Source organism: Beta vulgaris, chromosome 5 (genome assembly GCF_026745355.1).
Source record: "Beta vulgaris subsp. vulgaris cultivar EL10 chromosome 5, EL10.2, whole genome shotgun sequence".
Taxonomy (NCBI): domain Eukaryota; kingdom Viridiplantae; phylum Streptophyta; class Magnoliopsida; order Caryophyllales; family Amaranthaceae; genus Beta; species Beta vulgaris.
In genome coordinates, this window is record NC_079206.1 from 12,851,032 (window position 1) to 12,923,120 (window position 72,089).

At 35.9% G+C, this 72,089-nt stretch overlaps 2 protein-coding genes and 2 long non-coding RNA genes across 4 annotated transcripts; 2 read left to right on the top strand and 2 right to left on the bottom strand.

Moving 5' to 3' along the window:
* The first annotated feature begins 17,718 nt into the window (after positions 1-17,718).
* LOC104892875 (FBD-associated F-box protein At4g13985-like) lies at positions 17,719-19,360 on the top strand. Its single transcript, XM_010678895.3, has one exon. It carries the CDS (start codon positions 17,754-17,756, stop codon positions 19,119-19,121), a length of 1,368 nt encoding a protein of 455 aa, XP_010677197.2. The 5' UTR covers positions 17,719-17,753; the 3' UTR covers positions 19,122-19,360.
* A 1,529-nt stretch (positions 19,361-20,889) lies between these two features.
* On the top strand, positions 20,890-22,276 carry LOC130591546 (uncharacterized). The gene is made up of 2 exons (XR_008969304.1): positions 20,890-20,975; positions 22,055-22,276. It is a non-coding gene; the product is annotated as an uncharacterized LOC130591546 (long non-coding RNA).
* A 12,038-nt stretch (positions 22,277-34,314) lies between these two features.
* LOC109136359 (hypothetical protein) lies at positions 34,315-36,442 on the bottom strand. The gene is made up of 2 exons (XR_007274541.2): positions 36,166-36,442; positions 34,315-35,413 (listed from the first exon to the last, which is right to left on the bottom strand). It is a non-coding gene; the product is annotated as a hypothetical protein (long non-coding RNA).
* Positions 36,443-65,464: 29,022 nt separating this feature from the next.
* Positions 65,465-70,703, bottom strand: LOC125497572 (uncharacterized). Its single transcript, XM_048644880.2, has 6 exons — positions 70,343-70,703; positions 67,555-67,648; positions 67,389-67,463; positions 67,151-67,258; positions 65,951-66,046; positions 65,465-65,836 (listed from the first exon to the last, which is right to left on the bottom strand). The coding sequence occupies exons 1-6, from the start codon at positions 70,435-70,437 to the stop codon at positions 65,570-65,572; spliced, it is 735 nt and encodes a 244-aa protein (XP_048500837.2). The 5' UTR covers positions 70,438-70,703; the 3' UTR covers positions 65,465-65,569.
* Between the last annotated feature and the right edge of the window lie 1,386 nt (positions 70,704-72,089).

The following is a 72,089-nucleotide window of genomic DNA, read 5'->3' on the forward strand; positions in this document are numbered from 1 at the left end:
TTTTCCGGGTCTGGATCCTAAAATTATGGACCCATTGGATCCGGGTCGGATTCGGGTCCACTGATCAGATCACAGATCCGGGTCCGGATCTATGCAATAGACCCGGACCCGGATCCGCAGATCCTTTTTTTTTTAAAAAAAAAATTCGACATTGGGCATTTGGGCTGGCTGGTCCATTTTAATCTCCTAAATCCTTATTTCGGCGCCTAACTCCATACTCCCTGCTACACGTAAAACCCTAACTCCCTGCGTGTTCTCCTTCTCCACCAACTTGGCAACTTCCGGCGCGTTTCTCCATCAATTCCGGCGATTTCTTCTGCACCAGTTCCGGCGGCCTTTTGTTGCGCGTTCTCGACCTGTTCCTGCGACCTTTTGTGGCGCTTCTCAGGTATTTCTCTCTCTTTCTCGATGTTTCCATTGTTTCAGGCGACCTGTACTTCATTTCTTTATGTTTCCATTGTTTTACTAGGAATCTAGTATTGCTTTGCTTTATATTGTCAGTGTAGTGCACAGTTCATAGGCATAGCAGGATTCAAACAGAACAAAAATTTTCTCCATATTCTATTTGCTTCCTCTCATAGAACAGGTTCTAATACAAATAGCTATTGTTTGTTGTTATTGTTATTGTATAATTTATTATATAATTGTATAATTGTGCATTGATCAATATCTCCAACTTTTTTTTCTCATTACAAACTCCTCATGTTTACAGTTTACTATCTCCTTGTTTTATTTTCAAGTATAAGACAGCAAGCTTCAATTATGAGTATGATTATCACATTACATTTTTTAAATTTTTTGAGCTAAGAAAAATATTTGTGTTGGTTATGGTTGTAGCTTGAAAACAACAATTAGCGTTTCAACGCTTCGGAAATCATTTTAATCGCTTTGAAAATCATTTTAATATCACAAAGTAGGTGAAATTGCATGAAATGAGTCGGACCCGTTTGGACCCGGATCCGCAGGATCCGTCGGATCTGGATCTGGGTCCAACTTTCTTAGACCCGGCGGATCCGGGTCGGATATAGATCCGGGTCCACCTGGACCCGGTCCAGATCCGACCAGTTGCCATCCCTACTCCTCACGAGTCACAAACTGTTTGTATGGCTGTAGAAGATAACCTTCAAACTAATATTGAAATCAATAAGTACTCTCAAAATTTATGGTAATCAAACTTTATTTTCAAATATGTATTTTTCAAAAAAAAAAAAACTTATGTTACCATCGAATTTTTTCTTTGAATAATGTTAAAAAGATTATTAATTCCTCACATGTGACAAAGTTGAAATTAATTTCATGGGTACCGTCTACGTAGCACAACACGTGTATTTTTTTTCGTACTTAAGTAAAACCGCTACCACGAGTAGCAGTTTACTTCTAAAAGCCGCTACTTGAAGTAGCGATTATAGGAAAATTAAATGAACCGCTACTTAAAGTAGTGGTTAAATTAAATTGACCGCTACTTGGAGCCGCGGTTTACTAGGGCCTCCCTCCAACCTTAAGCCCATCAATCAATAAATGTAAATCGCTATTTCGAGTAGCGGTTCATTAATGAAGACCCTACTTTAAGTGGCGGTTTACTGAAAGGCGAAAGCTCAAATTGGACCTAGGTTTCCCAATCTCTCACATTACACAATTTCATTCTCTCAATTTTTTTCTCCCTTTCTCTCTTCCGACGCGCAGCCGTGTCGTCGATTGTAGCCTAGCCACCACCAACCGACTCTACCCGTGCCACACCCACGGTCGTTTACAGCAGCCACACCAACTGCCCACTCGCTCAATTTGTTTGGTTTGTTTATATTTTATTGATTTAATTTTCTTAGCATGTCATATTTGTTATGTATTTTAGCTTTCTTAGTGTTGTTAGATAGCAATTGTTTGGTTTGATTAGTTTTATCTAGTATTTTGCATGATTTAGCATTTTGTGATGGTTGATTTTGCATGAATTGGAAGGTGATATGTTGATAATGGAAGCTTATGGATTGATGAGATTGGTTGGTTAAAAATGGTGTTGAGCATCTTGTGATGGTTGATTTTTGCATGAATTGTTGTGTTTAGGTTGCAAATGCTATTAATATAGGTGAAGAATGGTCTTGATATTGTTTTAATATGTAGAATAAGAATAACTTGAACATTGTGTTTTTTGTATGTAGAATTTAGAACAACCTTAATATCCTTTATACCTTTATTGGAATGGATAACTATCTCAAAATGATGTTGATATTGTGTATAGAGGTGGAAGGAAAAAAAATTGTTCATCAATTCTAGTATGAGGTTTCGAGAGGTCTGGATAGGGTGTATGACAGTTGGTTGTGATTGTATGTATGTGAAATTGAAATTGTTTATGAGATATCGGATGCCGGGGAAATATTTGCCAATTTCCTTAGAGGATGACGAGTCACTAAGTGCTATGTGGCTTACAATGACACAAACGTCAGCCATGTCAATGGAGGTGTACATTGAACAAGTTCCCAATGAGATAAATCTCCAAAGTAATGTGAGTTATGTTCCTACAATTGTAATACCCCATATTTTTGAGTATTTATTCAAGTAATTAAAATAGTTCTTTTCTAAAATAAATGTATTAATCAAAGGGTATTTTAGTAACTTCTCATTTTTCAATTATTTCGGCGGGAGATGACGCCAAAATTGAATTTGTTAAGCTTTTGGTTTTAAATCGTAGTCAAAATTTTATTAAATACTTCCTCCGTTTTTTTTATACATGCTACATAGAGAAAGTGAGGGATGTTTAAGAAAGGTAGAGAGAGAAAGTAGGGGACCACCACTTTTTGAATAAAAAAACATTTGTTAAGGAAAAAGTATGAGTATTTAAAAGAGAAGGTGGGGGACCACCAACTTTTTAATAGTATTTAAAGATTTTTATGGTGAAAAGGAATCCATTTATGGTATGTAGCATCTATTATGACATTTCCATTTAAGGAAAATGTAGCATCTATAAAAGAACGGAGGAAGTAAGTTTTCAAAAACAAAATGAGCCATTTGTTTACGAAATTTTTTAGTAAATGGGGGGAGGGTTTTGTTTCCTAAGACTTCCAAATTTATGATGGAGGTTACAAATCTTGATTTAATCTCATAATCTATGATGAAGGTTACAAACTATTTAGTTTTGCAAATTAAGTACTATCTATTCTACTCCTATGAACACCCCATACCTTAAGCCATCTTTTCCACACAAAAACATTGAATAATCCATACTCTCTTACTTCAAGGTTCTTCTTTTTCTTCTTATCTAATCTAGTTTTATATTTCTTATTCAAGTTTCAATTTTCTTTGGGTTAAGAAAAATATTTCCATATTTCTTACTCAAAAATAATATGCTCATGGTAAGTTGTTCATGTTTGAATTCATGATTAAGTTCATGTGATAAGTTACTTATTGCATGGTTAGGAGAAAACTCAAGCATAAAAATAAGTGAAGATACTAGTATATTCTTTGTGTAAGATTAAGGTACGTAATAAACCTACTAGTATCCGCTTTCGATAATAGATGATTTATTTGATCAGTTGAAAGGAATGGGGATTTTCTCGAAGATAGATTTGAGGTTATGTTATCACTAATTGAGGATTGCTTAGAGTGATATTTCTAAGATTGTGTTTAGGATGCTTTATGGTCACTATGAGTTCACAGTAGTGATGCTGTTTGGTATGACCAACGCACCTACAGTGTTAATGGATTTGATGCATAGGATTTTCAGGCCATATTTGGACAAATATGCGGTTGTGTTTATAGATGATAATATCTTGATATATTCGAAGGATAGTAGCAGTCTTGAGCTGCATTCCAAGGAAGTTTTGTCCACCCTGAGGAAGCATAATAAGTTGTACGCCAAGCTCTCCAAGTGTGAGTTTTGATTGGATGGGCTTGCATTTTTAGGACATGTTATCTCAAAGGAAGGAGTTTTGGTGGATCCTGCTAAGATTCAAGCAGTGCGTGAGTGGCCAACACCGAAGACGGTGTCTGATATAAGGAGTTTTCTTGAGTTAGTTGGTTAGCTAGTATCGAAGATTTGTGAAGGATTTCTCGAAAATCTCGAGACCAATGACTAGCCAGATGAAGAAAAGAATGTAAGTTTGTCTAGACTCCATAATGTGAGGAAGCTTTTTTGGCGTTGAAGGAAAGGTTGACTACAACTCATGTTTTGGCTCTATCTGATGAGAGTCAGTAGTATGGTGTTTATAGTGATGCTTCTAAATTTGGGTTAGGGTGTGTATTGATGCAGAATAGGAAGGTCATCGCTTAAGCTTCTACGGAGTTAAAACCATATGAGGTGCATTATCCAACCGACGATCTTGAATTAGCTGCAATAGTGTTTGCTTTGAAGATATGGCGACACTACTCATATGGGGCAACGTGTAAGTTGTACACAGATCATAAGAGCTTAAAGTATATTTTCACTTAGAATGAGTAGATAAAGGATTATGATTTGGAGATCCAGTATCATGAAGGGAAAGCTAATGTTGTTAATGGTGCATTGAGTCAAAAGTCGAGTCTGTAACGCCCCGACCTCTAAACATCAGTTTTTAAGTTAATTAATCCATTATTGGCAGCGGAACTTAGATGGTCGGTGCGCTACTGTCGTATTTCCCGTTCGAGAAAATACAAGGCAAACATTCGTTCATGACGCTAAACATATTATAATCATTAAAACTCATAAGCATCTTAATTTTATAAATACAAATAGCTAAGCATAGATGATTACGTAGTTATAGTGAAACTAAGTTCGTGTTCTAGTGATTATAAATATACATAACCAATATAGTTTTTCATAATGTAAAGTAGTTGACCATCCTCACTTCTACGCCATCCCGTCATCTTCATCAGTACCTAAAACCAAAAGCAACATCGTGAGTCGAAGCTCAATAACATACTACCCTAACAACGTAAATTCATTTCGATTCATTTTATTTGCAAACAGCAGGAAGAAGAGAATATAGTAAAACACATTAGAAATCAATAATGAAATAATAACAAGGTGAGCAATTTTATGTAGCTTCTTGAAACTTCTGAAGTTCCCATTATCTTTTCATCTTTTAGTTTGGTAACTGGCGAGTATAGACATGCGGGACTTCTCCCACCATGCGATGATCCTCAAGGAGCCCCACTCCCTTTTTGGATACACCACTCGCACCAAAATAGAGTAGTAACATAACATGCGGTACCCCTTAAGGAGCCGCGTGCCCCCTTTTCGGGTGTACGACGGGTCCGAAGGTACGTGCACAACCATAAAGTAGATAAGTGTAACATCATACTGCCATAACCTCTTTCACTTTTATTTATCACGTTTCGTTTGTTTTGCATTCATCAACATAAGCCATAGATCTTTCATGAATCATGCTTGGACATCATTAACTCATAAGATCATCATTTACGAAACTCGTTTGAAAATAATTTAAATATATATCTTTCTTATATATGAAGAATTTTATATACTTTTGCAAGAAGCGCATGCATATAAAGATTAGTTTGGTGAACTCCCCCATATGGCCAAGCCATACTGAGGTGAGGTATGCCCGATCCATAACGGTTCTGAGCAAATTTATGTAAAACAACGATAATTTGGTATGTAAGGAGAAAATAATAATTAAAAAAATGTTAAATAAAAGCAACCATGGTCAATAAATGTCGTTAGTTTAAGATTAATAAAGTTGTATAGTATCTCTACTATATAAGCCCATGGGGAGTTATGGTGTTCCCATATCAAAAGACTTTTTAACTCTTAATTCAACAAAATAACTATTACCTATTAATATTTTCCTCAATCATAACCCTTTCTAATTTAAAATATGCATATCAATAGAAGTTCAGAGTTGCTAAAATAAACTGTCATAGAAATATGTGTAGTGAAAAGATAATCTTATATTTGAATAATGAATTAACATAACTAATGCAATTTTCAAATCAATTACAAAATCAAATACATAAAATTTTAATTATACCTAAATTTTTAAATGCAATAACAATACCAACATCAATCAACAAGTCACAAAAATACCGAGAAAACAAAAAGGATAATCTTATCTTTTTAATTTTTGAGGGTCAATAATAATTGTCGTGTGTGTCAGTTTGTATTATTTGTCCCTTCAAAATTACATTAAGATGAAATTTAAGAATAATCACCAAAGTAATCCATACATGCATCGCTTGCATAGAAGGCGAGTATACAAAAGGTAGTAGGCGGTGGACCTTTAGAACTGTTGTCTTATACCCAACCTCTAATATGGTGTACCATGAAGGCTAATAGCCTACCAAAAATTGGTGTTTATACCAATCATCTTTCCTAATCAAAACAAAATTCACACACGCATGCACGCGTGCGCAGGCAGGCATTTACGCGTACATACATGTTTTTTCTTTTATCTTTCTTTTTCTATATTTTGGTGTCCCCTATGTGGTGTTATATATAATACTAAAATTATATGCACATGATGCGTGCAAAAACACGTAAAAAAAATTAATTCTTTTTAGGGAATGTAGAAAATTAAATTAAATTAAATGCTAACTATATCTAATAAATTAGGGATTTTTGAATTGTTGACTGTTTCCATTTTGTAGTGTCTTCTTTATCTTTTTAATTTTTTTAATCAATTAGGTAGTTTCTTTTTTATTTTTCCTTTTCCTATTTTTTAATTAAAGTAGTTAGTTACTGTTTTTTTTTTTTTTTTTGATGTTCTACCCCTCTTGACATATAGAATAGAGATAGATTGGACACGTAGAAGTGTTGGCCAGGGTCAAGTTGGGCTAACCCAGCTTTGGGCTTGTTTTTGTTTTAGGCCTTGGGTAAGGCCAAATCACATCAAGTAAGACCCTAAAAAGAAGGCTTGGAGTCAAGCCAAGCCATTGTTGGGCTCATGGGCTGATATATTTTTTCCCACTGTCCCATAATTGACCAAGATTTAGAGCGAGCCCGTGAATGAACCCTACATTATTGCTTCCAGAATAAAATGAAAAACAAAAGAAAATGAAGCCGACTAGTCAAAGTAACTCCCTCGAAGAACCTCTTTTGTCTCACTTAGATAATCATATACTACTAATTAACGAGAAAGCAAAATTAAAGGTCAACAGCAAGTTCCGTAATGTATTTTGTGATATGTGAAAAGATCCTATTGGAAAGATAATTTTGAACTGAAGGTGATTTATGGGAACTAGTATTCTGGAGATCATGGAAAATAACCAGATATTTTTGGAATTATTAATTGGGACCAAGATATCATTCTTAACAAAAATATCTTTAACTTTTTAGAGTTTTCATTGCCCACTTTTGTCTAGGTTAGGACATGTTTTATTCAACATAAAACAACTGAACTTAACAAATTACAATAGAACTCAAAACTGAACTTATTCAACTGAAATGAACTGAAGTGAATTAAAGTAATAATTTAGCTTTTAATAATTAATAAATAAATGATATTAATAATTGTATTAATATAATATAATAGCAATATTAAGATAATAATATTAATATTAACCGTAATAATAGTAAAATCAATAGTAATAGGAGTAGTAATAATAGTAGTAACGGTTATTTCACCAAATACCCCCGACAAATCAACAAATTCACAATATACCCTCAATGTTTCAAAAATGCACCACATACCCCTGAGTTTTCGAAAACGTTCACCAAATACCCTTTTCGTAACTGTCGTTATCTCACCATTGGCATTATTTACAATTTTGCCATCATTAAACCTAACCCTAATTCTAATCTAACCCTAACCCTAATTATAATCTAACCCTAACCCTAATTCTAATCTAACCCTACACCTAAACCTTTTCCCTAACCCTAACCCTAACCCCTTGGCAGCCCCACCCCTCCCCTCCCCCACCGCCGCAGCACCGCTCCCCCTCCCCCTCTTCGGTCATCGGTGCAGCACCCCCCACCTCTCCCCCTCCCCAATCCCTCTCCGCCGCAACCCCCTCCCTCTGCCAACCTATCCCCTTTCCCCCGTGATTTTCCCTCCCTCTGCCAACCCAGCTCCTCTCCCCTGTGATTTCCCTAGCCTCGACCCCCGTGATAGTGAAGGAGGAGACAAAAGCACGGCGCAGGAGCAGCATCGACGCAAGCAAGGTGGTACGCCTGGTGGTCGAGCGATGAAGCAGCAACACAAATCGAAGAGAGAGGAAAGCAGGAGCAGTGATGGTGCTGCGGTGGTAGGACAAAAAAACATTGTCGGGAAGATGGGCCGGAGGCAGTCTGATCGGGGGGGGGGGGGGTTGCGACGGAGTCGAGGGGGAGGGAGAGCGGTGCTGCGGTGGTGGGTGAGGGGGAGGGGGAGGGCTGGGGGCTGGGTGGGTGGCTGATGTAGGGGAGGGGGTGGGTTATTAGGGTTTAGAGTTTAGGGTTAGGTTTAGATTTTAGGGATTAGGGTTTAAATTAGGGTTAGTGAATAATGATGGCAAAATCGTAAATAAAGCAAACGGCAACCTAACGTCCGTTAGAAAAAGGGTATATGGTGCACAGTTTTGAAAACTCAGGGTTATATTGTGAATCTCTGAAACATTGAGGGTATATGATGAATTTCGCGATTTGTTGCGGGTATTTGGTGAAAAAACCGTAATAATAATAATAATAATAATAATAATAATAATAATAATAATAATAATAATAATAATAATAATAATAATAATAATAATAATAATTGTAATAATAACATTAATATTAATAGTAATAATAATAGTAATAGTAATAGTAATAGTAATAGTAATAGTAATAGTAATAGTAATAATGATAATACGGATTTTTCATCGAGTACCCTTGAGGTTTTACGAAATTCATGAGGTACCCTTACAGTTTCAAAACTTTATTGGGTACCCTTTAAGTTTGCATATAATGTATCAAACACCCTCAATAACTTACTAGAGTTATGTTAACTTAAATGATCCAAAATCAGTTGGCCCCTATCCTAATTCCCCTAATATTTCATATTATGCCCAATAAAGTCTTTTAACAGACAAACTTTTCTAAAAAGGTACTTAAGTCATTATTAAACTATTTTTACTGCATGAAAAAAGGGATTTATATCACTGTAAGAGGACATTTTTGGCATAATGTGGGTTAAAAGGCGAATTAGGTTTGGGTTCAAGTGATTTCAGGTCATTTAAGTTAACAGAATCAACACCAATCAATTCTTGAGGGTGTCTAGTACATTATATGCAAACTCAAGGGGTACCTAATGAATTGTTGAAAACGTAGGGGTACCTCATGTATTCCGTAAAACTTAGGGGTACCTAGTGAAAAATTCGATAATAACAAAGGTTATGCTATATGCATCCTTAAGGGTTGCATATAAGACATAAATACATTACTTAAAATGAAAAGAGTCTGTTTTTGGAGAGACGGTCTCATGTTAGTGTTAACGTATGACTGCTGATGTCATGCTGACATCACGCACATGCATCTAACCATCAGTAGAATTAGTTAATCGTTTGCACCTATTAGTTATGCTAGCCTTAAATTGCTTCTCGATTAATTAGTTAAGCGCTGGTGTATATTAGTTAAGCGTTGAAGTATATTACTTAAACGTTGAAGTATATTAGTTACATCATAAAAATCAAATTATATTGCATTTTATTGGTCATAACTTCAATATCACGCATAAATAATTCTGTCTTTCTCAAAATAACTAATGCACTAATTCTCTCTTTCTTAAATTACTAACGCGTTTTTGCATTAGTTATATCGACCTCAAATAATCAATGCAAAAACAATGTTTACTAATGCATACAATAAATAAAATTAATGACCTTAAAATCATAACTATTGACATCTCATACTATCTACCCTCAAAGTATAATTGTTAACCAAATATCTTTTGCATTAGTTATGGCGACCTCAAATAATCAATGCAAAAACAATATTTACTAATGCATACAATAAATAAAACTAATGACCTTATATCATAACTATTGACCTCTCATACTATCAACCCTCAAAGTATAATTGTTAACCAAATATCAAAACTATAACCATAAAACTATGCATCATTGTTACTCATGAAATTAATAAATAATTATTCAAATGTTATAATTATAATATTTCAGTTATTTTCTAGACTAAAACTATTAGACATGCATAAAACCGGAACAAAAAAAAAGTCATAACTAATGTAAAAAACAATACTCCCTCCGTTTCACAATATAAGGCACGCACGACGTTCGAGGTTAAACTTTGACCGTTAATTTCTCTCAATTTATGTTGATATTAATTTTTAAAAAATAATATTATTATAGTATTTTTCAAGACGAATCCAACGATATAATCTTTTAAATTTTTATTTATCGTATTTGAGAGATATTTGTGGTCAAAGCAAATTTTCGTAAAGCTTAAATGCCTTATATTTTGAAACAGCGGGAGTAATAACTAAATACTCAAATATCATAACTATTTATCATAAAACAATAACTAATAGCCAGAATCACAACTATCAACCATAAAAACCATAATTAAAGGTCGAGGCTGAGAATTGGAGGAAAAACATACTAGCTCGTCTTACGTTAGTGTTAACGTGAGACGGTCTTTTATAAGACTTTGTGAAATGCAAAATAGTTGTCAGTTTATTACAAAAGTTTGTATTATTCTATTTAATAAATGATCAGTTAATGCTTGTTTTTTCCATTTTTAGCTTCTTATATGCAGCCTTAAGGACTGCATTTAGTTTTTCTCTAAAAATAATAATAACAATACTGATAATAATAATAATAATGATGATGATAATAATGATAATAATAATAATATTTTATTATCAGAAAAATGAATTTGGAACTGGATGAACTGATTGGAACTGAGCTGAACTGAACTGAAAATAGATTGGGGAGAACAGATCCTTAGTACTCGTGCGATATCCGATGACTAATTTTCTTAAAATTACTTTACTCTCCTTATATCTTTTCTGTTTTCTCTTTATCCCAACAGAAAAGCAAATTCTATTTTGAAATAGAAAGAATTTAATTAAAGATACATATGGTTGACATATATCTTTTTTTATGGGAAATTTTTGTCGACACTTATAAGTAGTTTTAATTTTTTTATTGTAAATAAAGAAAATTCTCATATCTAATACACAAATAAACTAATTACTATCTTATCTACTAAATAATTCATGAAATCAAATCAATAACCTAGAATCAATTTATCACACAAGTCAATCATTTTTAACTAATACATTTTTCGTTCATAATTATTACTATATTAATTTGTTATTGGTGTTAAATTATCATTTTGACAACTAAACAATTAACAAAGATTTTTTGGGTTAATAGAGAGGGACAAAGCCCCTAACAACCTAATAGGAGATCAGAGAAGAAACAGGGAATTAGATAAAGAGCAAAAAAGAACGAAACACAGTAGAAACATATTTAAGGATAAAGATATTTTCCTACTCCATCTTTCCTACAAATAGAAAGCATTTTGAAAAGGGTTCTAGAGAGAGGGGCTCTCCCTTCTCTCTAGAATTCCCCAGCCCCTCCACCGCCTATTCTCACAACTTCTCTCACCCGCCTTATCCACCGCCTCTTTTCATAGTCTCTCTCAGCCTTAACCACACCCTAATCTGCCTCCTCCTCCGCTGGAGATTCGTCCGCCGCAAAGAAGCGAACTTATGCCCAGTTCGATGTCGCCGACATCGAACACAACCGCTGCCACTGTTGGCTCCGTAAACGATACGAGGAAACCATATGGCTTGATCTGAAGCGACTCATCCTTCATACGGGGCTTGGCTCCAAAATTCTTAAAATCCAATCTACAGCCACCATCGACTCATCCTTGATCTTGTCGGTGCCGTGTTCGATGGTTGATGGTCCGTCCCTCATAGTCCCTGCCACCAAAAGGAACTGGGCAACGACCTCGTGTTCCAGATCTGGCGATTTGAATCTGAAGCGAGTGAGCCGCATCCTCCACCGCTGTGGGGCTGCTGCTTAGTTGCGAAATTTGTCTGTAAAGCTTCCTTGAGAAGCTAGAACTAGTTTTTCCTTTTCTGTTTTTTCTTTTTTCTTTTTTCTTGTACTTTAGTTATCTCGTAGTCTCTCCCTAAAATAGGGATTCTACTAGTTTTAGGTTCCTGGTGGATAATTCCCTGAGATAGGGATCCACTAGTACCTCATGTACCTCTTAAAAAAAAGATTTAAGGATAAAGATAAAAAAAGGTAAAAACTTATGATGGTATGGGTGATAAGTCACTGATAACTCATAATGCTTTTGCAATTTCTTTTATTTTGCAAAGTAGTTTGGTGAGGTATGATAAACATATAATAAGTAGATGTGTTAAATACAAGTTTTCATGTAACAAATATTATTTATGTATATAACAAATATTGTTTGTGTATGTAAAAATATTATTTGTGTTGTTTTCTCCTTATTTATCATACAAAAAAAGATTTTTTGTCCAAAACCCCCTAAACTTTTGGGCACTTTGAAAAAAACTACCTTAAAAACACGAAATTGTCCAAAACTACCTGAACTATGCAAAACCTTTGTTGACTCATACCCAACCGGTTTGAAGGAAGTTTGACCCTAGTTTCTGCCCCGAAAATGCATGTGCCGGTCACGTGGGGCAGTTTTTCACCCAAAAAATGCCATTTTCCGCCTAAACCATCGCCCTCCTCACATACAACCTACCTTCACCATCGTTAACCGTTGCCGGCCTTTAACCACTGTTAACCGTCACCGCCCTTCAACCAAATGAACCGCCCCCAAAACTCACCACCACCAAAACCATCTTCTCAATCATAAACCACCCCGAAACGCACCACCACCAACTTCTCATATCAAAATAACCAACACCACAACTTCTCAATCATAAACCCACCCCGAGACCAAGATCGAGAACCACCACAACCCACCCCAAGAAATCACCAAAAAAAACAAAACCAGAAGTTAGGTTTGATTTGGTTGATGGTTCAGTTGGTTCGATTGGGTGGTTGCGATTCTTAGGCTTAGTTTTGGGGCTGATTGATGGCGGCAGTGGGTTGTGGGTATGGTTTCGGTGGGTTTGATGATTTGAGTGGTGGCAGTGGGTTTGGTTGCGGTGGTTCGTGGGTTCGTTGCGGTGGTGTGGTGGGGGTATCGGTGGTGTAATGGTTTTTGGGTGTCGGTGGTTATGGTTGGCAGTGGTTGGCTGGCTGGGTTCGATGTCGTGGCTAGGGTGTTGGGCGGCAGTGATGAGGAGGGGCAGTGGTTTGGGCGAAAAACAGGGTTTTTTGGGTGAATAACCGCCCCACGTGACCTGCACGTGCATTTAAGGGGCTGAAATCTACTCTTCCTTCAAATTACCACTTGGATATGAGTCAACAACAGTTTTTTATAGTTCAGGTAGTTTTGGACAATTTCGTGTTTTTAAGGTAGTTTTTCGCAAAGTGCCCAAAAGTTTAGGGAGTTTTGGACAAAAAATGCTACAAAAAACAAACAATATGTTATATACATACATAATTTTTTTCTATGCACAAACAATATTTGTTACAGGAAAACCTGTGTTAGACATATCTATCCGCTAGAGATTTCTCAAACATTGTGGTTTTGTAAGGTTTAAGTACTGTAAGTACGCAAAATTAGTGCACTTCAACCACTTCTACAGTTTGAACCCCTCTCTCTCTTAACAATTTCACAATTTTTATACTTTGGGAGTATTGCAGTACCTCTTATGCCTAGCTCGATACGCCAATGCAAGTAACTTCATTTAATCATACGAGTAACTCCGATTATTCCTAATAAGGAACCCCTTTCATGCATAAGAATAAATTGATTAGTTTCTTATTATCTCATCTAGTCATAACATACAAGTAATGTCGTTTAGTTTATGAGTAAACTCGTTTAATCTTATAAGTAACCCTATTTATTTGTACTAGTAACCCCATTTATATATAAGAGTAATCCCATTTAATCGTACAAGTAACCCTAATTGTTCATAAAAGTAACTGCATTTATCCAAACGGTAACTTCATTAATTCGAAAGAGTAAATTGATTGATTTCTCATTTTTTGTCGTTTAGTCATACAAGTAAAATTGTTTTATGTATGAGTAACCCCGTTTATCCATACTTGTAACCTCATTTATTTATACGCATAACCTCATTTAATCATATGAGTAACTCCAATTGTTCACAAAAGTAATTGTATTTATTCAAACTAGTAATCCTATTATTCAAAAGAATAAATTGATTAGTTTTTCTCATTTTCTCGTTTAGTCATACAAGTAATGTCATGTTAATTTATAAGTAACCTCGTTTAATCTTATGAGTAAACTCATTTATTCATACTAGTAGCCTCTAAATTTAAATTAATACGAGTAATTTCATTTAATAAAAAATAACCCCACTTTTTCACAAAAGTAACCGCATTTTTAGACGAGTAGCCTATTTCATTCATAACAGTAAATTGATCAGTTTCTGATTTTTTCGTTTAATTGTACAAGTAATATCATTTAATCACGAGTAACCTAATTTAATCTTAAAAGTAACCTCGTTTAATCTTATGAGTATTCCGATTTGTTCATAATAGTAACCTTAATAATTAAATCGTGTAGCCTCATTTAATCATATGAGTAACCTCAAAGGTTCACGAAAGTAACCACATTTGTTTAAATGAGTAAACTTATTCATTCATAAGAGTATACTGATTAGTACCCCCATTTATTCAAATGAGTAACCCCATTCATTCATGAAAGTAACCTGATAAATTCATAAGAGTAACTTCATTTAATCATATGACCATCCTATTTAATTATACGGGTAACCTCAATGATTCACAAAAGTAACACCCTTTTATCCATATATATGAGTAACCCCATTCATTCATAAGAGTAAACTGATTTGTAATCCATTTATTCAAACGAGTAACCCCAACTGTTCACAAAAGTAACATCATTTATTCATACGATTAATATGATTTCTTAGTACGAGTAATTTCACTTAGTCATACGACGACCCTATTTAATAATACGAGTTACCCCAATTATTGTTCACAAAATGTGACCCCATTTATTCATACGAGTAACCTCACTTAATCATACAACAATCCTATTACATCATACAAGTAGCCGCAATTATTCACAAAAGTAACTCCATTTCTTCATACAAGTAACTTCACTTAATAATATGACAATCCTATTTAATCATATGAGTAACCCCAGCTATTCACAAAAGTAACTTCACTTGTTCACATGAGTAACCTCATTTTATCATATAACTACCCTATTTAATCATGAATATCCTCAATTGTGTTCACAAAAATAACCCCATTTGTTCATACGAGTAACCTGATTCGTTCATTAAATTGAACTGATTACTATTTTCATTGTTATAAAAGTAACCACATGTATTTTATAGAAGTGACACCCTTTATTTTTAAGAGTAACCACATATTATAAGTGTAACTCTATTTGCTCAGAAGAGTAACTCCATTTGTTCATAAGATGTATATAAAAAATTGACTTGATAGCTTTCCAACTCCTAGTCAAAAGTCTGATTCCAATAAAAAACGAGTAAAATATAACCTTTTAAAAATGAATTGGATGGCTGACAAATACGTGTGCGCGGCCATACGCAAGACGCTTTAATAGGATAATATAGTTTTTTTAAGGCAAGGAGAAGGCGCCCTAATCGGACCGAAACCTCGCACAGGTCAACTCGATCCGAGTTTGCAGGCAAGTCCCCTTGAGAGTAGGGAGAATGGTAAGGGGAAATCCCCACCCCTAAAGTGCTTGTAGTGGGGGTTTGATTCCACAACCTCAACGGTGTGAGATACAAACCAAACTACTAGACCAAGAGAATATAGTTACATATGAGACTTGGGCCAAACCACCTATCCCAGTGCAATGGCTCCGCTGCCTCCGCTGCCTCCGCATGAGCTTCAAACTCATGACCATGGGAATGGGTGTTACTTGCTCTAACCAATGAGCTACAAGCTCTGTTTTTAACAAGTCATGAAGGTGGGCCCAAATTCTTATCACGACGTGTCCACTCTTCACACAATAACTTATTGTTTTTGACCGATTTCGCACTACAAATTTTTTTGGGACCGATTTCACACTATAATGTGAGTATAAAAAAAACTTGTAATATAAAATATCCAGTTTTGCGCCATTTTAATTTTACCTTCTAAACCTTTTTTTTTTTCTTTTGACGAGAACCTTCCAAACTTTCAACAATAGATAAACTGTTGGAGAATATTACATGAATACATGTTAAAATTCTTTTGGACTCGATTGAACTCATTTGACTTCAAAGAAGTGAGTCAAATCCAGTTTGAAAATAGTTGGACTCGAAACCTTGAGTTCGAATCTAGTTCAAATGTTTAAAGTCTAGTTTGACAAATTTGAACTAGATTGGATTGAGCTCTTTCTTTTTTACAGTTCACTTATACCCTTAATACATAACATGTGAGGGTCACATTGAAATAAAAAGTCAACTCATTAGGAATTAGCAAGTGGTAGCAATTGATAACTAAAGAGATCTTATATAAAGTGCTCCTTCCGTTTCTAATAGTTCTTATTTTGACTTTTTTTTCTTTCTTAAAAAGAACCTATATATGAAAAACAAATAGGAATAGGTTAAGTTATTTACAAGAAATGTATTACAAGATAGTTTTTGAAAAAACACGATCTTAATTTTGACTTTTTTTTTCTTTCATAAGAAGAACCTATATATGAAAAACAAATAAGAATGTGCCGGGTTAAGTTGTTATTTACAAGAAATGTATTACAATATAGTTTTTGACAAAAAAACGATCCAATGAAATGCTTGTTGACAATATGTTACATTTCTTATCATGTATTTTGATAATTAAAATCATGCCTTGTGAAAGTGACAATATTAACTTTTACAAACAAAAAGAAAAAGACAAAGAAAAAAAAAGAGTGTGTGAAAGCATCTATACTTCAAGGATCCTGATTTCTTTCTTCATCTTACACAAAAGGAAAATAATCAAAAAGATTTGGATAAAAGATCTTGACGTAGGAAGGTTGGCGGATAAGTTCGATAAGGAAGTGCGACAAAAAGCCTGAAATGATTTGCACTAATCGGCCCGACGGAGTCCGATTGCTTATTGTGATACCTTTTCGGAAGCGGAACAACCCAACGAGTCCTATGAGCCATTTTTAAGTCATCTGAGTTCGTTTAAGGCCCGAAATCAGCTTCTTAATTATTTACGAATTTTATTATTTCCTTAATTTCGTATTAGGGTTTTGTTTTACGTATTTAAACATTATTAGGTCAATGTTTGGAGGCAGTTTTTGACTTTTAATAATATCACAGAGTTCATACTCTTTTCTGGTGGATTCCGGAGTTTTTACAGATTTATCGCTTGTAAATCTGTCTGTTCTTAATCGAGATTAGCGCTTGCTTTTTTCCATAATTTCTGACTGCGTCAGATCTCGAATTCCTAACTGCTTGAGTAAAATTGTGTCACTAAGGTACATCTCTTATTTGAAACCAAATAAAAAAACATTAATTATTTGTCTTAAATATTAAAATGTAACACTCCAAAAAAAAAGTCAATCGGACATAGCTTGGTTCTAAAAACTAGTTAGACATTCTCTACGTTCTATATTATTTGTAACATGTAGAGTTTCATGTCTTTCAACCCACAACTTTAATCACTAATATCTTTATATATCGAGACAAATCTAACAATATAAACCGGAGAAAGTATTAAGTATATAAGAAACCTAATGTAACCTACCAGGCTCAAAAACCAGCCCTTCCATCCCCATTCCCCTCCTAAAACCATTGAAAATCCTGTGAGCAATGACATCCAAAGACAATAACAACAGTGAAGAAGCAGACCGTTTAAGCTCCCTTCCTGACCCCATCCTCATCGATATACTTTCTAAGATCCCCCTCGATACTGCCATCGGCACAACCCTTTTGTCGCGGCGATGGCAGCATCTTTGGACACAAATCACAACTTTGAACGTCAATATAGATTTCATTTCCACACATTCTTCCAAATTTTGGAACGGCTTAAATGAAATTCTCCCACAAATGATGATCCATACGTGCACAATTAATATCATTTGGCCTTCGTCTGTACCCCTCTCTAGTACAAGTCCATATTTTCCTCAAATTTCTCATAGGAGCAACATCAAGGAGTTAAAGGTACTATCTAAAGGTTATGCACATCGATGGCTTCGTTCTCTTCCATCTATAAATTGTTTATTTCTAATATCCTCTTTAGTTAATCTTGAACTCACGGGTGTTTTTCATTTTCATTGGAGTTTTCGCGAAAAGTGTGAAAATGAAATTAATCTTCCCAACTTGAAGGTACTAAAAATATGTATTCTCCACCATCAATGGCCGTTGTTAGGAAAACTAATTAAGTCTTGTCCATCACTTGATGACTTCTCTCTTGACGTGGATTATACTAAACGTGGAAGTTTATTCGGTAGTATAAATCTTTCTAGTCTTAATCTCAAAAGATTGCAAGTTATCTTATCTCAAAATGTATATGCTAACATTGAGATTGATGCTCCGAAATTGGAATATCTCAATGTGAATTCTCGTCATGGATCAACGTTTTATTTCATGAACAAGAGCAACCCTATAATGTTAACTCAAGTAGATATAAGTGATGCAAATGCTTTCCATGCAACAATGTTTGATAACATTTACCAAGTATTTCGAAATGTTAGATTCCTTTTGCTTGATAGATATGAAGAATTCAAGGAGTTGTTAGTCTTCCTCGAATTATGTCCTGTTTTAGAGGTTCTTACCTTGAATTTGATGACTAGTTCTTTTGCGGAATCGAAGATAGAGTTTCCTCCTAATTCGACACCGAAAGCATGTATGTTAACCCATTTGAAGAGGGTAGAGATGAACATGCCTTTGCGTATATTACTTGAGAAAGAAGATGAATTAATAAATGTGGTAAAATACTTGCTAAGTAATGCTTGTGTTTTGGAGTGCCTCATCGTAATGGTTACTGGTAGTGGTGGGAGTGGGAGTGAGTTTACAGAAGATGAACAACGCTGCGAATCGCGGTTATGTGAGAAATTGTTTCAGTGCCGACGGAAATCTTCAGTTTGCCAAGTTGAATACTTCTGTTTTGGAAGGACTAGAAAAACATCTGATAATGGAATTGGAAGGGATTTAATTACTGAAGCTAGTAGTATTTGAAGAGCATTTGAAGGAAGGAGATCTGAGATGGGTGCATACTTCTTTCTACTAGGAACCAACAAAGGTATATATGTTGGGTTTTGTCCCTCTTCTTATGAGAATTTGGGACTTTGTTTTTATTACTGTTTTGTTTTCTTTAACAAATTGATCTGTTGATGATAATTTGTGTGGCTTTATGAGAGATATCAATTCTTCGTCTACACCAGGTTGAATCAAATCAAGTTCTACGTCAAAAATACAACAGATTAATAGTACTCTTGTAAAAGACTGAATCAAATATTGATGTGAAAGAGGGTTTGTAAAATCGTTAAATTTTATGAATGGTTGTTATTTTGGTATTATAGAATTTTATTTGATCCAATTTGATTTTTTTTTTTGTTAACTTTGATTCATTTTGTAGATGTCGTGTGATTTTAAACCATTGAATTAATTTGATTTACAAAAAAAAAAAAAATGTTATTTGTATCCATTATCGGGGTAATTGCTTCATTTCTAGTTTGAATATTATATACTAGTCTTATATGCACACGATGCGTGCATTAATTTCAAAACTTATTATTTTATTATAGATTTTTTTTGTCAAATGCAACCCTTCAAAGTCACCAATTTGTTAATTGCAGCACTTTGATTGCAATCTCTTCAAATTACAGTCTCAAATAAACCAAACACTTTTAAATTGTAGCCTAAACCCGACTTATTTTTATGTCTTGTGGACTGCAACTTAAAAGTGTTTGCTTTATTTGAGGCTGCAATTGAAGATATTGAAATGAAAGGGCTGCAATTAACAAAGTGATCACTTTAAAGGGATACATTTGACAAAATTATTATATATACTCCATTCGTACTATAAGTATGATTATACTTAAAATGTCAAAGATTAATAGTTAGATTAATTTAGATATATTATTTGCCAATACAAAAAAACTAATAAAAGTTGTGAGTGATTTTTAATATTAAGTTTTTGTGACTGAATTAAAGAGTATCAAAAGTAATGCGTGTTTCAGACTTTTCAAGTGGACGTCATGTATACCAGATTCTCTTATAAAAAAAATTCAAGATATTCTGTCCATTTAATTTTCTGATTGAAATATTTGACATTACCATTTTTAACTTATTTTGAATGGCAAGTTCAAATCAGAAATGCTTATTTTCAATTCAGTTCAGCTCCACTTACTCTCTCACGCAAGGTTGAACAAGCCTTGCCGATGCTGTTGTGAGGGAAATTTTGTTCTACACCTCCTTCGTTAGTGCTGATGTTTAAAAAAAGAAAATTGAAGTAAATGGAATTGAATTTAATTGAAGTGAACTAAGGCCTTGTTCACTTCAGCTTATTTTCAGTTCAGTTCAGCTCTAATCAGTTCGATTCCTAATATCCTGAACTGATTAGAACTGAACTGATAGGAACTGAACTGATTAGAACTGAACTGATAGGAACTGAACTGATTGGAACTGAATTGAATGAAAAATTTCTGTATGAGCTATTTTTTTGTTTTTAAACATCAACACGTGAAGAATCACAACCAGAATCCGCGCTTTTAGCGTCCGAATTTACCGTCCGGCACAATCAGATGCAAATTTAGCGTCCGTTTTTGTAAAATTAGCGTCCGTCTTTGGGACGGACGCTAATTAGCGTCCGTCTTTGGGACAGACGCTAATTAGCGTCCGTTTTTCGAAAATTAGCGTCCGTTTTCAGTTGGTCATTTTTGGTCCGAAGTGGCCTATTAGAACCCCGAGATTTCTGGATTTACTGAGCAACTGTATGTTCTCATGCAGAGGCTATCGGGAGCATCTTTGTTGATATTTGCAAACAAGCAGGATATACAGGGTGCTCTTTCTCCTGGTGATGTTGCCAAAGTAAGGTTCCCTTTGCCTAGAAGATTGAAATTGTGAAATGTGTTCTTTTGTTTGTTCAAATTTACTTTTGCTTATTAGATTTAAGCAGTTTCCCAGAGTCAGTACTCTCTCTTGCTAAGTTATATAGATTTGGATATTTGTAGCTTACATGACCTTTAAAATATATTAAAATTCTCTCAATGATCTTGTTAATTACATGGATTTGCAAGTAGGCGGTACTAAATAATGCTAATGGTAATTGTAAATAAATCAAATGTAAAACAGACAAGTGAATTTCTTCACTAGTTTTTATTCTCACTCAATACCAACTCTAAAGTAGTCATGAAATTTTATAAAGAAAATCACAAGCTTGGCGGTGCAAAATTTTGACATAAGACTTGCTATGGAAAACTATATGAGTTTGTTACCATTATCACCATATGTTACCAGAGAAAGTATACTCCCATATCTGGGGGAAATGTTTTCCATACCATTTACTTGATATGATTAGATGTAGCCCATATATGATTTAATATCTAACTGATATGATAAGATATTGTTAGGATATGATATAAGATTTCAACTAACAAGCTCCCAAAAAATAATATGAAAAACAAAAAATTTATATTTTTTTAATATTACTTTTGTCATAAAAATTACATAAATGCCATGGTATTGGCCCATACCTGGTATAGGAATATCATTGCTCTATGTTACCATCTATGAAATGGGTTGTAAAGGATTGAAAAAGTAATGAAGGATTCATCTTTTATGACCATTGACTAGGATAAGAGATGAACAATAAGTTTTGTTTTGTTTTTGTCCTTGCATATTTTTCAGTTGGTGGATTTGTTTCTTCTTCTGAGAATCGTGGTTACTACCCCCCCTTTCTTCCCCCAACAAACAAACACCCGATGGGGAAAACAAACACAAAAGACAACTACCCTCTGTTTTGTTGATCCCTCTTCTACTCTAATAATCACATACATATTGCCTCTGGATTTCCTGCTTGTTGAATTACAAATAGTGAATGATAAGAATTATGATGACATCATCACTTTTCCTGTCTATATGACATGAGTGCATATTATTTTTGTTAGGTGCTCAACTTGGATGCCATGGATAAGACACGGCACTGGAAAATTGTTGGTTGTAGTGCATACACGGGAGAGGGGCTGCTCGAGGGATTTGATTGGCTGGTTCAGGATATTGCCTCTTGAATTAATGTGCTTGACTGATGCAAGTCTCTAATGCGTTGATCAACCGTAGAATCTCACAAATTAATAGTTTGGCAAAGTCAGGTTTTCTTGTTTCTTTGCTCATATATCTCGTTGTACGGCCTGCTGATTTATGTTGTGTACAGGATTACTTTAGTTTTATTGGACTTCAACTTTCCAAGTGGATCATTGAATTGTGTGAATGTGATTAAGGGAGAACAATTTTGTGAACAAGCATATCAGGGTAGACATCGGATGAAAGCGAATGCACTTGAGCATCAGCACTTGTTATCTCATTTTCTCAATCCTCATTCTTCGCGCTTATGTTCTATCTCTCTATACTTCTATAATATATGTATGTGCAACACACTCCTATCTAGTGACAAATGTGGCAATAGGGGAATAGATACTTCCCTGAGAAGAAGATTTGGATGTAGGAGAGGTGAGTAGAATGGCATCTTTTGCTCCAATTGGCGAACAAAGGTTGTTAATTACTATATGACAAATAATTATCCCTCAGAAAATATGAGTAATTATTACTATTACGTTGGATCTCAAGAACAACAACTCGGATCTCTCTCTTCACCATTAGATTGCAATAATTACCTTTAAGCAATTTGTCTTTAGTGCCTTGTTTCTTATTAAAAACCCAATTTTGAGAGGGGTAAAGAGAAAAGCTTTTTGAAAAAACACAAGCTAAGGCTATTGAGGTCAGAATTAGGAGAGGGGGATTCGGAATTGCAAAAGGTTTTGTCAGATAATGATGGCTAGAGCTGAAAGTTCGGTGTATAATTTGGATTAGAGTCTAATCTAATCTGATTCGAACAAAATTTTGATTTCAATTTTCCAATCTGAATTCAAACCAATTGAGTTTGAATTTGATCCAATCCAATTTGAATTCTCATACTCTAGATTGGATCTGATCCGAAAATTCAATTTTTTAAATTCTAGTTTTTCGATGAAATAAATTATGCCCAACAACAACATAGTAGGTTAGGAAATGAGGAATTAAGTTATGTTAGGGTTTTAGGGGAAAGGTTGAAGTGCTACGCCTGCTGAACTATGGACTAGGTTTTTTTAGAAAAAATCAGTTAAGCACTTAAGTCCAATCTAGATAAATAATGCAAGGCATATTATTATTCGATTATATTATATTTTTGGATCCAATTACCCTCAATTCAATCCGATTCGAAAATCCATTTTTTCAAAAACCTCAATCCGAATCCAACCCAAACACATTTCGAATCCGATCTGAATTACTAATTCGGATTGGATTAGATTGGATTTCAGATTTTATCTGAATAACCTTCACCTATAATGATGGCTTGCTTGGATTTCTCATGTGAGGAGCTTGAAGGGGGGAGGGGGGAGATTTGGATATGACGATTGGAATACTGGGGCAAGAGTTTTGGTTTTTCTTCTCTCTCTCTTTAGAATTCTCTTGCATCTTATTTAGCAAGTTATTCAACATAGTTCTTGTGAGCAACAACTTTGTTGTTTTTCTTCTTTGTATAACGAAAATATATTTCGTACAACCTGTGCTTAAGTGTAGGGTCAGAATATTGCTTTTAAAAAAGTGCAAACACACTTATAATAACATTTTTGAGACCTTTATTATTATAAAGTTCTAATATAATCGAAATAATAGAAGATGAAAATATAACACACTCCCTTCAAAAAAAAATAAAAATATAACACACATAAAATGAAGAAACGTATCCCTAAAAATTACATGAGAATTCACCCGGATCAAGAAAATAGTTTACAATTAATGAAATGGGAGAAAAGAGAGGCAAAACATGTTAATTGGTATTAACTACTCCCTCCGTCCCTTAATAGAGTGCACATTTCTCCAATGCACGTTTGCCAATGCACGTTTTGTATCGTTAATATCTTTAATTTCATATTAGTAAAAATTATAAAAGTTTGATTTTCTTAATGTACGTAATGAGAAGAATCAAACAAGACCCACATGACTATGTTTTTTCTTATATATTAGAAATATTTTTTGAGGGCTTTCTTTACCTTTGAATAGTGTCCAAAAAAGAAATGGGCACTCTATTAAGGGACGGAGGGAGTAGTAAATAGTAACTACTACTAATATCATTGGTATAAAAGAACTCTTCAAAAAAAATCATTGGTATAAAAGAAGAGCAAGACATGTTATTTGAGAGAAGCAGCGAATCTACCCTAATTGTCTTTCTTTTTGCCTTCTATTATAAAGCAACCCTCACATTTGAATCCCTTCCATTTTTTTCTTTCTACAGAAAAGAAGCTTTCAAGTTTCATATGTACAACTTCATCTTACCCTAATTGCACAACAAGAACTAATTCAACCCAACAAAGAAATCGAAACAACAATTCAAATTCCCACTACAATTGAGAAAGAAATTCCCAGAAAATAAAAATATAATAACATGAAGGATGAAGATTCTCTCCCACCAACAACGTCAAACACAACATCATGAATAGCAACATCCGCTGCTTCATCAAATAAGAAAGACACCCCCAATGTGAGTCTTTTCGGTAAAGGGCGGTACAAATTCTGGGTATTGGAAGCCATTTTATTGCTCTTCGGTGGTTCGCCGGTAATCTTAACCGTCTTTCCGACGACTTCGACACTCCTTTGAGGGACGATCTCGATGTTATAGAACACCCTTTTCTCTCTCCTCGATTTCTGAATCTGGGTTGGTGTTAATTTTGTGGGTTTTGATTATTGTAGGAGATGGAGGAGAGAGAAAAAGTGGTGAAGTATATGTGGGATGTTTACACTAATATTCACCGGATGAAATTGCCAAGGTTTCTGGGGTTCGTGAGGCTGCTATTAATGAGATTGCTAAGATGTCGATTTGGTCTATTGATCTTGATCCACCTCCTATTCAGTTGACGGTTAGTATTTGCATCTTAATACTGTTATTGTGTGTTTTTCTCTGTTTTTCTTGTGTTGTTATGCTAAGTATTATTACTAAATGGGTGACTGGAATATGGGTTGATGAATATTAAACCATTTAAGAGTGTATTTAGTTGAATGTAGGGCCTCAACTTTTTTTGGGAGTAAGAGTGTGGCATGATGTTTCTTTATTGTTGTTGGGGTTCCCATGAAGACAAAGAAATAATATAAATTTGATGGTCACCATACTATTTTAGGAATGGTATTTATTGACATGGGACACATGGAAATGTGAAGTGTATCGTTTTATATGGGAAGCAGGGAGTATCTATTAGCATATTCATGTTGCTTTTGGTGACTTGATATTGAAAGTGAATTTATTCTCTATTTAAAGGCTGTTTATATGGTTAGATTGCTTATGAAGGTCAGGGATGATAACGTATAAAGTAACTGTATTGTGGCCTGCAGATCATTCTAGTAAATCAGATAGTTATCATTCATTAGTTGACGCTTAACATTTCAGTTAATTGTTTTAAGTTAAGCTATATAATCCAGTTTGGCTCATGCAACCAACCGCATTTTATGGGATCTAGGTTGTGCCATTGTTGTATATTATCCTCTTTGGCGAATTGGATACAAACGTCTACTGACCTATTTTGAATATCTTAGACTCTTGGAGAATCTTGTCCTTAATATAATATTAAGGGCATGTGCCGTGAAGAATAATATGCAAATTTGGATTATGGATAATTTATGTGATTGCTATGCTTGGTGTGAGGGGGTGTAAGTTCCAGTAAATCCTGAAGCTTGATTTAACTACATAATTCTTTAGTGGTGTCAAAATCTTGAATCCTGACAAATTTGGTCATAAAGAAGGTTGATTTTGATAAATTCTAAATTTATTATTTTCAGAGAACCCATTATATAGCCATGCTAAGAGAGGAATACTTTCGATGTGGGTGTATATGTAGGATGCCATGATTTGAGAGTGATATATGCCTATGGCAACATTTTCTTGGGTTTATTAGGAGGAGTTGGTTATGTATTGGCCTCCATGTTCAAGCCTTTTAGTCAATAATATGTCAAGGAGTCTACGTTTGTTTGGGGGGTAACTCGTATTTTCTATTAGTACCTCATTTATAGGTTTATCAACTGCAGGAAAATGTAATTGGTCAAAGTAAGTGAAAGGATAAAATGATCTATTTAGGTAACATCAATTCTTGGCAAGCTTAGGCTCTAAAAAGTAACATCAAAATCATAAAGAAAATAATAATGAGTGTCAGTACACCATCAAGGTTTTGGGAATGGATTACTGGTCAACAGTATGTAAGGTAAAAACATTGAGGCTTGAACTCAGATGATTCACATAAACATAGAGGAAAAAAAAGTCTCACACCATCAAGGGTAAGGGTAAGGGTAGGAGGAGGCGTGTAGGTAGGGTAGGAGGATGGGGGTAGGTAAGGGTAGGTAGGGGTAGATAAGGTAGGGGTGGGAGGAGGGGGGGTAAGTAGGGTGCGGGGGTGGGGGTAGGAGGCTGGGGGTAGGAGGAGGGTAGGGGTAGGTAAGGGTAGGAGAAGGGGGGTAGTAGGGGTAGGAGGAGGGGTGAAGTAGGTAGGGTAAGGGGCGGGGGTGTAGGAGGGTAGGGGTTAGGGTAGGGGCGGGGGTAGCAGGAGGGGGTAGGGACAGGTAGGACGTGGGGGTTAGGAGGGTTGGGGTAGGTAGGTAGGGGTAGGAGGAGGGGTAGGGGTAGGGTAGGATAGGGGTAGGAGGAGGGGGTAGGTAGGAAAAAGGTAGGTAGGGTGCAGGGGTAGGAGGCGGGGAGAGGAGTAGGGTAGGGGTAGGGGTAGGGGTAGGGGTAGGAGGTAGGTAGGTAGGGTAGGGGGCGGGAGGAGGGGTTACCCCTACCCTCTCATACCCTCCATCCTACCCCTACCCCCCGTCCTATCCTCTACCCCTACCCCTCGACCTATCCCTCGGCCTACCTCTACCCTCCTACCCCCTACTACCCCCCTATCCTCTACCCCTACCCCTCGGCCTATCCCTACCCTCCTACACCCGACCTACCCCTACCCCTGCCTACCCTCGACCTACTACCTACCCGCCTCCTACCTAGGGGTGAAAGTTTGGTGTGCGGTTTGGATTAGGGCCTAATCCAATCCGATCCGAATAAAATTTGGATTTCAATTTTTCAATCCGAATCCAAACCAATTAGGGTTTGAATCCGATCCAATCCAAATTTCATACTCTAGATTGGATCTGATCCGAAAATCCGATTTTTTAAAAACTTTAATTTTTCGATAAAATAAATTAAGCACAACAGCAGCCTAGTAGATTTAGGAAATGAGGAATTAAGTGCAGTTAGTGTTTTAGGGGAAGGATTGAAGTGCTATGTGTATAGGACTATGGAGTACGTTTTTTTATAATAAAAAATCAGTTAAGCACTTAAGCCCAATCCAGATACATAATACAAGGTATATTACTACTCGGTTATATTGGATTTTTGGATCCAATTACCCTCAATCCAATCCGATCCGAAAATCCAATTTTTCAAAAATTCTCAATCCGAACACAGTTCGAATCCGATCTGATTGGATTGGATTGGATTTTATCCGAATAACTTTCACCCCTACTCCTATCCCCATCCTACCCCCCTCCTACCCCCTACCTACTACCCCCGTCTACCCTCCTACCTATCCCCTACCTACCCCCACCCCTACCCCTCTACCCCGACCGACCCCTACCCTCTACATACCCCTACCCCCTCCTACCCCTACCCTTCTACCCCGACCTACCCCTACCCCCGCCTACCCTCGACCTACCCCCTACCTACCCCTACCCCCTACCCCCTCAACCTACCCCCTCCTATCCCTACCTACCGACCTACCCTCGACCTACCCCTCCCTACCCCTCAACCTACCCATCCTACCCCTCCTACCCCGACCTACCCTCGACCTACCCCTACCTACCCTACCCCTCCCTACCCCTCGACCTACCCCTCCTATCCCTAGCTACCGACCTCCTACCCCGCCTACCCCCTACCTCCTACCCCGACCTACCCTACCCCCTCTACCGACCTCCGACCTACCCCTCAACCTACCCCTCCTATCCTACCTACCGACCTACCCTCGACCTACCCCCTCCCCTCCCTACCCCTACCTCCTCCTACCCCTCCTACCCGACCTAAACCCTCGACCTAGCCCTACCTACCTACCCACCCCCTCCCTACCCCTCGACCTACCCCCTCCTATCCCTAGCTACCGACCTCCTACCCCGCCTACCCCTACCCCCTCCTACCCGACCTACCCCTACCCCTCCTACCGACCCTCCCGACCTACCCCCTTCCTACCTCCACTCCTAACCCCTCCTACCCCCTCCTACCCTACTCCAACCCTACTACCTACCCTTACCTACCCCCGACCTACCCTACCCCCCTACCCTACCCGACCTACACCCTCCCTACTCCCTACCTACCGACCTCCTACCCCCTATCCCCTCCTACCCCCACTACCTACCCCTCCTACCCCTACCCTCCCGACCTACCCCCGACCCCCTCTTACCCCTACCCTCCCGACCTATCCCCTACATACCCCCTACCTACCCCTCCTACCTCCACTCCTACCCCCGTCCTACCCTTACACCTACCCCTCCTACCCCACCTATCCCCTACCTACCCTACCCCTACCCCCTACCCCGACCTACCCCTACCCCTACATACCCCTACCCCCCTCTCTACGTACCCCCCTACCTACCCCTACCCCTACCCCTAACCTACCCCTCCTACCCCTACCCTCCCGACTTACCCCCCCTGCCCCCTCCCTACCCCTACCCCTACCCCTAACCTACCCCTACTACCCAACCCTACTACCTACCCCTACCCCCACTAGCTTTATATGCACGCTATGCGTGCGAAGTAGTTTATGAAGTTAAATTATTGGAGACATACATTTAACTCTTTCTATATAAATTTTGAGCTTTATGTATATGCGTGTGAAATCGTTATTAGAATTAAATTAGTTGCATAATTATATTTATTATTAATTTATAGAAAAATTATTTACAAAATTTACCTAAGAAAAAAATATTCATAATGTAACAATATAATAACAAAATTAGTTTTATAAGCACGTTGTGCATGCAAAATCATTTTCGATGTTAAATTAATTGCATAATTACATTTATGAATAATTTGTAATTGATATTATTTAATTTTCAAAGTTTGTTGGAGAAAAATATCTTTTTTTTATTTTATGATTCTGATAACTTGAGACTACTCTCGATTATTACTGTTGTAGCATATTTACTAATATGGGTAAAGTAATTTTATGCTTTTTTTGGGTTGACTGATTAAAAAGACGTCTATATTAATTGATGACTTATTGTCCTCATTATAATTATTTTTCTATTTCTATTTTTTGGTGTCCTCTATCACTTGTTATGTACAAATTATAATAGTCTCATTTTATATTTAAAGAAGTTGTGGATAGAGAAGAATTGCTTATTTTAAAAAAATGAAAAAAGAAGAACAATTCAAATCATAAAAAACATAATATTCCAAGAAACAGATATATCATAATGTATGAAGATAATTAAGGTGTAAATCTCTATTATAGTGATCTGTGAAAACAACATCAAATTAACTGATTACTTTATTCCCTTTAAAATATATTTAATTTATCATTAAGGTTTAGTTCTCAAAAAATTTCAAAGGACAGTGTATGAATATTAACGAATCATGATTCTTTGTAAGGTAATTACCATTATAAGATAAAGATTCCTATTAGAATAAGATGTTAACGCTTCTTCTCTACTATTCTAAACTTCTCTCTCTCCTACTCCTATTTCCACCATCTCTCTTTATGAACTTAAGGGCTAGCCCCTCTATTTCATATCCTCAATATCAATACTCTACAATCTACATATATTACTTTTGTATGGCTACTTCGTAGGTGCCATAGACCAACTTTTCGTCGTCGTTTTCCTCACATTCGACCGGAAAATTGATGGGACATGAAGAAAGATATGAAGATCGAGGTCGTTCTTGATAGGAACTCAACAGTTAAAATTTCTATTCGTTCCATGTAGGTGAGTTTGAACAGTTCGTTTTTTATTTTACATGTAAAAATACCAACTTTTTCTTTCAAATTTTGATCTTTATGTGTTTGGAAACCTCAATTGCTGTCGAAAATGCTAACTTATGAAATTATGATATTGATTTTTATACATCTGGAGATCCTAAATTTAACTTCTTTCATTTAATTTTCCGAAGCTTTGATTTATAGCTTAAATAAATTTGACAACGAAGAAAATAAAAGTGTAGTATAGGAATATAGAATGTTTAATTACGGAATATAAAAGTAGCAAAATTCAGAATGTTTAATAGTTATGCAATCTTACTTTCGGTTTTTTTTTGTTTTGATTTTAATGCATTAATTTTTCTATTTGTTTCCTAATTTCAAAAAAAAAAAAAAAGCTTTGCAAATGGGTTATAATCAATAAATACCTCTTTAATGGTTTCTGTAAGTGTTTTTGAGTGGCGATATGTTTCAGTATATTCGGTTGTTTACTTTCTTCTGCTTTTGTCTTGTATAATATATACACAAAAATGACTATCAATCATATGATTTATTTGTTGTAAAGTATATAGCAAATCTTATAACAAACAGAAAAAGTTACTATCCATCATTTGGACTTTACATTATCAAAAATATGTAAATCTATATTATAATTTAATATTACAAACAAATACCAGAAGTATGTGTTTTGTGTTGTTCTTGGTAAATTCATACCAAACAAACAATATCAGATTAGTTGGGGAAGAGTTACATGTGCCAAAAAATTAAATAAATGAAATTACCTGATTATTTTTCACAAAGAGTTTCTTTAATCAATGTCTCTTGACTCTCTTACATGCAGAGGTAAAAGTAGAGCAACAAAATTGTGTTTTGTTGGTTTTTTTCTTTTTACAATGAATTATGGAACAAAGAGGAAGAAGAATATGAAGCCTTTAACTACATAATGCATATCGACAGTTAATTATGGGATTTTCCCACTTAATAAGAGTTTGTATTTTTCAAAAATACAGTTTTGATATGGGAGAAGTTACTGATTTGAAGATCTACGGTTCTCTATTGATTTTTTTGGTTTTCCTGTTTTTTCCCTCTCTTATTTTTTGGATGTAATTTATTTAATTTGTTGGGGGTAAAATAGGATTTCAATATTTTGGTGTCCCCCTATAGTTCCCATATGGAATAGAGATACCCCTACCCTTGCCTACCCTCGACCTACCCCCGCCTACCCTCGACCTACCCCCGCCAACCCTCGACCTACCCCCCTACCTACCGACCTCCTACCCCCCTCCTACCCCCTACCCCCTCCTACACCCGACCTACCCCTACCCTCCCGACCTACCCCCAGACCTACCCCTACCCCCTCCTACCCCTACCCTCCCGACCTACCCCCTTCCTACCTCCACTCCTAACCCCTACTACCCAACCCTACTACCTACCCCCTACCTACTCCTACCCCCTCCTACCCCTACCCTCCCGACCTACCCCCTTCCTACCTCCACTCTAACCCCTCTTACCCCCACTACCCAACCCTACTACCTACCCCCTACCTACCCCTACTACCTACTCCTGACCTACCCTACCCCCTCCTACCCTACCCCCAACCTACCCCCTCCCTACTCCCTACCTACCGACCTCTTACCCCCTAGCCCTCCTACCCCCACTACCTACCCCATCCTACCCCTACCCTCCCGACCTACCCCGACCCCCTCTTACCCCTACCCTCCCGACCTATCCCCTACATACCCCTCCTACCTCCACTCCTTCCCCTGTCCTACCCCTACCCCTACCCCGACCTATCCTCTACCTACCCCTACCCTACCCCTACCCCCTACCCCGACCTACCCCTACCCCTACATCCCTACCCCCTCCCTACTCCCCCTACTTACCCCTACCCTACCCCTAACCTACCCTTCCTACCCCTACCCTTCTACCTACCCCTCCCTACCCCTACCCCTAACCTACCCCTACTACCCAACCCAACTACCTACCCCCTCCCTACCCTACCCCCTACCTACCGACCTCCCCTACCCCTCCTACCCCTACCCCCGACCTACCCTACCCCTCCTACCCCTACCTTCCCGACCTACCCCTTCCTACCTCCACTCCTAACCCTCCTACCCCTACTACCCAACCCTACTACCTACCCCTTCCTACCCCTACTACCTACCCCTACCCCCCTCCTACCCCCTACCTACCCTACCTCCTCCCCACCCCTCCCCACCTACCCTCCTATACCCTACCCTCCTCCCACTACCTACCGACTCTACCCCCTCCTACCGACCTCCTACCCTACACCTACCCCCTCCTACCCTTATACCCTACCCTCCCGACCTACCCCGACACCCTCTTTCCCTACCCTCCTGACCTATCCCCTACATACCCCCTACCTACCCCTATCCTACCTACACTCCTACCCTCGTCCTACCCCTACCCCTACCCCTCCTACCCTCCTACCCCTGACCTATCCCCTACCCCCCTACCCCCTACCCGACCTACCCCTACCCCCTACATACCCCTACCCCTCCCTACCTATCCCCCTACCTACCCCCTACCCCCGACCTATCCCTACCCCTTCCTACCTCCACTCCTACCCCTCCCCTACCCATCCCCCCTACTACCCCTTACCTACCCATACCCTCTCGACCTACCCCCTCCTACCCCCCGACCTACCCCTCTTACCCCCCCCCCGACCTACCCCTACCCCCTCCTACCCCCGAGCCCCTACCTACTCCCCCAACCTACCCCTCCACATACCCCCTACCTACCCCCCTCCTACCCCGACCTACCCCCTACATACCCCTACCTACCCCCTACACCCCCGACCGACCCTACCCCCCTCCAACCCCCTACCCCCCGCCTACCTAACCCTTCATTTCTCCTACAGAGAGTAGTTGTAGCTTCAAGATAGAACAACCTAACAGTCAAAATAACTTTGATCTTTAAAGTCTAAACCTGTTCAAGGAAATAAATCTTATTTAAACCTAGTTCACCACCCAACAAGTTTCTTTTTCTACCAATTGGATCAAACATCCTTCTCCTCCCACGGAAACTTACTCATAATTGAGTAAGAACAAGTATTAGCATGAACAGTGGCAAAAAAAGAAAGTGTGAAATCAATGTCAACCAGAGAACAAGTGAACAAGTGACATTGTACCAAGATCGTATTCCATAGGGTCCATATATCTTAGAAAAATATCAAAAACAGTACGTTTGCATCCTTAGTAATGGCAGTTTCACGTAAACGACGCACACAATTAAAAACTATGCATGAACAAGCAAACTATGGGTGTAATTCTCCTCAACATAATTCACTTTCAGAGAAGTTTTAGAAAATTAAAGAGAAATTTAGACAAGTCAAAATTTGAATAATTAAGGCATAAAGGTTTATTCTTTTCAACTTATCTTACATTTTCAGAAAAAATAAAAGACATTCAGATAGAGAGAGTGAAAAAAATGCACTAACGAACTAAAATAAGTTCAGAAAGTTCAAAAAAATATAGAAATATATGTTGAAGTGAACAAACACTTAGCGGCGCGTTTAGTAATCGTTAATCAATTGTGGCAATGGAAATGAAATTTGAGTGTAATGTCATTAGGGAAGCACCCTTAGAATCTCCATGGGGATACATTTTTCTCTATGGGCAGGCAATCTCACCCCTAAAGATAGACTAGGTGGAACAATAAGATACTTGAAGACAACTTTATAAAGAATATCATTCTATTACGTACATCTAAAGAACAGTGAACTCTAATCTCCAGTTTGTATGCCATCACTTTGAAATTAAAGTATTGCAATTTTGATGAATAGGATTTTGGATTTTCACTTTCCTATTAGTAGGATGTCAAAGAAGAGCTAAATCCCTGGTAGATAATGCTCCATCGTCATAAAAAAAGGCTAAGGAAAGAAGATAGAAATATACTGCTTACAATTTACAAGAACAACGAGCACAGAACAGCAAACATCACAAGATACACAAGGTAGCAGAGTAAGGTACTTGCAGAGACCCTTATTAAAAAATTTAAAAAGAATCATTAAACTGCGTACTTCTAAAAGACAATGTGCTCTAAACTCCAATTTGTGTGCCATCACTTTGGAATTGAAGTATTGCAATTCTAATTGAAGTACAAGTTACAAGAACCATGATAATGATGTTCCTTTAAACATTGAAAGAAACCTTAAGTGCTTGCAATGCAAATATAAGTGACTTGATTGATAGACCAAAAATAACAGCAAACATTGTGAAACTATATCCACTCTGAGAACAAAAATCTCAATTTACCTTCCAATAGAAGAGCAAAGTAAAACACCACAATGAATACTGTGCTAATAGAAAACCTAAAATCACAGAGAAAGAGAAGGAAAGGCGAGGGGAGCACAATTACAAGAAGCTTTATACAGGTATGGAAAAAATACACTAACCTGTAAAGTACGATATTGTCTCTTCCGCAGTGATGGTCAGTATAAATGACATCTCCCAGTCTGCAGAGTTGTGAAACATGCAGGCCTCACACTGCAAATTCAAGGCCTGTTCCACTAGATATTCCAGCCTTTTAGCAGGTACCATTATTGTAGGAGGAAGCAATTTCTGCAGTTCATCAAAAACTTCTGAACGCAATTTTCCTTTCATAGAGTCTCTGCGTGCAAATCCATTTTGACTCTGCGGATGATAAAGAAAACAAGAAAAAATCTCATGCACTCTACTTGTTTTTATATGCAGAGGTGATATTTCAGTCCTCAATGTCTTTAAAGCGTCCATTGTCTTCCCATCATCTAAAAGCTCAAAAAATTTCTGCTCCAAGATAAAAAAACTTAGTTGTTTTTACTATAGTTTCATCCTCTACACCAATGCTTTGCAATATTGAGGCAATCCCACCTCCCATCCAGAACATGTTGCATAAGCAAATTTACTGCAGCAGACTGCAATGGTATACCAGATTCTTCCTCTAGGCAAGCACCACTACGTTCATAACCAAGAGCATACAAGGCACCAGCTATAAGTCGAACAAACTCTAGTTTTTTTATCACCCCTCTTGAACCAATCACCTCTTCTCCCCCCTGGCATTGTATAGGTCGAGCCATCAAATCCCTCAAAGAGCGAGCAGATGCGGGTTGTTCTTCAGCTCTTAAGCCACTAGAAAAATTGCTTGATCCTGCACAAGATAATTTCAGCCGCTTTGTGGGTGGTTGGCCATCCTCTACACCTCCCATGAAGGCACAAATTAGCCCATACATATACCTTGAAGGGGAAATCTATGTTGGCCAATCGTTCGTTCTTGCAACCCCTGCATAACATAATCTTTGAAAAGTTAGCATGAATAATCAGAAACCATTGATCTCCATCCCCCCTTGTCCACAAGGAATAAAGTGAAGTTGGGGACAGACACAAAGAGAAGAAAGTTAGGTATCATTTCCACGAGATGGGTCAATGCAGCTACAATAACAATTAAAGAATGCCATTAAAGCAGCACAAAGCCAACCATTCGACCAACCGCAAACCACCATCAATTAGACTAGATTGCACCAAGTCGGTTGTCGTGACAAAACCGTGCACAAGCAACGGGTATCAAGTGATTTAACCGTGCTACATAAAAGCTCTTTGTCAAGAAGCAACAAGTTCCCAAGTCTTCCATGAAAAACTAAACCCAATATATTCAAGATTGAACAAAATCACATAAAACTATAACCCAAATGATCAAGAATTGAACAAAATCACATACAATCATAACCCAAATGATCAAGAATTGAACAAAATCACATACAATCATAACCCAAATGATCAAGAATTGAACAAAATCACATAAAAGCTTAAACCCAAATCCTCAACAATTCATTAAAATTAAGAAATATGTTCAATCAAAACGCAATAACGTATCCCAAACTGAACTCCCAAAATCCAAATCTCTCTCTAATAATCTTATGTTACCAAGTAAATAAAATTATATCATATACAAATTTCTGAAATCTAATTTATGGGTACACAACCTACAGAATTTAAATCTTAAAACTAATAATATAAATTTAATCGTAAACAAACCTTCAAATTTTATTTTTTTGGGAGATCCAAATTTCAGGTGTCGCCGAAAAACCAGATGTTCAATTTATTTTCTCTCACTCTTCCTATCTTCGATGCTGAAAATACGAAATGAAATTGTGTGTTGATTTCTCAAGTTTTCACGTATGTAACTAAAATGGATGAATATAAATGTTAGAGAGAGAGATGGAAAATGTAATCGAGGGTTAGGGCAAATTGTGTAACGGTTATTCTTTTGTATGTTTCTTTTGTTTATTTGAGAGTTTTTAATTTTTTAAGATTGTGGGAAACCGTAAGAGAAATTTGGGGGTTTGTCTCAACTATATATATACGGCACATTCAATATTTATTTTTTTTACACATCTTTGTTTATTTGAGAGTTTTTAATTTTTTATACCAATAAAATATGATGGTAAATATACAGTAGTAGCGTATAATAATATAAGATGTACTTTGTTTTTTACGGGAGAGGTTGAAGAAGAAATTTGACATAATAGGACGTTTAGGTATTATATCTACTACAAAGTATTACTATTCGCTTTCTAAGTTGTTGTCCAAACACTAATTACAAGTTCAACTTGTAACAAACTTTCAACTCTATTACTACCTCCATTCCCTAAAGATTTTCTTTGTTATTATTACTACAGATACTAATGAGAATTAAATTTGTGTTGGGTGTGGGGTGGGTAAAGTAGGAGAGAGAAAGAGGCTAATATAAATAAACAAATAAAAAGAGGTTAGAGTAAGAGAGAGAAAGAGAGTAAAATTAAATTAATAATGTAATGGTGGACCATATGATAGGGACACGAGAGGGTAAAAAGGGGGAAAAAACTCCAAATAAGGAATAAAGTAAAAGAAGGAATATCTTTTGAAAACGCACTTAAACGGAAAGAGGGAAAATCTTTAGGAAACGGATGGAGTATATAATAACTTGAGCTATTATAAGAAGCATAGTCAAGAACTCCAAGTTGTCATCTATTATCAGTCACATAATGAATGGCGTCATTTCATGTTTCACACAACAAATCTCAATAAAATTATCGTAAGTTTTAAAAAAGTCTCGAAACCTTTACCACTTACTACAATAAGGAACAAAATGATCAAAAGGTCTATATGATGATCAAAAAGTATATAAAAGGATTTAAAATTGCTCATGAATCACAACATGTGAATAGAACGAACATTACGATTCGAGATTCAACCTCACTTGGACCGGTCTTAAACAAGCTTTGACCAAACTAATTGGGTGTAAGTGAATCACAATTGACCTCTGTTAGATAGTAGGACTATGTTAGTATGATTGATCGATGCAAAAATGATATATAATCATCGAGTTAATAACATTATATATAAATCATTCTAAAAGAAGTGAAATCAAACAAATCTAGTTCCTCCTTCCAAGTCTTCTCAAGCTTATATTGGAATTTAACCAATAAATATCTATTTCATTAGTCACATATTACAGTATTACCTAAAGAGTTTAGCCATTTGTAATATATTAAATGAGGATCAAGTTTAGCTTAATAAGACAAAATTTCAAATGAAACGAATAATAGACAACAAGTTTTCATTACCAAAAGTGAATAATATTAAAAAGAACTTATTAGACCAATGTACCCATTGACTTGAAATAAGGTAATTTTTAAATTAATAATATTATATAAGTTTGATAGGTGTGATGAAAAACTTAAAGTTGTTATACCAATGCACCCATTGGCTTGAAATTAGCTAATACTAGCATTTTTTACACGCGATGTGTGCTTGGATTTTTTTCAAAACAGAAACTCGATTTTTTTCGATGTATGTAAAAGTCAAATTTTGAACATTAGACATACAAAGTATAATTGTTTTTATTTACAAAATTTAATTGGTTTAGTCTTTGTCACTTAAGTCACTCGCCAGTCTTTTTTTTTTTACTTTTCAAGGTCAAAATTCTATGAACAAAATAGAAATTTTATTGAATTTATCTCTGATTTCTAATATTATAATTTTTTAGTTGATTTTTGGATTAAGTACACTACTTCATATATTGTGAAGAAAGTGGACACTTGGATTTCAATTTAAATTTTTGTGAGTATGTATTGACGTTGTAGTTTGTAAGTTAATCTTTTGGTTTTTGTAAAGTTTCATTCATTTGAGTGATTTGTATAACGTAAATTATACAATTCTATGATTTTAGTTGACTTGTGAGTGATTGTTATAATTTTATTTCCAGTATTTTTATTTGAATCTCCCTTTGGTTTGTAAGTGGATTTGTAATTTAGAAAGGAAAAGGGATAAAATAGTCTCTTTATTCGGGACACCATAGCTCCCCCTTCCCTTATATAATAGAGATATGTTGTACTTTAATTCTTGAATGATATTTTACATAAACCTTTCTACCTTGATAATTAATCACTATAATATAATAGAAAGAGATAGGTCCAAATATATGTAAAAGTTTTATTATATATAGGAAACACTATGAAAAAGTAAATAATTTTTTTTCCTCGTCTAACTTCTAAATTATAATTTCACTACTACAAATACACCTCAGTTTTTTTTCCTTGTCTAACTTCTAAATTTTGTTTGCACACATTGATATTTAAAATATTCCATCATTTCAAATTTGGTCCTTTTCTAAATTTTAACACTTTTAGCTTCAATTATATTTGAAATGAAATTTTGATTTTTTCATACACAATTTGATATTGGAATTTTTTTTTAGAAAAACAAAAATCGTTACTTTTTGAAATTAATTTAGTTTTTTTTTCTGAAAATGGATTTTTGCAAAAAATTGTTTGCAAAAAGTTTGATATTGTTTTGTTTTTCAAAATTTATTTCTGAACATGGATTTTTTGCAAAAGTTTTGGGCAAAAATTAAAAATTGGCATTTTTTTTAAGAAAAAACTAAATTTGTTTTATATGAAAATGAATAAAATTTAAGTCTGATTGTATAAAAGCCCTTTTGAATTCATTGTTGTCATCTCCGTTTTTTTTAACTACATAACAGTCAACTAATTTCCTATTGTTTATTTCAGCTAATGTGAAATAATTTGGAAGTTCGCAAATTATGCCGATGGATAAATGTGTAATATCACCGTCAAAATCTTATGTTTTTCTCAAATTTGTGTTTATAGGTAACTTTTGTGAGTAATTGTGAAGGTTCTTGAGAATAGTGATTTGTAAGTAAATTTTTGTAGTAAATGTTTTTTTTATGTATTGATGTTCTAGATTATTAGTTTTACTTTGTATGTTAATTTTAAGTTTTAATAAAGTTTTTTGATTATTTGAATGATTTGCAATATGATTTTCTCAATTGTATGAGTGATTTGTAAAGTTTCTTCTTTTAAGTGATTTGTGAGTGAGTGTTGTAAATTTATTTTCGGTAGTTTTTTTTTTAGTCTCGATTTTAATTTTGAGATTCCTTTTGTAATTTAGAAAGGGAAGGGGGCAAAATAGTCAGTTCAAAAGAAGACATCATAGCTCCCCCTTCCCTTATATTATAGAGATTTGTTTTATATTTGAAATTTCATATTTTGACTTTTTGAGTATCTTGTATCAGTGAAATCAACTTCCTCCCTTGATTATGATTTGAGGATATTATTTTAAGGGTAATAACTTAGTTTTCCTCTGCTAATAAAAAGGGGAGCTTTAATCTTTTTTAAAGTTAAGGGTGAAGGAGAACAGATGAAGGTTGAGGTCTTGACGTAGGACTGTTTTTCCTTCCTTCAATAATATATATGATTTGCTTATCTGAATTATCTTAAGTTATCTAAACTTATTTGACCTTATTAGTTCTTATTAGACTTTATTCAAACTTAGATGAACTTATTTAAATTTATTAGAACTTATAGAGTTTGTCAGACCATATTAGGTATTATTTTGGAACTTTTGATGCAGAAATTTAAATTTATAAGGACTTCAACTATCTATTTTTTTTTGTGTGTTTTAAATGTCAGAATGTAAGCTGAATTATCACTTTGATTTTGCAAAGAATTGGTAGGATTTTGTATACTTATTTGTTAAATTGTTGTCTATGTTTATGCTATTGCTTAGTACCTGTAGAGTTAACGAATAGGACTATAAGAAGTTCATATCACTAGTAGAATAAATGCTATTTGCTGCGGTTAAAAAGTGTCATATTGCTGCGGTTTTGGGCGCGCAGCAATTAAGAGGACAACAATAGGTATTAATTATATTGCTGCGGTTTAAAACCGCAGCAATATCGACAAATATTGCTGCGGTTTTTAGGCCAAACCGCAGCAATATATTAATTTTATATCAGATTTAGAAAGCATATTACTACGGTTTGTGAAGAAAACCGCAGCAATATGCTATATTTAACAATAAAAAATAGACATATTGCTGCGGTTTTTTATGGAAAACCGCAGCAATAGGGTCTGTACAAATAAAAATTTTTTTTTTTTTTTTTGCATTTTGCCATCAAATTTGGAAGACAAAACAGTTAAAAGAAAATAAAACACTATTGATTGATACTAATGACAAAAAATTATAATACAAAATTCAAAAACATAAAAAATATAATATAAAAACAACAAATATAAAATTACATATGAATATCATTAATATATAAAAGTAAAAAAAAAACTAAGTATTTAAATAATACAAAGTAAAATGAAAAAACTAAAAAGACAATTGTTACAACTCACTGCCTAATTACAAAAAAATATAATAAAAACAAGAAATTAAGAATCTGAAAAAAAAAATCCTAAAACAAAAATCTACATACAAATCTAAAAAAGGGAAAAAGTAAAGAAAATTCTACACCAAAAATTTACATTCAAATATTTAAAAAATGAAAAAAAAACGAAAAAAAAAGAAACCAAAAAAAAAAAAAAAACAGATCTGATAATCGAAACTAGGAAGATGAACAACTTTGTATATTTCAGTTTGCGCTGGTTGGACTCGAAAAAAAAAAGAAACGAAAAAAAAAAACAAATCTTCAACCAGACTCGACCGGCCGAGGAAAGACGAACAGCTTTCGAACAACTTTCGAACAAATTTCAGGACCTTGGATGGTCACGGTCCACGAGCAACACGAAGTCACGAATGTCCATTCGTGCATCGAACCCAAACGACGCAAACAGCCAGACGGCCGAAAAATCTTTTGAACGTCTGTGTTGAATTGAACGACGGCGAAGCCTGAGAAAATCATCGAACGCAAGCGCAAATTGAATGTTCGTGTTGTTGCTGTGCTGCGAAGCCGAACGACGGCGAACAAAAATTTTGTGGAGCCTGAGAGAATTGTGAGAAGCAAACGACCATTAGAATTTCGAGTCTTAGAGAGTTGTGAGAAGACGAACGGCCGAAACGACGCTTGTGAGAAGACGAACGCCGGTTGATTGGTGGAGATGGATGATGGAGTGCGTGTAACAGCCTACTCGTTTAGTTGCTTAACCCATTCATAATTCCGCTCATAAACCCTTAGTTGAACATGAGTTAAGCATCTAACCAGAGTGGTGTTACTGAAACTACCTCCAAACACCAAGGGGGTATCTTAATGATATCATAATTAACTTACTTGATAATTAGCAAAAGAAAATAACTACCAACTATTACATCCTAATCTGAGAGATAACTAAATCCAATTTAAGAAATTTACATAACCCAATAATAAGCAAACTATTTTTAAAAACAAAATAACTCAAAAGTCCAGCTTCCGTGCTTCATTTTTAACTACTTGAATCACACGCATACCCAAGTAAGAAATCCTTCCCACCTTTTCTTTCTTCCTGCAAATTAGGGGACTCTGTCCCCAACCATAGCAAAACATTCCACAATATACTCAATCAGCAAGGCTGGTACACAAGCTCCGCTTATCACAAAAGAAATAGAAAAATAAAATGTGTATTTCCATAAAAGTGATAATTTTTTTTTACTTATTACCATTACTAAAGATCTTACCAAACAGCTTCAAATCTTATTCAAATTGACTTACACAAATATACAAATGGTTGGGAATAGATATAAATAGATATACGATCTACTTTAGACCCACATAAATTTGATTAGGGAAAGAGAACCTTATTAGAGAGATATAATTGTGTCCAACTGACGAGGGACGTCTCCCTTCTCTTATCATTTCTGCTTGCAAGACTTTCAGGACATGTCCCAATACATATTCATATTCCTTATCATATTCCTTATCATTCACATAAACAAACATCACCGCTAAGCAGCTTCTTTCCCCAATCGATTCATATATACAAAATAAAAATCATCGTTCTTATACGGTTAATATACGTAACAAAACTTATTTAGAGAATTGATGAAAATCATTCTTTAACAAAGACTCTTTAGAACTAATCTCATCATGTGAAGTCCCCACTAAAAGAATAAAAGAATCTTTATTACAACAATTTATTTGATTTCAGGCTTTAAGGAAACGTTATATACTAGAGAGGGAAAATAAAAATAGTTCTTTCTTCGAAAACACTATGGATACCTAATTGTAAACTATTGATTTTTAAAGAAAAAATGATTAAGTAAGTGAAGGTTGAGTATTATTCATCAAAAGTTCCTTTTCTTAAGGTAAAGTAAACTATACAAAGTTTTATGTGAAATTATGAAATTCGAAAGTATAGTTTAAGATTGTTATTCAAAACTATTCCTTGAGAAGCACCTATTATTAGTAGGGTCTTATGTATCTAAATATTACTTTGATAGTATTATTACATTAATAAATAGACCTTGAAATCGAAACAATCCATTTTTGTTTCTTTTCCGATAAAAATATAATTTAATCGTTAAAAGTACTTAATCATCATGATTCAATAATTTTGACTCCCATACTATTATATTAAGCTACTGTCCCTATATGTTATATTACTCAAAAATTCTTCTTAATAAAGTTCTTAACACTTTAGACAAAATTTAATCTCAATTTGGTACTTAACTCAATTTTAGTTCTTAGGTACTTGTATCCACTAATTCTTATAATTAACTATAGCATAGCAACTGCCAGATTATGTATACTTTAATTAGAAACTTCATACAAAACAACTAGATACATATCCATGAATTATAATGTTCAAAAATCATGTTTTTGTGACAAACTAAGCATAAAACTAGTGGGAAACTTCACATGCACTTGATTAGTCACCAAAAACAATAATTATCCAAATATATAATCATCATAAATCCACATACACACAACAATTTCGTAGCAATAATCACACACAAACAATTTACAGAAATTTTTAACCAAAATTAAGTGTTTTAGTGTATTGCTTGTGTACCTTGCTTGCTTGCTAGCTTTTTCACTCCTAAACCTCCTTGAAATCTTGATTCTCTACTGAACTTCTTAGTACCTATATCCAAAATGATATATCATCAATAATCTCATAAGAATACTCTCAAAAATCAACCCAAAGAATCAATTTTTCAACCATACATTACTTACCTCACCTACCTTTTTCTTCCCTTGACTTTGATTAATCTCCTTGGACCTTTGACTTCAAAAATTTTCTTCCCAATACCTATTAGCAACTGAAATAACTAGATATCAACTTGCATGTAAATTTTGAGGAGTTTTTATGCAGCAATTTAGGAGAGGGAGACGAAGAACCAAAACTGGTTCCTAAAATCAGAATAGGCGAGTGAGAGAGAGAGGAAAAGAACTCTCTGGGACTTTCTGGTTTTCACTCTAAATGGAATGAAATTTCTACCCTAAGTTCCATCATGTATTTAAGACACCCTCATGTAATTATTTTAAGCTTTGACGGAATTTACAAGGTCCAAATCTCTAATTCCCATAAAGGTGTGTTCTGAAATTTCTGAACAGTCCCCATTTAATGTTTTACCTTTGTTTACCCACTTAAGGCTTGGATATCCACTTGAAAATTTAACATAAACTCCCAATAATCCCATATTCATACCTAATTCCTTTTCTCCTCTTGGATCCATCTCTTTTATTTTATTTAAATCATTTCTGACTAACCCGTTATTCGTGAATTCTATAAATAAATTATTTAATAATGTATACTTGTAACTAATAATGTAAAACAAATCTTAATCCTATTACTTGATATTGTATATTTAATAACCTTAAGAACGTTTATTAATTCTAATATTCCACTTATTCATGAAGGCTATTTTAGTGCGAGGAGAGAGAGGGGGGGGAGAATGGAGAGGGGAGATCGAGTGTGAGGAGAGAGAGAGGGGGAGAAGACCGTGTATGAGGAGAGAAGAAACAATGAGCGGCGCTTAAGTTGGATAATTGAAGTGAAAGGAAACCTAGTTGGGCTTCTTTTATTTTTAATTTCAAAAGTATATTGTTGCGGTTTTATGTGAAAATCGCAGCAATATGTCTAAATATTATTTTTTTAATATTGCTGCGGTTTTTGTTAGAAACCGCAACAATATTTTCGGTCAAATAGTCAAAAAAATTTCGCTGAAACTATATTGCTGCGATTTTCGTCCGAAACCGCAGCAATATGGTTATTTTATATTTTTCATTTTCTTTTTATGTAATATATTGCTGCGTATGGGTAAAACCGCAGCAATATCACCGCAGCAAATAACATTTATTCTACTAGTGTATTAGTTGTAATTTTGGTTACTTACTATAAAACTTCTTATAGATGAAACTCTAAGGATTGTTTTTTATCATTATTTTGCTTAGAACAAATAGCATAAAAGATTATGATAAACTAAATTGGTTTCCTACAAAGCATGATTAAGTAGATTTATTATAACCTTAGAGATGTAGTATGTTAAAAAAACTAAGGAAAAAAAAAAGGAAAAACGACCAAGGGTGTTCAAATTAATATCCAAATTAATTTAACATTGACGAACACACAATAAATACCTGGATCCAATAACACACAATTTAAATTAGAATTTTATGAATTATTAACTTTAATTATATATACCAAATTATAAACTCAAATCATAATTCATACTATCATGATAAATTGAATTAGAATAAAAATGAAAATGATGCAAAACAAATTTCTTTTATATTTCTCTAATGGACTCCAAACAACATCTTCTCCTTTCACCAAACAAGATTATGTATGTTTATTTTAGTAGTTAAGACTCAAGAGACATTTCACCTTCTCCTATTTACTACTTCAACTCTCCTCCATTCCATCAAACATCTTGAATTGTGTGCATTCTTTCGTTCTTCCACCATCTCTCTGTTCTTCCTCTGCAATTACAAACCCACTACTTTTTCTCTCATCCCCTTAGATCATAATTCATTTGTGGTGATGCGCTTACTCAAGCTGGTGGTGCTGCTAGCGATTTTGTTCTGCCACGGTTGTACATATGCATGTATTGCATGCGTTGCGCCAACCTGAGCTGATGTTGTATCATCGGCGACTTTTAGCTCTCTGATCTTCCTCTTCCATTTGTATTGTGTTGCAAGTGAATTTTCATCCATGAGATTATGAAATGTTGGTTGAGATTAGTTTCATCCCAAAATGTATCAAGATCTTCATCTTTTGGTTAAGATTTTCAGTTTTCAATGAGAATTTTGTTCATCTTTTTCCGTTATTCAAATTTGGTGCTTTTTTTACTCTACTATTTGAAATCTACTTGCAGCCACTACCAACACCGCTTTCGCCGCCATGCTTCTGCTCGTGTCTTTCTCTGTTCATGTCTTGCTCATTCATCTTTTTCATTGTATTTTCTCTCTCCTCTAAATTGGTATTTAGCTTGAAAATAATTCCATAACTGGTATTTGTGAAAATAATAACAATGACCGCTAAGATAATATTTGATTTGTTTCCTTAATTGATAAATGGTTGATTGATTCCTTTAGCTATTGTAGTTAATATTATTTTCTTGATTGTTACACAATCGAAGGAATTAATTGATTATTTTTAAAAATTATTTTTAGCAATGCCATGTGGTATAAGCAAGAATTAGGTCGAAAAGTTGAGGGTGAAGGAGAACAGAGGAAGGTTGAGGTCTTGTCACTTAATTTATTTTTTAAAATGATTTTATCCTTTATTTTTCGTGAATTTCTTTTCTCACTTGCTTAGTTTTGTCTCACTTTCTACTTGGTTTGCACTTACCTCCCTCCCCTGATCCCCTTCTCTTGTATGTCCTCTACCCCCGTCCTACCCCTACCCTCCTACCCCCGACCCCCTCCTACCTCCCCTCCTACCCTTCCTACCCTCTACCCCCCATCCTACCCCTACCCCATCCTACCCTCTACCCTCCTACCCTCTATACCTACCCCCCGTCTTACCCCGTACCCCCTACTACCCCTCCTTCCCCTCCTACCCCCGTCCTACCCTCTACCCCTTCCTAACCCCTACCCCCTCCTACCCCTCCTATCCTCTACCCCCCATCCTACCCCTACCCTCCTACCTCCCATCCTACCCCTACCCCCTCCTACCCTCTACCCCCCGTCCTACCCCTACCCTCCTACCTCCCATCCTACCCTCTACCCCTCCCACCCCTCCTACCCCCGTCCTACCCCTACTCTCCTACCCTCTACACCTACCCCCTCCTACCCCTCGTCTTACCCCCTACCCCCTCCTAACCCCGTCCTACCCTCTACCCCCTCCTACCCTTTACACCTACCCCCTCCTACCCCCGTCCTACCCTCTACCCCTCCTATCCCCTACCCCCTCCTACCTCTACCCCGTCCTACCCTCTACCCCTCCTACCCCCTACCCCTCTCCCCGCGCTCCCCTCGGCCCTAATCCTCCCTCTCCTTCCATCCCCGACCCCCATTCTCTCCCATCCCCTGCCCCCTCGACACCCCCCCCCTTTATCCTCATCCTCTTTCTCGACTCTCCTCGACCCCCATCCTCCCTCTTTCTCCTTTCCCTATTATTTGTGCTGCAGAGATATATGAACAGGGAAAAAATGGCTCTATCTTAAGACATACCTTCTCATATTTACGGACATGATACAAAAAATAAATAGAAAGAATTATTTGCCCCACAAGCAAAAAAAAATATTATAAGAAAAATACTATAAGATGGATCAAATAAAAGAAACAAAAATAAGTGGAAGAAGTTGATCATAAGATTACCCAATATAAAACGGAATTAGATAACCTGGTACAATGATTTTAACTCAATCTCAGTAAGCTAGAATATCAAATGTTCCAATGTAAGCAAGTAGATGAACATCAAAAAAAAAAAGAAAAAGAAAGAGCAACATCACTCAAATTTGCAGAAGACCGTGAAAGGTCTCCAACAAAAAAAAATTGTGACAGATAATTCAGCTACAGTTCTCAGATATATAGAAGAACATTCAGCTACAGTTCTTTAGGTTTAAGAAACGGAAAAGTTGAAACAGGTAACACGAAATTGATAAGTGAGTCTCTAGACCATATCATACCATCACCAGATACATATTTTTCACGAAAGAGTTAGCTTAACTATGTATGTGGACTAACCACTGACAGAGCTTGGAATGGATACGGAGACACCACATACATTTTTTTTTTTTAAATACACCTGAAGCAATATGCACCAAATATTCAAAACTAATATAGTTATATATCCAAGAAGCAAAAGAGTTGAGTTTTCTAATCCACCAGCGTTGAACCTCAAAATCATATGGGATACACAATATTATGAGTTGTATGTGTCATTATCAAAATCATTATTATCGAATACTTATCAAAATCAATCTGCAACAGAAAAATATGTACCCAACACAAAACAACTAATGAATACTTAACACGACACGATATAAGTATCGGATACTAAAAAATCACTATTATCGGATAGCAAAGAAAACCAGAATCACAAACATATATTCTTATCGAATTTATGATTTCCTGGCAATGCAGAATTAGGTAGAACATATGAAAACCGACGACATGATTATATTACTAAACATCATAGACCGAATCACGAACATATGTTAAATTTCCAATAATTCTGAAACATTTACAGCGTAACATTTACACTGTGATCAAACAAAAAATCTATTTACCTATGTAAGACAAAAACAAATTCTGTTTTTTAGGTTTCACTAACACGATATTGATTAGATTTCCATAACTCACAAAGACACCCCAAGCTTAAATCGAATGGGAGGTCCAATAACTCACAAAGACACCACCAACACTTCTCAAATTTGTAGAAGTGTAACATTTACAGTGTGATTAAACCAAAAATCTATTTACTTATGGAAGACACAAAACAAATTCTGAAACACGGAACCCCCGATTCCAGCCATTTTCAGGCTTCACTAACACGATATTGATTAGGTTTCCATAACTCACAAAGACACCCCCAAGCTTAAATCAAACAAGAGGTCTCATAACACTAGAATACATATTTTTCACGAAAGCGTTGGCTGAAGTAAAAATGAAAAGATGAACTATGTATGTGGACCTCAACCATAAGAGAAGGTAAAAAAAGATACCAGCACCTGAAAATTACTGATAGACATTCAGTTTTTTTTAAATTATTTTTTTTTTTCAAATATGCACCTGAATATCAATGAACCTAATGACAAATGGGATATACACAGCCACAAGATTACAACTGACAAGAAAGGAAAGCACAAGACCAGTGGAGATAGTATTGACCCACAACCACAACACTACAACGCGAACCTGGTTCAGTTCACATAATACTATGAGCCAAGAAATAGAACTGAAAGGATCAAGACGAACCTGAAGCATATATCTCTGCACCACAAAGAATATATCTCTGAAGGATCAAGAACAACCTGGTTCAGTTCATTATCTTGTTGAGTGAGGACACTAAAGTAACACCACAAAGAATATATCTCTGCACTACAAAGCTACCCTACTGTGGAGCATGAAGCAGAAATCACATAGCACCATAGTACGGCATACGACCAATCGAATATCAGAAGCGGAAAATAGACCATAAAATCGCTCCCCAAAAGAGAACAATAGAAGAGTGAACCAAGCTAAAGATTGCCGCCACTCTCACATGACAATCTTGAGGAGTTCCCACATATGACAAATTTCCTGCCAGACAAAAAACAAATCATAATTTACACTTAACCACAAATACTTCACTTTGCTACCAAGCATAGATAAACACAGACCTTTCAGTACATAAATATAGAAAGAAAACACTAGAATCTCAAAAGGACACATCAAAAGTAGATTACAAGATAATCATATAAACATGAGCAGTGGCGTATCCAGGAATTCTACCATATGGGTTCGTAGTCTCACAAAAAATAAACTACATTCATTTACTTAAAAAAGTCAATGCATTAATTCAGATCTAAAATTACAATAGCTAAATAAATTTTTTTTTTGACAGGATAGCTAAATAAAATGTTAATTTATTACATTACATTGATAAAAAATTACAAAAGCATTTTAAACCCGCACGTCGGTGGGGGATTCATGATTCCAGATGATGGGTAGCGTAATTTCACAATACTTTCGAGTCCAAAAACCTCATTCACTATTCACTAAGAAACTAACAACCATTCACTAATAAATTCAGTAACATATCATACCCAAATATTGAACCATTCATTCACTAATAATACATTCCTTATGATTTCTACAATTACATGGCAATAATTCATTCACAAACAACCATTCAATCACTAATAAACAATGCAAGATAGCAGTAGCAAGCTGCTCTGTTTTGCTTGAGTTAATTATACGAAAAAAATATATATATCATTCACTAACAATCAACTATCCAATTTCCAACTAAGCTATTAACCATCACAAAAAAATTCTTAAACTAACAATCCATTAATGAGTTCTGTTCACTAATAATCCAATATCATTCCCAAATTTACAAAGGACTACAATTTATAATTTTAGAAAGTGGAGAAAATGAGCATCATAGAAGTCCGTTGGACTTTGGAGGCAGCAAGTCAAGATTTAAGAATAAGAGGAAGTTTTTAGAATTCAGATAAAACAAAAGAAAAGGTAAATAAAAAAAAGAGTTATAGTTTGCTGGGAGTCGAACAATCGCCGCTTCCAAACGAAGCGAATTGAGTTGAAGATCAAAACCATCCTACCACTGTTGGCTTCCATGATATATTTCACACGCGAAAGATATATTACTCATTTCAGAATTTTTTAATTTAGAAAAAAAAAAAGAAAACTACACAATTTTTTTCCAAAAATCATTGGGTTCAACTGAACCCAGTGAACCCATAGTAAATCCGCCCCTGAACATGAGGCATGACCTAAACACCATAGGTTAGATAGCAAACTTAAGTTAAGGACAACCAACTTCTCAACCAATAATTTCATGTTCCAAGATACAAAATTGTCCAAGAAAAAGTCAAAAGAGTCTGAACAAAGGGAAATAAACAGAGGGGAAAACATCAAGAGTAATCTGAAGACCTCACAAAGCGCTTAGACGGACACACTGGTAGAATAATATCCCACCCACACCATACCACAATGTCAGAGATAATGCATCCATAATTGTTCTTTTTTACAAGACAAGATTACAAAGTCCAACAAAAAAACATTATGGATGAAAAAATTGAAATCCGACATTAATAGAGTATTTAGTCACATTATTTAAAGGCGACCAAATCTCTTAGTCACCAGAACATATAGTGTTGTCAAGATTTTGCAGCTAGGCTCAAACTAATATCTCACCCCAAAACATGAGCATGTTAGATAGCAAGTTCAGACACCAATATTCAAATCCAGAGAACCTATTTACCAAAATACAAGCCTTTGAAAAGGAAAGATTGTACAATATGACTGACTCCACATAATAAATGACCGGCATATCCAAAACACCTAGGCCCTGTTTGGCACTAGCGTTTGAGATAGCGGTTAGCGGTTGGACAAGATTGAAACGCTACTTAAGAAAATTATGAGTGTTTGGTAAGGTAGTGGTTGTAGTAGCGGGTAGCAGTTGGAGTAGATTATAAGTAACGGTTGTGGAACGTTACTATAAGTAACGTTTGAGGTTTAGATGTAGCGGTCTACGAAATAAATCCTATATAATTGCATAAGATAGAATTATTAACCAATTTTTTTTTATATTTTACAATTCCAACAGCTACTTTTGTCAAACACTTCTAATTAAACAACTAATTTAATCGCTGACCGCTGACAGCTACTAGTAGACAGCTAGCAGCTACCCCCAACCGTTACAGCTACTCCAACCGCTAACAGCTACTAGAACCGCTAGTTTTGCCAAACATGCCCCTAGTCACTATTGTAGAAACATGAACGTGGACAATGGGAGAAACCTTCACAGCAAAACAAATCTCTGCAACTACCAAGTCTATGCTGCAAGCTGGACAAGTCACGACACTGACAACACTAAGGCCATCATTAGCCCAAAAATATGAGAAGTTGCAAGCGGATCAAACAACTAAACCTAATCTTGCAGGAAACATACATTTCTTACTATTAAACTTCAATCCAGCAAGACAAGAATAACATAATGGACATCAATATGATATTTTTTTGGACTTGGACCGGACCGGAAAAATACCGGTTCGGTCCAAGACCCATGTTGGACCGAAATTTATATTTTTAAAAATAGTTCTTTTTTTATTTTATTTAAATATATATGTATAAACTAAATACATTAATAATTAATAATTTTAATGATAATAATCCTAAAATAATAAAATAGTAGATGCTATCAACTTCTTTTAACTTCTTTTAGCCGATCAACTTTATTTAAAATAATAGCAATTCCGGTCCAACCGGTCGGGACCGGAATTTTTCGAGTTTGGACCACACCGGACCGGAAACTAGGAATCAGGTTCTTTTGCGGACCAGTCCAGGTCCTTGCCCAGCTCTACATACAACATATCAAACCTGTAATTTTATGACCGAAATTACCAATAGTATTTTATTACACTAACTTCCATTATGTTTAGAATGAACCGTCCAACAGATCCAAGACAACAATCCTCTAGCTACTTTATCATTTCTACAAACTGAACTCGCCATAACAAATCAAACAAAACACATAATATTAATATATTATCAATGTAATAGGATGATCGGACGCGAACTAGAGGAAGTTAAAAGAGACAGAGACAAGTAATTCTAGATTATTTAAAAGTAACAAAGCAATAACGAAAAAGAAACATCCTAATCAGTAGGGTAGAAGGCGCTCCAGCAACTCCTTCAGCATTACGATTCAACTGCCAAAGTGTTCATAACTATTCAGAACCAAGACCACATATGAAAATAAAGAACTAGTTATATTCCCAAAGATCAAACTGATGAAACATGCATTGTGCAGAAGTAGCAGAACTGAAGCCTCATTGACAAACTACTTACCATATCATAATCAATTTGCAACAGAAAAGTATGTACCCAACACAAAACAACTTTGTCAATAAAATGAAAACCTAACACGACACAAATCCTTGATAGAGAAAGATAACGATATAACATGATATCACCAAGACCACATATGAAGATCAACAACAAATTATATTCCGAAAGATTAAACTGATGAAACATGGAACTGTTGTAACGCCCCGACTTCTAAGCATCACTATTAGGTTAATTAATTACAAAGATTAGCAGCGGAAGACCTTCCTAGCTTAGTCGGTGCGTCACTGCCGTACTCTCCATACAGGCAAAGCCACCGAGGACGTTGTCCCCTATTAGGTGGCATATAATGCCATAATGCGGGTGCCACCGAGAACATTGTCCCCCATCAGAAGATGGCATATAATGCCATAATGCGGGTGCCACCGAGGACGTTGTCCCCCATCAGAAGGTGGCGTTGCCGCCAGATAACATAATGACACGTGCACGGCCTATGGAAAATATAGTACTGCCATTCACCATCTTTCACTTTCATTTATCATATTTTGTTTCTTTTGAGTAGTTTGCAGAAATCATAATTAAGTCATTTCATAACGTCATCAAATCATTTAATAAACATTTCATATCCCGCACACCATATAAAACATAGCATAAGCATTATATAAAAGCACCATAAAACGTAGTTGGAAGGGGAGTGCGGGTGTTAGCAGTAGACGTTACATAGTCGCACATTTTATATCCCGCACACCATATGAAACATAGCATAAACATTATATAAAATCACCATGAAACGTAGTTGGAAGGGGAGTGCGGGTGTTAGCAGTAGACGTTACATAGTCACACATTTTATATCCCGCACACCATATAAAACATAGCATAAACATTATATAAAAACAAAAGCATCACAAAACGTAGTTGGAAGGGGAGTGCGGGTGTTAGCAGTAGACGTTACCTGGAATCCTGCTTAACAACCTTGATCGTAGGGGAAAGCTTGTAATATCTCTTCCTTTTTAATATAATAATCAATTCAGGAATTAATGAAGACTTATTAATATTTTATTCTGAATTCTGAGTTTATTGATCCATTTCCATCATGTATCCATTTTAGGAGTTTTATATATTAACGCCTTGGGTGGTTGATAAAAAGTCGTAAACGCCCTTTCCACTTAACAACTTAGCGTCTAAGTCGTGATTGATTACTTGTGATTATAAACGACGTCTTAATTACTATAACCATTTCGTATTTTATAATTTCAAAACGTTATAGTTTTGTTAACCTTTAATACGAAACATCATTTTATTAATCATAGAGTCCCTTTAAACATATTATTTGTCATTTTATAAATTAAAACCTTGGTCATTAATCTTATGGTTCATGATTATGCTCAATGATTTGTAATTATAAAACTCATAATAGAACTCTTTCATTCTTGTATATAATTAAATGCTACCTTAACATATACAAATTTAACAAGTGAACTATACTTATTTACTATTACTCTTTAATTGATACTACCTCTGTTTTTTTTAGTTGCAACGATTTGACATAAAGTAGAGAGGAAAAATGTCTAATAGTTGCAACTAAAAAAAACAGAGGTAGTATATTATAATTAAGGTTATCACATACTACATCATCACTTAATCATTTATTAGTCATAAGACCCCTTTAAACATATGTGAAAGTATTGGGTCAGACCGTCTGACCCAATATTCTCGTCAGACGGGCTGAGCCCAGTACTATACAATTTTAGTTTCGACTTCCCTCCACAAAACTATGGTAGATTCTCTATCTCACAACTTTCTCTCTCTCGTTCGCACATTTTCTCAAGTATACAGTAGGTTACTTGTACTTCTTAGCTAAACAATTTGCTTCTCCTGCAACACAAAATGAAAGATCTGTACAAGTGTTGGAGAATTTCTTTGTTGATTATATTGTGGACGACATTATTGCTGGGTATCATCATCATCACTTCTCCCCCTTTCTTCTTCACCTTCATTTTCACCTTGAAATGCATCTTCTTTCCCATCAACCACTAGTTCATTTTGATTTTCTTCATCAACCTCATATCTCTCAGATCCTTCATCTTTTGTTTTGTTAGAATTCTGCTCACCAGTAACAGTCACATTTACATTTTTACTGGTTTTCTTGCTCAAATTACCGCGCTGCTTGTGCTTACTACGGGACATGGTTGCTGAATGAGTAGCCCTGTTTGTATGCGATTGCGAAGATGATGATGATGATGATGATGATGATAGTGTAGTTGTTGCTGCTGCTGGGTCTGCAATATCACTGAAACTCTCTCTCTGAGCTGCCAAGGAATCCGAGGTTGATGGAAAGAATGACCAGACAAAAATGAAACACAAACCCAATATCACCACTGCAGATACAGTAATCAAGGATTTTGTGGCAGAAGAGGAATGAAGAAGAAGGAGAAAGTGAGAGAAAGTAGAGGTTAGTGTTTTCTTTTCTTTTCAGTTGGACTTCGTTTTTTTTCAATTGGACTTTCTTTTTTTTCAGTTAGACTTTCTTTTCTTTCAGTTAGACTTTGTTTCTTTCAGTTGGACTTTCTTTTCTTTCAGTTAGACTTTCTTTTCTTTTAGTTAGACTTTCTTTTCTTTCAGTTGGACTTTCTTTTCTTTCAGTTGGACCAACTGAAAGAAATAATGGGCCAACTGAAAGAAATAATGGACTAACTGAAACAAAATGAAGACTACCTGAAGAAAGATGTAGACTACCTGAAAAGAATAAAGACCAACTGAAACTCAAGTAAGTCTTAACTGAAGCACAAAACCCACTGAAAAACAAAGAAGACTAACTGAAAACAAAATGAAGACTACCTGAAAAAAAATTGGAACCACCTGAAAAAAAATGAAGACTACCTGAAAAAAAATTAGAACCACCTGAAAGTCGTCCGACCAAGATTATGGTCGGACGAGTCCGACACAATACGTTCTCTAAACATATTCGTTATTTAGTCGAAACAATAGCCATCAATTCCATGATTTATGAATCCAGCTTAATTAATGACTTGTAACTATAGACCTCGTAATATAACTATTTTATTCGTGTAATATATGTAGGTGCCTGCGTGAATCTGACAAGTGGTCTATACTTAACTTTCATTATTCTTTAGTTGATATATTAGTTAGAGTTATATGAAATATTATTAAAACAAATCATTATTTATTAGTCATAGTTAAGTTCATATAATCAAATCACAATTATTATATCCAGTGAGTTCTTTATTATGTTTGTGTTATTAGATCATGAATATAATTGACTAACCATCTCAATATTCCATTCATTTATTAATTTAGTAAAAGTCATCCTAAAACACTAAGCCCAAATAGTTTGTTCATTTACTGATTTAATTAAATCAGCCCAAGTAATAGGATATAAGGTCCAAAACTAAACAGGACTTATACTCATGTAAACTACTAGTCTTACATGCAAGCAATGCGTACGATAATGTGTGACAACAAATGAAGTAGAAAATAAATTAATAGGGTAGAAAAACTGTTTTTATATTTTGTTTTCTCAAAAAACTAATGTTAAGTTTAAATATCCTACTTTCCCCCTCTTTTCATTCAAATAAAATAGTTAGTTATCCTCTAATTTTTTTTCCCTTTTATTCATTTTTTCTATTTTTTGGTTGTTATAACGGACGTGAGAGAGAAACAAATTATGAATGCAAAAAACGATAAAAACAGACAACAGATTTACGTGGTTCACCAATTTGGCTACATCCACGGCAGAGAGAGGGAGAATATTTTATTATATGAGAAGAACAGATTACAGAGAGAAAAAGAATGTATTTCGTGATAAAAAAACCCTAGAATATAAACAGAGTATTTATATCCCGTCAGAAAAGCGCGAAAACGCGTTAATCGGGCAGCCGCCCGATCGGGTCGGGCGAACCCGCCCGATCGGGCGGTAATTTACTTCCTCCCCAGTTTCGTTGCGCGCCCGGTCGGGCGAAGTCGCCCGAGTCGTGTTCGGTGACTCGCCCGATCGGGCGAACCAGCCCGATCCATCGGGCGACCAGCTTTACTTCTTTCCTCAGCTCAGTTCGGGGCCCGATCGGGCGGCCACGCCGACCCGATCGGGCGGTTCCCGAAACCCTTTTGACGCATTTCTTCGAACACTTCATGCACAATGATTCAAGGCATAAACTTCTACAAATCTCCACCTTGACTTGAATCCTCTCATAATAACCCAAAACAGATGCATTGATCACAACGCCCAGAATCTCCCAAACACCAGATTTGTCCCAAAAGACAACCAGACCAGATTAGTCCCTAAGGACCCCAGAATTGCCCAAGGAGGGCAATTAACAATCACGAACATTGAGTAAGTCCAAACAATGTTGAAACTTACTCTGCGGAACCGGCTTGGTGAACATGTCAGCAGGATTATCAGCAGTTCCTACCTTTTTCACCTTAATCCTAGTCTCACTCCTTAGGAAATGGTATCTCACATCAATATGTTTAGTCCTCTCATGATGGACTTGATCCTTAGCTAAACATATTGCACTCAGACTGTCACAGTAAACAGTAGCCTGATCATGATGCAACCCAAGATCACTAACTAGTCCCTTTAGCCATATTCCCTCTTTAGCAGCTGCTGTCAAGCCATGTACTCTGCTTCAGTAGTAGACAAAGTAACTGTAGCCTGCAAAGTTGCCTTCCAACTAACGACAGAACCACCAAGAGTAAATACATAACCAGTCATTGACCTCCTACTGTCAACATCTCCAGCATAATCAGAATCCGAATAACCAGTGACTAAACACGGGTATCATTCCCATAAATGAGACCAACATCAGAAGTACCTCTTAGGTACCTAAAAATCCTCTTGACTGCCTGCCAATGCTCCTTACCAGGATCACCCATGAACCTACTAACTACACTGACTGCATGTGCAAGATCCGGCCTAGTGCAAACCATAGCGTACATCAAACTCCCTACTGCACTAGCATAAGGAACCCGACTCATGTACTCCTTCTCCTCAGCAGTTTTGGGTGCAAAAGCCACAGACAAATGATTATTTGAAGCACTTGGAGTGTCTATAGGCTTTGCAGTTGTCATGCCAAACCTTGATAGAATCTTCTGAATATAACCTTTCTGAGATAAGAAAAGTTTCTTCTGACTTCTTTCCCTATAGATCTCCATCCCCAAAATCTTCTTTGCAGCACCCAAATCTTTCATCTCAAACTCAGCACTGAGAAGACCCTTAACCTCTGAATATCAGACTTAGCCTTAGCAGCTATAAGCTATCATCTACATACAGAACCAGATATATGAAAGAACCATCACTCAACTTGTTATGGTACACACAGCAATCATACTCACTCCTGTTGTAGCCCAACTCAATCATGTAGCTGTCAAACCGCTTATACCACTGCCTAGGAGACTGCTTTAGCCCATAAAGGACTTCTTCAATCTGCAAACATAGTCTTCTTTTCCCGGAACTTGGAACCCATCTGGTTGTGTCATATAAATCTCTTCTTCCAACTCCCCATGTAGGAAAGCTGTTTTCACATCTAGTTGCTCAAGTTCAAGATCCTGATGTGCAACCATTGCTAGTAGCACCCTGATGGAAGTATGTCTGACTACTGGTGAGAAAATCTCATTATAATCTACCCCTTCCCTTTGTGTGAACCCTCTTGCAACAACCCGAGCTTTATATTTAACCCCTCAGTAGGTGAAGACCCTCTTTCTTCTTGAAGACCCATTTGCATGTCACAATCTTCCTTCCTTAGGACGTTTACTAACTCCCAAGTCTGATTTTTATCGAGAGACTCCATCTCATCTCCCATTGCAGCAAGCCATAAAGTAGACTCACTTCCAGAAACAGCTTCCTTATGGTGGATGGCTCATGATTTTCAACCTCCACCTCCTCAGCAACCTGAAGTGCATAGGCCACCATATCTTCAAAACCATACCTCTTTGGAGGCCCCACACCAACTCTTCTAGCTCTATCAAGTGCTATGCTTGGTTGAGAATTTCAGATGGCTCTTCTTCATGTTGATCTTCTCCACCTTGGTGCTGTGATTCACTCTCAGCCTGAGTGACTTGCAGCTCCACCTGTTTATCAACATCTCCACTGACAGACCCACAGTAGACTTTACAGAAGGGTTAAGCATGGAATTTTCATCAAATATTACATTCCTACTAAGTATGACACGATTTTCAGAAGGTGACCATACTCTATAGCCCTTAACCCCAATCCCAAAACCAACAAATCTACCCTTCTTAGCTCTAGGTTCTAATTTTCCCTCATTTACATGATAATAGACAGTAGAACCAAAAATTCTCAACAAAGAGTAATCTGAGGCTTACCAGACCACACCTCATAAGGTGTCTTGCAGTCAATACCTGTGTGGGTCCCCGATTGATCAGATAGCAAGCTGTGCTTACAGCTTCTGCCCAAAACCTCCTAGCCATCCCAGCATTTGAGAGCATGCACCTTGCCTCTCCAGAAGTGTCTGATTCATGCGTTCTGCAACTCCATTCTGTTGTGGCGTGTTTCTAACAGTATGATGGCGAGCAATCCCTTCATTTTTGCAGAACTCATCGAACTCAGACCAACAGAACTCCAGACCATTATCAGTTCGCAGCCTTTTGATCTTCCTTTCAACTTGATTTTCCACTAAAACCTTCCACTGTTTGAAATCATCACTTTTATGCTTCATCATAATCACCCAAGTCATTCTTGAATAATCATCAATCATAGACACAAAATACCTGTGACCTCCAATAGATGCAACTCGGGAAGGTCCCCAACAATCAGAGTGAATATAATCAAGTGTACCTTTAGTTGTATGAACCGCCTTTGGAAACTTGCTGCGATGAAGCTTCCCAAACACACAGTGTTCACAAAACTCTAGGCTCTGCACCTTGTGCCCACATAGAAGATCCCTTTTTGACAGAATTTGCATCCCTCTTTCACCCATGTGCCCAAGTCTCATATGCCACAACTTGGTCAACTCCTCCTTGTGAATCTCAGATGATGCAACAGCAGCAGAATCTGTCATAGTAGACCCCTGAAGAATATATAAGGTACCAACTTTAATACCTTTCAGAACCACCTTTGAACCCTTGTAGACACTCATAGCTCCACCTTCACCTTGAAAACTGAACCCCTTACTATCTAGAAGACTCAGAGATATCAGATTCTTTGTCATTAATGGAACATGCCTAACTTCGTTCAAGGTACAGAGTGTACCATCATGAGTCCTCACCCTTATAGAGCCTATCCCAACTACTTTGCAGGCAGCACTGTTAGCCATAGAAACATTGCCTCCATCTATCTGCTTGTAAGTTGAAACCACTCCCTGCATGGACTAATATGATACGATGCCCCAGAATCAAGAACCCACACATCCCTACAATGTGACTGGCTATTAACTACTAGGGCCAGATCTTCCTCAGAATCACCTCCAGTTTCTGCCAAAGCAGCAGAACCTTCACTTTTATCCTGCTGTTTCTTTTTCTTAGGACACTCATTCTTCCAATGCCCCTTCTCCTTACAGTAATTACAGATATCAGTAGTTTTAGGACCCTTAGAATTCGAATTTTTAAAGTTCGTTTTCTTTTTACCAGATTTCTTTTGTCCCTTCCCTCCAGTAACTACTAATCCAGATGCCTGATTTTCTGTACTAGACCCAGAAGCCTGGTGACGGACTTCTCTAGTATGCAGAGCAGATCTTACTTCTTCTAACGACAGACTATCTTTACCAACAATAAATGAATCCACAAAATTCTCATATGACATAGGCAAAGATACCAACAGAATTAAAGCAGCATCCTCATCATCTACTTTAACATCAATATTTCGCAGATCTAGTAAGATGGTATTTAATTTATCTAAATGATCTCTTAAAGACGTACCTTCCTGCATACGCAGGCTGAACAGACGTTGCTTCAAAAGCAACTTGTTGGTTAGAGATTTCGTCATGTACAAACTCTCTAACTGCAACCACAGACCAGCAGCAGTGTCCTGCTCCGCAACTTCAGTAATTATGTCGTCAGACAGACACAACATAATTGTTGAATGTCTTTCTCCTCCAGAATTTCCATCTCAGCGGTAACGAATCCGTTGCCTTCTTGGCCAACGGTGCCCACAACCCCTGTTGCTTCAGTAAAGCCCGCATCTTGATTTGCCACAGACTAAAACTATTCCTCCCAGTAAATTTATCAATTTTGACATTCATCCCAGACATCTTTCTCACACAGATCGATCACCAAAGCTCTTGATACCAATTTGTTATAACGGACGTGAGAGAGAAACAAATTATGAATGCAAAAAACATAAAAACAGACAACAGATTTACGTGGTTCACCAATTTGGCTACATCCACGGCAGAGAGAGGAGAATATTTTATTATATGAGAAGAACAGATTACAGAGAGAAAAGAATGATTTCGTGATAAAAACCCTAAAATAAACAGAGTATTTATATACCGTCAGAAAACGCGAAAACGCGTTAACCGGGCAGCCGCCCGATCGGGTCGGGCGAACCCGCCCGATCGGGCGGTAATTTACTTCCTCCCCAGTTCGTTGCGCGCCCGGTCGGGCGAAGTCGCCCGAGTCGTTGTTCGGTGACTCGCCCGATCGGGCGACAGCCCGATGCATCGGGCGACAGCTTTTACTTCTTTCTCGCTCGTTCGGGCCCGATCGGGCGGCCACCCCGACCCGATCGGGCGGTTTCCCGAAACCCCTTTTTGACGCATTTCTTCGAACACCTTCGATGCACAATGATTCAAGGCATATTTCTACATTGGTGTCCCCGTGTGTTGCCTTATATCATGTAAACTATAAAGGAAATTAAGAGTGATGTGTGTTATGTTCATCATACCCACTGATTCCAATATTGAGGCACGACAGAGAGAACTCCAGCGAGGACGGTCGGAGCTCCGGCGAGTCGAGGCAGAACGTAAGGTGGCGTCACGGCGGTGGTCTGGCGGTGCTGTTGCGGTGCGCGCGGGTCAACGTCGTGACGAGGAGACGAGAGAGAGAAAAACTGGGCGAGAGGAGAGATAGGATGCGAGCGACGGAGAAGGGAAGCTGGGTTTGCGGCAGGTAGTTGGAGGCACAGGAGGTTGCACCGGTGACAGATACCGATGGTGGTGCTCCGATGGCTGAGCGAAAAACAGAGGGGTAAAAGAGATGTGTTGTGCGAAAAAAAACAGGGGATTTGAGGGGTGTTTTGGGTGGTGTTTTCCGGCGATAATCTCAGGAGGATTGAGTGTATTTATTAGTGATGACTGAGTGAGGAATGGTGGTGGTTTGAGGGAAGTAAACATGACTATTTATAACCATGGTTGAGCTCAAATTTTACCCAATTGAATTGATGGAAATGATATGGGTTATTGGGTGATTTGGTTTAAGAAATAAATTTTATTTGAAGATGAGTTTGATTGTGTGAAAGAACCCATTTTGATTTAAAAATCCATGAGTGGGTTTTGAAGAAAACTGAGATGGAGCAAAGGGGAAGAAAACTCACGTTTTCTGTTTTTCAACTTCTTCCTTTTTTTTCTTTTTCTTTTTTTTTCTTTTCTTTTTTTTCTTTTCCTTTTTATGCCATCAATTTGTTTAGTAATTAATTTGTTATTTATTTGTTATTCTTACTTTAACTAATGACATCATCTAACATAACTTATTATTAAAGAAAAAAATTTAGCCACTAATTATTATTATTTAACTTAAGCAAGTTTAAATTTTCGGGATATTAAAACTGTGCAGAAGTAGCATAACTCAAGCCTCATTGACAAAATACTTACCATATCAATATCAATCTGCAATAGAAAAATCACAAACAAAATACTTACCATATCAATATCAATCTGCAACAGAAAAATATGTACCCAACACAACAACTTTGTCTAACTAATGAAAACCTGACATGACACGAGCCCTTGATAGAGAAAGATAATGAACCCTAACACGATATGAGTATCAGATAGTAACAAATTATTATTATCGAATCAATCATCCAAATAATGATTTATTAATATCCAAGAGTCATATTGTGTTATAATGATTCCTCGCGGCAAACAAAACAGCTATATTCTTAATTGAAATTATGATTTCCTAAGCTGCAATGCAGAATCACGTAAAATTGAATAAAATCGACGACATGATTATATTACCAGAACATCATAAACCGAATGTCCGAATCACAAACATATGTTAAATTTTCCAATAATTTGTCACGAAGATCTATGCGCTTCAAAACAGAAAGGACAAGAACAAAAAAAAAAAAAGAAACTTGATCATCAACAAGTCGAAGAAGAAATCCGCAAAATTTTTACCCATGAAAATAAAAAATTACTCAAAACTGATAAATGAACAACTTACCGAATTTCCAATCACAAATCATGCGAGAAACTAAATATAACAATCAATCCAAAACGTCAATTGAAGGATTAAAATTGAGTAATCGAGATGAAATTAACAGATTAGAGGCAAATCTAAACTAAGGCCGTATTTGGGCATGGGCGAGAGGGGCAGGTGCCCAGGGCCCCAAAACACATAACCCAAATAAGTAAAGGTAAGAGAGAATAAAAGGAAAATAGAAATAAATGGAAAAGAAAAGATCACTGCAAAACTGCAAATGCTGCCGACAATTAAGCTTATTGCGAAATAAGTTTCTTATTCAATTCTCCCACTTGTGTTTTCAATTCAATGTTAAACGCTCAAAATTTTTGGGTAATTTCTCTCTTTTCTTTGTCATTTTTGTTCTTAATTCGATTTTTTTAGGTTTTGCAAATTCTGAATTTTATTATTTCATTTTTCGATCAAGAATTATTATAATTATTTGAGAATTTCAATGACACACTGAATTTTTTCATAGTCTAAGTATTATACATTAAATCAATTTAATTTTTCTGAAAACTTGAATAAGTTTTATGAAATCAGATTGTTGCTGATTAATTTTAATGAAAGACTGAACTCGAAAATAGATTGGGCCGTAGAAGTAGACAGATTAGGCTATGAAAATATGTTTTTATTTTTATGTCATGTTGTAAACCCTTAAAGGTTGTTAATGCACATAAATTTCAATCTTTCTTTAGTTTTTAATCTTATACTCCCACTTGTATTTTCATTTAATATAAAATTTTGATATTTGTATATTGTAGAACTGCATAATGAATCGAAGTAATAAAATGATAAATTTAATTTTATCCCTATCGTTTTTGTTCTGGATATGTTTAGATTAGTTCATAATATTTTATTAAAAATAGTGCAAAGCAAATTAAATAAAAAAAAACAGCCCCTTAATCCATTTTTAATAGAATTTTGATATTATCTAATATAAATTTCAATTACTTTTATCACTTTATATCGGTCCAGGTTAAACTTTTTCGCCTTTAATTTGGTGCTTCTATAATGGATGGTTGCTGCATCTTTTCAATTTATTTTTTTGGGTTTTCTGATTGATATATTAAATGATCAAGTACTTACATCCTTATCTTAATGTCTCTTTCAAAATTTCAGACAAAAAAATTATTTATTTTTCGGTCTAGACCGAAAAATAAAACATTCAAAAAACTTGGACTTCATCAGGGCCCTAATATGTAGGTTTGCCCTTGAACCTCCAAAATCTCAGAAACGGGGCTAAACTATTAGGGCACGAAATTTTGTGCGAGAGGATAGAGAAGGAGATATAATAGTGTTAAGTATGTCGTTTGTGAATTGTGATGAGGCGGTTTACAACAGTACTATATTTGATGCTGTATAGATAATAAAAGGGTCAACGTGAGTCGTTTTGTTCTTTTGAAAGTTATGGGACCAGTGGTCTATGGTTTTGCTTATATCTTTGTACAATATTTGATTCTAGAACTGCACATTTATATATTATTTAACTATTAAATTAAGTTATAAGTAATTGGAGCGTATTGCGGGCCAAAAAATTGATTTATATATTAAAATCTTAACCATTAATCAAATATATTTAAATTTCTCATTTCTAATTTGGATATTGTTCATGGATAAAGAAAATCCTCAAAAAATATTCCAATATACACGAGAAAACATAGTCATGTAGGGTTTTGTTTGATTCTACTTATTGTGTACATCAAGAGAATGAAACTTTTAGGGGGCTTTTGGTTCATAAAGTGGTATAAGTTTGGAATAAGGAATGAAAACGGGGTGGTATAGGATTGGAACTTGATACTTGATTCCATGTGTTTGGATATGTTTTAGAATGATTTTTTTCCTTTTTATTTTTGTACATGAAGGTTTGGTACTTGGTAGAAGTCATATCCACCTTCCCTGTTAGGTTTCTAAATCCCATACCTTATGGGGTTTGAGTTATGAGTTTAGAAATTTAAAATTTTGCAAACAAACATTAGGTATAGATTTTAGTCATTCTAAACCTATACCTCATACCTTATTTTTTTGAACCAAACACCCCCTTATAATTTTGGAAAAAGCTATATGAAATCCTAAAAGTTAAAAATGGAAAAAATATGCATTAATTGATATATAATTTTTCCATAAATTCACAACTTATTTCCATTTTAGGTAGTGTATATATGTCTTATGTAGCATAACCCTATAATCTTTAACGATGCAACATGCGTATTGGCAATCGTGTATTGGAGAAATGGGAAATCTAATAAGGGACGGAGGGAGTAATTTTAAAATAAAACTAGTAATTTTTGCACGTGATGCGTTCGTGACATCATGTTGATATTGTACATTATTCTTTTGTTACATTAGAGCTTTTTTGCCCTCATTAGTTATCTTGGAAGAGTAAAAATATAAAGGATATTTTATGAAATTCAAGTTGACACCAAAGTATTCAAGAGTTGTCATTGTAGATATATCAACGGTTTTTTAACCAACCTTGGTGGGGAGGGGGGAGGTGGTGTGGTTGGGTGATTAAGGTTGAGATTGGGTGAAAAAATCGTTTTTTTTTTTTTGTATTATTATAAGAGATGAAAAAACATGTTATTTATGTTTCTTTTGACTGGAAAAAAGAAGTAATCTTAAAATATAAAGTTCGACATTCAACTGTTTGAAAATACTATAAAATTTGATTCCTTCTGTTTACTCCCTTCAGAACAAATTAGTTAGGCAATTCGACATTCAATTATGGGGGATGATAAAAGCTAAACCCGTTTATATTGAAGATACATGTAATATGATATACAATCTTTTCTCACAAGTTACAATAGGAGTTTTTTGTTTGGTTCTTGGCTCTCAAAAGCCAGATTTCAGTTGCTCATATAATGCCCATAAAAGAATCCCAATCAATGTATCTCTTGCCAAATCTCTAAGGAATTTATTGATCCAAGCATTAGGAACAACAGCACCAGCTTTTTTCCCAGCTATGTCGCGAAAGCGTAGATTACCCTGGTCTGAGACAAGTGCATAAATCACTCCATTCAAGTGCCCTTTTCCGATTACTCCTACCACCCTCTTACAGTTATTTACAGCTTCGCTCCATTTCAGAGACCACGCTAGGTACTGCAAATGTAAGCCTTAAAAGTTAAAATTGGAAAAAAAAAAAAAAAAATTAAGATGCATTCTGCTAGAGTTTTTGAGTTTGATGATTGAACTTAAGAGAAATGAGAACACTACCGTGTCTCGTTCATGTATAAGTGGCAGTAAAAGGGAAGGGTATGCTGAGCTGAGTTTCTCATAAAGCCGGTAAGAACTATCATCAGTATCCAATTCCTGTAATCAGTTACAGCTGAAAACTTGAGCAAGAAATATAAGGCATATAACCATTCATTAGTGTATGTGTCGAAATCAAAATGGCCTATTTGGTAGACAATAATATACTGTATGTGATAATCACAATGAAGTCATAGGTAGATTCATGAAGAAAATCTTATCCTAATGTCTATTGTCATTATTTGATAGAAATTATGTATTCTCAATTTTCCCCCTTCGCAATATTTCTATCGACTTATACTATCACCGTGTCACTTTAGAGGTGGTATTGGGTGACTAGTATCATATTTGTGAAACAAAACACTATTTAAGGATTGTTGGATTTTATAATAAATGCTTTTAAAGGAAACTCAAGAGTTGCTTCAAAAGAGAATGTGAAGAGTCCTACATTGATAGAATAATAGGTAGTGTAAGGGGTTTATATACATTACACTTTCTATACCCATTGAGTTGTGTGACAAAAGGACTTTTAGTGGGCATGTGGTGAGTGGAGTCACCACACGCGCGCGCCCGCCCGGTCCGGGCCAGGGCGGGGAATAAACTTAACTTAACTAAAGTTTTGGGTTAAAAATCTATTGTTTTTAGCCAGTAATTAGGTTACCGTTTTTTCCCGAATTTCCTCCCTTAATGAGCCGTTATTTCCTAATTACGGGCCATTATCTCCTCCCACTAAGTCGGCTGGTAACCACGTTTTAACCCTATTATCCTTTTATAAATACAGAGGTTACTGTTCTCATTAACACACAGAAAATCATAAACACCTTCTCGACAATATCTTTCTGGGCAATATTCAAGATCGTTCTCAATCTGTTTTTCCATCTACACTGGAAACTCAGAGACCGTGTACCCATGGAGGTTGATTGCTAAGAGGCCGTGTGTTGTAGCGGGGCAAATTCAACTTTAGGGCAGTGAATTCTTCACGCCACGGTTTTCCAGATAAGTTAAATTTATATTGTTAGCGGTTTTAGTTCCTACAAGGATGCCATGGAAATTGGCATTGGCATAAAAACTTCTTTGCGAATACATTACTTTTACCACCAATTATTACCGACTATTAAACAATTTAAGAAATGGACATCAAAACCATGAAGTGGCAAGGATGACCTTCACATTGTCTCTGGATGTATCTGATGAAGATGTGATTCCACGGACAACTGAACCCACTAAGCTCAGCTTTTCACCCCATTTCAGTGAGTTCCATGCCCTCTCAAGCTAAAAGAAGAGAAAGATACACTCACTTCAGATATATCTGAGTCCTATGATCAGCCTGAAGTTATCTCAGGAATTGAAATTGTCAGCCAAAACCGAGCACTTGCAAGTTATAAAATCACATAAGACTTACAGTGATTTCAATGGGCCGATCACCCAACACTATTTGAGCACCAATTTCTTCAGACACTGTCCGAGCAACGCGAAACTACAATCAAAGAATCATAACTCAGGAAATTTGATAACTAATTTCCTGATACATTTCAAAGGCTAACCATAGCAATTAGCAAGTTAACTACCTCATCTCCAAAGGGTCGATCAACGTCCGAAGAGATTTTGGATGAGAAGACTGCCAACAATAGCCTTAATGCTAATGCAGTACAGTTTGTCCCCCTATCATAAGAAGAAAGCAACATGTTTAGCGACAGCACTCTTCCATTTTGATGAATGACAAGATAATGAATTAACTAGGATTATCCAAGTTTATGCTACGGCCAACAGCACCGAAAAATTCAGCACCACCTAAGGAAAACATATTTGACCTAAGTGGTTTTTCTGGCTGACTGCTGCTGGAGGTGTACATTATCCCAGCTCTGGAGAAGATCTGTGACAATTGAGCTTAAGCCATGGATTGAAGATGAATGAGCACATAAATAAGTCATAAATTGTGGTAGAAAAAGGAAGCCAGATACCTACATTTATTTCTACAACATTCCTCATAGGAATTTGACATGCGTTATTGTGTCTAGCATAACCAGATCACTATCCTAAATAGATTACGGTTATCTGATGTAAAATATCCCATATAGATGTCCAAACTGATGCACTTCCACCAGAAAAACATGTGATTCTCTTCATTATAGGTTCACTAATACCCAAATTCCTTGGTGAGAATGATTCGTAATAGAAACTTACAAGAAAAAACACATGTTGGTTAAAGAAGATGAATAACTTTGGATAATCTATGTCAGATTACATTGAATATTTTTCACCATTCTCTCTATATATTATATATAATGTAACTAGAAAGGAACTGTAACATTTCATATTAGCAGCAAAAAGAAGAGCATCCACAAAAAAGAAAGACTTTTATACATACACTAATATATATGAGTAATGTACTACAATGATAGGCTGATAGCAATTTACTTCATTTATCGTCATATGTTTGCTTCAGCATAAGATTATACAATATATAAACTACTAGTGTTTATAAGTTGAAGAAACTAGTTTAAGTGTATGGCTAGAATAGAAATTCTTGAGAATAATCTGAATAACCTATTGCTCCAATATTTCTCTCAAATTCTTCTTGCTTTCTCCCTCTATCATCAAGATCTGTCTTCGCAACAATGGTTGAAGTCTCCATTGTATTAGAGCCTACAATTGTATTTTCTTCTTCAATCAATTAAAAATAATATTAGTTGTCCTCATCTTCAATTTTCTGAAATTGTAACCATTTCATCCTCAATTCTTATCAAGTAGCTATCCTAGTTTGACCTTTTTACAGATATAAGATGTGCTCAATATTGATTTCATCAAGAGGAGTTGTATAATATCTCAATGGCATTGCTCTAGGAAATGTGCTTTGCCCCCTAAGCAAAAATTCCGATTTTCGAGCAACACAGTCGCCGGGTCTGATGATGGTTCAGTGAAAAGCAGATCAGTGAGATACACAAAAATAATGATGTTGTCCAAAAAGGCTAGAATGACCCAAGTTAGTTCACATTTACGCGAAATACGCCTAAAACCCCTATATGATTTCATATTTACCCAATATAGGCCAAAATGACCATAATGAGTTCATTCTTACTCGAAATAGGATAGAAAGACCTCAATTAGTGATGAGTCTGTCACTATGAATGAGATCGATGTAGAGCAAAATAAGTACATGTGAATAAATTAGAAACCAGCTAGAATGGCTATGGTTGGTTGTTTTGATTGAGTTTAATGATGGATTGGTTGTTGTAATAAGAATGGTGTTGCAATTGTATATGTGGATGAATTTGGATGATTAAAGGTGGTTGGATTGGTGTTTTGATTGTTGTATATTGTGCTTTATACAGGCTATGTTTCCCACATTTGAGTTTTTTCCTATACATTGACAAATACTGCCGAAATTTCGACTTCATAGCACGAATTGGTGTGTTGAAAAGGTGACATGGAGGAAAAGTAGCAATGGATCTTGGAATAAGTTGTGCAGGCTTGAAGTATGGGGTGATGGAGGTAGGAAAAAATAACAGAGGTAGAAAAATCGGAAGAAATGCTACTGCCATAAGCAGGCGTAAGTGGAGTAGAAACTGCAGTAGCTACTGCTGTAGTGCTGTACTTGCGAAAAGAAATGCATTAATTTGCTATGTTTCTACTTTCTAGGCTAAAATTGCAGCAAAATAGTGTCCAATTTGCATGAATTATAAGCAACCGCGCCAAAATATTGCATGCTGTACTAACAAAAAACACAAAGCACACATTAGATAGTTGTGGGTTTTAGGCCAAAACCTCAGCAAATTAATGCAAAATCTGCCGGCAGAAATTAAAGTACTCTGATTTTTAGCAAGCCTTTAATCGCAGCAAATTAGGCCCCTTTCAAATGTAACAGTTTTTTCATACTGATATAAACATATGACAAATTTCAATCAAAGGGTATGTCTCACCTTCAAATGCACTACAAATCTCTCAATCTTACTTATTGAAACTCTGAACTTCAACTTCATAGTTTCAGAAACTATTGAAACTCTGAACTTCAACTTCATAGTTCTTTTCAATCAAATTATGTGCTTAGAGCTTGTATCCCGACTTATTTTCAGTTCAATTCAGTTCAGTTCTCATATTCTTTACTTTAAATTTAATAACCCACCTTAAAATTTCTCGTTGCACATTTTCACTTTCGCTCTCTCAGTCTCATCCTAACTCGTCAGTTTTTCGCTCTCAATGTTGGATTTCAGTGAGGAAATTAAAATGGGTATATTGTATATTATATTATACCTTAGATGTATATGATGTTTCACCACATAAAACTTAGAATTGTAACCCAAAAAAAAAGCAAAAATAAGATTAGCGAAGTTTGATTAAAAGGCAGAAAAAACTTGCCTACTACGGCACAGCTCAACGACAACATTATCGGCTCTGAACATGGGCAGAGGAGGCCCAATCAATGTGAGTAGTACCAACCAACCAAATCTCATCGGGCTCAACAAACTCGGCCCGCCAAGGAGGAACAAGCCCAAATTGATGTTTCTGGACCAAGACCAAACAGCCCATATCAGCCAAGTCAAGAAGTTCAGGGTGAGCTTCTGAAATAGCTGAACGAGAAACAGAAGAAATTTGAGAGGAACAGTAATCGAACTCGGGTGGTGGAGGATTAATTGATGCTTCACAAGTTATCGTAGTAAAATGGGGTTTAGATTTCACCGTTGGAGGAGAGAGAAAATTCAGGCGTTTAAAGAACAGTGCTGGTGGTGGACAGGGTGGTGGTGGCACAATGAAAAAAATATGTGCTTCTCATTTTATTTTATTTTGTGTATAATATCTTGACAATTTTTTTAGTGTATAATATATCAATGTCAATTTAATCTCTATTTTATATGTGAAGAGAGGTAGGACACCAAAATATATAAATTCTTATTTTACCCCCAACAAATTAAGCAAATTACATTTAATAGAATAAGGGAAAGGAAATAAGGGGGAAATAAAAAAAAATCAAAGGAGAAACGTAGATTATCAAATCAGTAACTTCTCAAATATCAAAATTATATATTTTTTAAAATACACACCCGTTATTTGGTAGGAAAAATTCCATGATTAACTATCAATATGCAATATGTAGTTAAATGCTCCATAAACTTATTCCTTTCTATTTCATAATTTATCGCAAACAACAAAACACGGCAAAAAACACTTTGATGTTTTTGGGTAGTAAAGAATATTATATATGTAACACTAATTGTATACGAAGTGTTTGCACTTTGAACCCAGAAATTTCTTGATGAAGTTATTCATTATTGTTACCTTATTGTTATTTTGTCAATCAAGCTTTGATTTTTGGGTAGTGAAAATGATATTTATACATAAGCGTAATGTTATCAATGGTTTGTTTTAGAGAAGCGCCAAATTTGTAGTTCAGGAATTCTTATTAGCGAGATTATTCTATTTAAGTTTGAGATTATACACAATAAACTATGCTTGCATCGCGTGCTTATAAAACTAGTAAGTACTTATATTAACTAGTAATTCCAAAAAATATTAACTACTAATCCGCAAAAAATAAATGAGTTACACTTTCTTTTCACAATCAGTAATACTTATTTATAATAATCAATAACACCTACTTATATTAACCAGTAACTTCAAAAAATATTAAACATTAATTTCCAAAGAATAAATGAGTAATACTTATATTACTGAGTAATCCATAAAATATAAATGAGTAACAACTACTTATATAACACCCATAAATCAGTAATGAGTAGTTGTATAAATAGTAACTCCAAAACATAAATGAGTAACACCTACTTATATTAATCAGTAACACACAAAATATGATTAACACCTACTTATATTAATTAGTAACACTCAAAATATGAATAAGTAACAACTACTTATAAAATCTCCAAAATATGAATCAGTAATTTCTAGTTATATAAATTAGTAATTAATTTTCAAAATATCAATGAGTAACATCTACTTATATTAACCACTAACCACAACATATGAATCTGTAAAGCCTAGTTATATAAATTAGTAACTTCAAAAATATGAATGACTAACACCTATTTATATATTAATTAGTAACCCCAAAAATATGATTGATAACACCTACTTATATATTAATTAGTAA

Excerpts from the sequence above, each read along its gene's own strand:
- LOC125497572 (XM_048644880.2), bottom strand. The coding sequence starts at position 70,437 with ATGAGATTTGGTTGGTTGGTACTACTCACATTGATTGGGCCTCCTCTG. Across the intron at positions 67,649-70,342 it reads GTTGAGCTGTGCCGTAGTAG|GGGGACAAACTGTACTGCAT; the intron begins GCAAGTTTTTTC and ends TTCTTATGATAG. Across the intron at positions 67,464-67,554 it reads ATCGACCCTTTGGAGATGAG|TTTCGCGTTGCTCGGACAGT; the intron begins GTAGTTAACTTG and ends CTTTGATTGTAG.
- LOC104892875 (XM_010678895.3), top strand. The coding sequence starts at position 17,754 with ATGACATCCAAAGACAATAACAACAGTGAAGAAGCAGACCGTTTAAGC.